The sequence below is a fragment of the Lepus europaeus genome, chromosome 8 (genome assembly GCF_033115175.1).
Source record: "Lepus europaeus isolate LE1 chromosome 8, mLepTim1.pri, whole genome shotgun sequence".
Lineage (NCBI taxonomy): Eukaryota > Metazoa > Chordata > Mammalia > Lagomorpha > Leporidae > Lepus > Lepus europaeus.
The window spans coordinates 76948312-77020400 of record NC_084834.1 but is presented as its reverse complement, the minus strand read 5'-3'; the positions used below and the strand labels follow the sequence as shown (position 1 = coordinate 77020400).

At 38.3% G+C, this 72089-nt stretch overlaps 1 long non-coding RNA gene across 1 annotated transcript; it reads right to left on the bottom strand.

Annotated features, from left to right (window-relative positions):
- Nucleotides 1-32801: 32801 nt before the first annotated feature.
- On the bottom strand, nucleotides 32802-53799 carry LOC133765588 (uncharacterized). The gene is made up of 3 exons (XR_009866611.1): nucleotides 53687-53799; nucleotides 52884-52928; nucleotides 32802-33266 (listed from the first exon to the last, which is right to left on the bottom strand). It is a non-coding gene; the product is annotated as an uncharacterized LOC133765588 (long non-coding RNA).
- Between the last annotated feature and the right edge of the window lie 18290 nt (nucleotides 53800-72089).

Genomic DNA, 72089 nt, shown 5'->3' with positions numbered 1-72089 from the left:
CAGATCACTGTACAGATCAGCCATTAATAGGCCTGCCACCCATTGCTTCTGATGCCGAGCTTTCTTTTCCTCCTGGTTTGTGTTCAAGCAGACCAGAGGATGCAAGTCAAGGGAGTGCCCATGTCCCATCTCTAATCTTCGGTGGCCTGAACTACAAGTCTATAGTCACAGGCATGTTCTGTAGTAGTTTTTCTAAGGTAGACAATGCCCATGAGGAAAATTATATCCTCACTTTAAAACTTTCTTTCCCTTTGGTCTGAAAGGGAGGTTTTTTCTACTTACTCTTTACTTCGCTGATGGTGAAGTAAATCTAGCTATGAGATTATAATTTAAGCTCTTATTTTGGCTATGCTATTACAGAAAAATGTTAGCCATCTCTTTTATAAGGTCTAAAGATTAAATTGTGCGTCCTACAGATTCCTTTATAATAGAATTAGTTTCCTACCTTGAGGAGAATAGAGAAATGAAAGAACAAGTTGGGCTTAGAATAGAGAAATGAGGGAGCAAGTCCTAGATCGCTTGCTGACAATAGCAATATTACATGAATACTTAGCAAATAGTTTCAACCATTAGATAACAACTTAAGAAAACATTCACCAGAAGGTCCAATGCCTTCTATAAATTTTAAGAATCATGTATTTGGAAACACCTCTTAAATATCTAACATGGTGTAGTTTAACCAGTAAACTTAAGATTCATTTTCAATTCTCTTTATATACAGATCGATTTAGTATATATTAAGTAAAGATTTCATCAGTTTGCACTCACACAGAACATTAAGTGTAAAATACTGTTTGAGTACTAGTTATAGCATTAATTCACATTGAACAACATAAGGACAGAGATCCCACATGAGGAGTAAGTACACAGAGTCTCCTGTTGTCGACTTAACAATTTGACACTCTTGTTTATGGCATCAGTAATCACCCTAGGCTCTAGTCATGAGTTGCCAAAGCTATGGAAACCTTTTGAGTTCACCGACTTCAATCTTAATCCGACAGGGTCATAGTCAAAGTGGAAGTTCTCTCCTCCCTTCAGAGAAAGGTACCTCCTTCTTTGATGACCTGTTCTTTCCACTGGGATCTCACTCGAAGACATCTTTCATTTAGGTCTTTTTTTTTTTTTTTCCAGAATGTCTTGGCTTTCCATGCCTGAGAAACTCTCATGGGCTTTTTAGCCAGATCTGAATGCCTTAAGGGCTGATTCTGAGGCCAGAGTGCTACTTAGGACATCTGCCATTCTATGAGTCTGCTGTGTATCCTGCTTCCCATGATGGATCGTTCTCTCCCTTTTTGATTCTATCAGTTAGTATTCGCAGACACTAGTCTTGTTTATGTGATCCCTTTGTCTCTCAGACCTATTAGTGTGATCAACTGTGAACTGAAATTGATCACTTGGACTAGTGAGATGGCATTGGTACATGCCACCTTGATGGGTTTGTATTGGAATCCCCTGGCACGTTTCTAACTCCACCATTTGGGGCAAGTCCAGTTGAGCCTGTCCCAAATTGTACATCTCCTCCCTCTCTTATTCCCACTCTTACATTTAACTGAAAAGTGATCCCTGGTATTGTATTTCTTAATGGGCGCTTAGGATCATTCTACATCTTGGCTACTGTGAATAACGCTGGACATGGGAGGTAGCTTATTCCTCTAAGATACTGATTTCCCTTCCTTTGCTTATATTCTCATAAGTGGGTTTGCTGAATCTTATGAAAATTCTATTTTTGGTGATTGTGGAAACTCCACACTGGTTTTCATATGGCCATACCAAATTTACGTATGAATTAACAGTGTGCTGGGTTTCCATTTCTGCATATCCTTGACAATTCTTGTTATCTTTCATCTTTTTGGTAGGAAAAATCTAATTGGCATGACATGATATCTCACTGTGGCTTAGATTTTTATTTCGCTGACAATTAATGAGCTTAACACTTTTTCTATATACTTTTCCTATATACTTTGTTATCCATTTGTATGTCTTCTTTGGAAAGCTTCCTACTGGGCTCTTTGCCCACTTTTAAGAAGGTACGTTTTTTCTTTGCCTGAATTGTTTTACTTCCTTATCGTATTGGGGTGTTAACTTCTTACCATGCAAAGACTTGCTTATATTTTCTCCAATTACATAGATTGTCTTTTTACCCTGGCCATTGCTTCATTTGCTGTGTAGAAACTTTCTTGCTTGATACAGTTCCATTTGTTTGTTTTTACTTTTTTTTGCCTGAGATTTTAGTGTGGAATCTTTCCCCTGCCCCCTCAGGAAAAAAAAAAAAAATCATTACCCAAGATAATGTTCTGAAGTTTTGCCCTGTGTTTCCTTCCAGTAGTTTTATAGTTTCAAGTCTTACATCTCAATGATTCCTCTGTTTTGAGTTGATCTTTATACTTGGTATGAGATAGGGTATAGTTGCATTTTCTGCATGTGGATATTCAGTTTTCTCAATTCCATTTGCTGAATAGACCATTCTTTCTCCTTTGTGTGTTCTTGACACCTTTTCAAAGGTCAGTATCATAAATGTGTAGGTGTTTTTCAGAGCTCTTGATTTTATTTCATTTCACTGTATGTCTTTTTATAGGACTACTATGCTGTTTTTTATTTCAAGGGCTTTGTAGTGTATTTTAAAATCATGTCATATAGAAACTCTAGCTTCATTGTTTTTATTATATATTTTTGTTATTAACAGCCTTTTGTAGTTTCATATGAATGTTAGAATTATTCCACTTCTGTAAAAGACATTAGAATTCTGAAAAGGATTACATTGAATCCTTATTTTGGATAGTATGGATATTTTAACAATATTATTTCTTCAATTCCATGAACATAGAATATCTTTCTATTTATTTGTGTCTCTTCCTATTTATTTTATTAATTTTTTAAATTTACTTGAGGGAGCAATAAAGAGAGAAAGTGAAAGAGAGAGAGAAACTCCTATCTACTAGTTCACTCACTAAATGACTACAATGGCTGGGACTGGACCATTATTAGAGCCTGGGCAATAGAATCCAGGCAACCATGATGGTGGCAGAAACCCAATTTGTTTAGGCATTGCTACTGCCTCTCAGGGTATGCATTGGTAAGAAGCTGGAGTCAGGAGCTCGAGTTGGAAATCAAATACAGGCATGCTGATGTGGGCCACACACATTTCAACTGCTAAGGTAAGTGCCTGCACTCTTATCAGTGACTTTTATTTTTCAGTGTACCCTTCTCTTACCTCCTTGGTTAAATTCATTCCTTAATATTTTATTGTTTTTGTTACTATCTTAAGTGATATTAATTCCTTGATTTGTTTTTCAGATTTTTTTGTGTGTATAGAAATAGTACTGATTTTTGTGCATTGATTTTGAATTGTGCAGCTTTAGTGAATTAGAATTAACACTATTTTGGTGGAGTGTTTAGGGCTTTCCATGTATAATAGCATTGCATCCTCAAAGAGAGATAATTTTACTGCTTAAGTTTTATTTGGATAACTTTATTTTTCTTGTCTAATTAAGCTGGCTAAAAGTTTTACTTCAATATATTGAATAAAAATGGCAAAAACTAGGCACTCTTATCTTGGTCTTGATCCTAGAGGAGAAGTTTTCAACCTTTCATTATGATTGTAATGTTAACTATGGGATTGTCATATAAGGCCTTTATTTTGTTGAGACACGTACTTTGCATACCTAATCAATGAAAGGTTTTTATCATGAAAAATGTTGAATTTTATCAAATCATTTTTCTACATGTATTAAGAAGATCAGATAATTTTATCCTTTATTTTGAATATATAGTATGGTATGCCACATTGATTGATTTTCACATATTAAACCATCTTCACATCGCAAGGATAAATCCTACCTGATCACAGTGTATGATCTTTTTTTGTACTGTTGAATTTTTTTGAAATTGTTTTAAAACTTTTATTTGAATTCTATGTTCATGAGGGATATTGGGATATAATTTTCTTTTATTTTAGTGTTCTTATTTGGCTTTGGTATCAAGGTAATTTTGACCTTGCAAAATGAGTTTGCAAGTGTTCCCTCTTCTCTAATTTTTAGTAAGAATTTGAGAAATACTGGTATTGTAAATGTTTGGGAGAATATGCCAGCAAAGCCATATGGCCCTAGGATTTTTGTGTGTGTTGGAATGTTAGTTATTGATGTAATCTTGTTACTTTTTATTGGCATGTTCAGATTTTCTGTTTATCAGGATTCTGTCTTGGTAGTTTGTGTGTTTCCAGGAGTTTATCTGTTTCCTCAAGATCCTGTAATTGTCGGTGTGGAAGAATTCACAGTAGTCTGTTACGATCATTTTCGTATCAGTGCTATCAGTTGTTTATGCCTTCTCTTAAATTTGTAATTTTATTGATTTAGGTCTTCTTAACATTTTTCGTAATTAGTCTGGGTTGAGGTTTGCCAGGTTTTTTTTGTTTTGTTTTGTTTTGTTTTTATAAAAAACCAACTCCTAGCTTCATTGGTCTTTCCTATTGTTTTCCATCTCCCCTTAAAAATGTCTGTCCTGGCCGGCGCCGCAGCTCACTAGGCTAATACTCCGCCTTGCAGCACCAGCACACCAGGTTCTAGTCCCGGTCGGGGCACCGATCCTGTCCCGGTTGCCCCTGTTCCAGGCCAGCTCTCTGCTGTGGCCAGGGAGTGCAGTGGAGGATGGCCCAAGTCCTTGGGCCCTGCACCCCATGGGAGACCAGGAGAAGCACCTGGCTCCTGCCATTGGATCAGCGCGGTGCGCCGGCCACAGCACGCTACCGCGGCGGCCATTGGAGGGTGAACCAACAGCAAAAAGGAAGACCTTTCTCTCTGTCTCTCTCTCACTGTCCACTCTGCCTGTCAAAAAAAAAAAAAAAAAAATTCTGTCCTAGTTATTATTATTTCCTTCCTCCTGCCCACTTTTTGGCCTTATTTCTTTCCTTCTTTTTTTAGTTCTTTGACATGTGAAGTTAGGTAGATTGTATGAGTTTATTCTTTATTCTCAATGTGTGTATTATTCTAAATGTTCCCATTAGAATGGCTTTTGCTGCATCACATAAATTTTAGTACACTAATTTCATTTTGATTTGTCTCAAGATAGTTTCTAAAGTTCTCTTTGTATTTCTTTGACTCATTGGTTTTGGAAGAGTATGTTGTTTAATTTCCACATATTTGTAGATTTTCCAATTTTGCTCCTGTTGTTGATCTAATTTCAAACTGCTTTTTAGCCAAAAATGATGTTTGATATAATTTCAATCTTTTTGAATTTTAAACGACTTATTTGTGGCCTAATAAATAACCTCTCTTGGAGAATTCCATTTGCCCTGGAAAGAATGTGCATTCTGCTTTTGGATAAATGCTCTACTTATGTTTGTTATGTTCAGTTGTTCTACAGTGTTAAAGTTCTCTATTTTTTTTAAGCTGGATGATCTATTTTGTTGATAAGGGGTATTGAAATCCCCCACTACCTTATTTTGCTATGGAATTCCCCCTTAAGTATCATTAACATTTGCATTGCATGTTTAGATGCTTTGATGATTTACCATTGTTACATCCTTTTGATCAATTACATATAATGATCTCCTTTTTCTCTTGTCACAGTTTTTTAATTTAAAATCTATTTTGTTTGATGTAAGCGTAGATATTCCCATTGTGTTTGCATGTAATATATTTTCCCATCTACTCATGATCAATCTCTGTGTGCTTTAAAGCTGAAATGAGTATTACATAGGCCAAATGTGGCTGATTTTTAGTGCATTTATTCACTCCATTTCATTGACTGAGACTGGCTTAGATCTTTAGTCTGTGTGGGTAAAACTGGGCCAACTCTCATGAGGGGTGGCCTACATATAGGTCCACTGGGAACTGGGCCTTCTGGGGCCAGACTGGTAGCAGACGTCACCAAGGTGGGCCTGGTGCTAGGGGCCTCAGAGAAGTCAGATTTTTACTATTATGGATTAAGGGAGCAAAAACAAAGGTAGTAGGAGTTTCTTTTATAACTTCTTAATGCATCTCTCACTCTTTTTTTTTTTAACAGCCAGACCAAATTTATTCAGAGAAAATATGTCCACAGAAGTAGGTGACCAGCTGCCGGCATATGCATTGATGGAACACCTGGCAGAAGGCCCCAACCCCCAGGAGCTGGGCCTTTTAATATTTTAGGAGGGCTAGGGATGGGGATGGGCATAGGGCAGCAGGCACAGGTGAATTCTTGGAACGGGAGGGCCTCAGGAACCTGAAGAAGAATGCAGGGTGGGGTAGGAAGGCAATGGGGTGTGATGCCCAGTTGAGACTCAAGGGCAAGGAATACATTCCAGTGTTTATGGATCTTCTGGGCAGTGAGCAAGAATGGCTGAGGCTTCTGTCTTTGTTCCATCAATCCTGACTCTCAGTATAGATAAGGAGATGGGATGCTAGTTTCTTTCCAGCTACTTCCTGCTGATACTGGGCATAGACCTGGAGACAGGACTTGAGTGGGGGTCTATACTGGAGATCGGATTGATTGAAGAAGAAGAGCAGTCTTGTGTTGCTCCTGTGAGATAGCTTGAGATATAGCAGTCATTTGTTCCTGCAAGAACCACTGGAATAAGTTAATTATACATGGCAGAAACAGGAGCACTATGATTACAAGGACAAAAGGAGATACCACAGGCATTGCCCATGGTGGAAATGATGGCCAAAATGAGACAGATTTACCTTGTGAACACATCTCATTAGCATGTCTTTTTATGTGCTCAATCCCATCTCTTACCACACTCGATTTATTGGTGTAAAAGCAACAGTCTTCACTCAAAAAGAGGCAAAGTCCTCCTCTTGACTGTGAAGAGGTCCAGTGCCCGGCAGTTCTGGAGAACTGCTGCCGATGAATCCACCTGATCCTGGAAGTGAGACAGTTGTGCTAGGTCGCTTGTGTTTTCTCTGAGACTGAGAGATAAACCTTCAATTTTATTTGCCTTGTCTACTGCAATGGCTTGTCCAGTCATTCTTGTTCCCATTCCTATCAAGATATCAAGGGGGTGAGTCTGAAATCCCTCTTGACTCGGTGGGTTATAGAAACAGAAAAGAGAGATTGGTCTAGGGTATAGGAGAAAGGGGGAATGGGAAGGCGAGTGTACAGGTCCCTGTCCAGCTGCTGGGGAGGCAGATGTATGCCTGGTTACCACAAAGAATTACTGTGTTTTTGGTTCTATATACACGATCATATGGTAAGAGATAACCTCTATGCTTTCATGCGGCCAGGAAATATGATGAGTAAATGCCATTGCAACTGCTTTCGGTGGGTGTGAGGAGTAGTGTGGCTAATAGGGAGTGGGCCTGGGAGAGGGACAACTAGGCCGCAGGCATTGAGGGGCAATGGACCCACATTATTTGAAGAGGGAAAGGAAGCCCGCATGATGCGTAAAGGGGCTTGACTGATTAGCGAGGCCATAGTAAAATGCCTTGGACAGGTATAGCAGATGGGTCCTCTGGTTTTATTTCCTTATACGATACCCGTGTTCCTTCCTCTAGCTGTGCTGGTGTTTCCTCCTGGGAATTCCAGAAGACATATATGTCCTGGGGTTCTGCTAGGAGAGCTCTGGACCTTGTAATATAAACAAGTCCACGGGCCATTTCCCAGAGCTGGGTGGGGGTGGGGAGGGCTTGTTAGCCCTCGGGGGAGCAGAGTGTGCAGATCCAACATGAAGAGAAAATGGGATTATCTTCAAAAAACAGGCTAGAGAAAAAGCTAATTAGAACTATATAAGAATGTTAGTAGGAACTGTGGGTGAGAGATTGTGGGGGCTTGGAGCCGCGATAGGGGACCAGGTTAGAAGTAGCAGATAGCAGACAAGCATCCTATCCGGAAGAGATAAAGCCTATGGCCAAAGTTAGGGCTAGGATTACAGCTGCAGACAATAATGGAGGGTGCCATGTGTTATGTGATGAAGTATAAACGGAAGGTAAAAAAGGATATCTGCGTAGGTGTGAAGTCACAGGATCTCCCTGGAGCCAGTGATCGGAGGCGAGGTTGGAAAGGTAGATTGATGGAGATGAGTACCAGTTGGTTTCCAGTCCCATGGATCAAGAATGAGATCCAACATTGTGTGCCAAGGGCTCTGCCCAGAGAATGCAGCAGCGGCTGGTTTGGGCAAGATGCTTCTTCCTTATTCCCCACCTCACACAGGAGACCATAAATGTTAGGAAAAGAGGCACAGAATAGAGAGGAGGTGGTATAGAAATTTACTGCCAGACTGAATTTATTCAGAGAAAATAAGTTCACAGAATAAAATAAGTTCACAGAGGTGGGTGAGCAGAAGGCCCTCAATGCATCTTTTCTCACTTCATCTAGGTATTAGCTCTCATTTGAATTCATTGGCTCTTGTGAGTTATTTTAGTGTGTACAATCATTCAAATTAAGGTTTCTTTGAAACAGTGAGCCCTGGAAACAATTAGTTAATCATCTTCCTGATGTTACTCATTCAAGCTCTTTTTTTTCTTTTTAAAGATTTTATTTATTTATTTGAAAGGTAGAGTTAGAGATAGTATGAAGGAGAGACAGAAAAAAAGTTCCATTGGTTCACTTGCCAAATGGACACAACGGCCGGAGCTGTGCCGATCCGAAGCTAGGAGCCAGGTGCTACTTCCTGGTCTCCCATGGGATGCAAGGGCCCAAGGACTTGGACCTTCTCCACCACTTTCCCAGGCCATAGCAGTGAGCTGGGTGGGAAGAGGAGCAGCCGGGACTAGAACCAGCACCCATATGGGATGCCAGCACAGAAGGCAGAGGATTAACTTACTGTGCCATGGCATTTCCCCCATAGCTCTTTTTTTAAATAAGAAGTATAATATTTTTCAGTATTCTAATCAGAAAATTTCAATAACAGGTAGTCTTGTGAGTTGATTTGTTGCCTATGTTTTCTGGTTTGTTCAGTGAATGCCTTGTTTCCCCCATGTACTCTGTTGTCTTTGACAGAAAAGTATTTGAAAGATTATTTGGAGGGGGTACTTTAAGTATCAAGATGACTATGCGGGCCGGCACCGTGGCTTAACAGGCTAATCCTCCGCCTTGCGGCACCGGCACACTGGGTTCTAGTCCCGGTTGGGGCGCCGGGTTCTATCCCGGTTGCCCCTCTTCCAGGCCAGCTCTCTGCTATGGCCCAGGAAGGCAGTGGAGGATGGCCCAAGTCCTTAGGCCCTGCACCCGCAAAGGAGACCAGGAGAAGCACCTGGCTCCTGGCTTCGGATCAGCACGATGCGCTGGCCGCAGCGGCCATTGGAGGTGAACCAATGGCAAAAAGGAAGACCTTTCTCTCTGTCTCTCTCTCACTATCCACTCTGCCTGTAAAAAAAAAAAAAAAAAAAAAAAAGACTATGCAACCCTTTAGAGAGAACCTTTATGGTTTCTTATAAGCCTTTGGGAGGGTAACAGACTATGAGCAGCGTGTGCCTCAATTCCCTGTTTGTGGTAACCAAATAACACGACTTATCAGGAACAGAAGCAAGTTTGCATTAGGTTTGCCCTTCCCTTGAGGAGGTAGCCCTTTAGGATCTTCACTCAAGGTGGGTGCATAGCGCTGATAAAAATCCCTACTTTGGTGGGTCCTGGGCTTTATTACGTTTCTCCAGAAACCTAGCAAGTTGCAAAAAACCACTGGGCAAGGTAGATTTGAGTTCTAAGCTTCCAGCTTCTGGCCTTCTTTCTCTTTCTCTTTTTTATTTTTTTTAAAGTTTTTATATATTTATTTGAGAGGTAAAGTTACAGACAGTGAGAGGGAGAGACGGAGAGAAAGGTCTTCCTTCCACTGGTTCACTCCCCAGATGGCCACAACGTCCAGAGCTATGCCAATCCAGAGCCAGGAGTCAGGGGCTTCTTCCTGGTCTCCCATGCAGGTGCAGGGGCCCAAGGACTTGGGACATCTTCTACTGCTCTCCCAGGCCATAGCAGAGAGCTGGATTGGAAGAGGAGCAGCTAGGAATAGAACCGGCGCCCATATGGGTTTCCGGCGCTGCAAGTGGAGGATTAACCTCCTGCGCCATGGCGCCGGCCCCCTGGCCTTCTCTTAGGTTTTAGTTGGCTAAATTTGAATTTTGGGGATGGCCAATTGTAACTATATTGTTAGCTTTCTGTTTGTTTCCCTCTAGTTTTTGTCTTTACTTTCATTTTAACCTTTCCTGCAGCTCTTCCCAATGTCTTCTCCAGGAAACCCTGGTGCTCATTATTCAGTTCATTGTTCCCTAAGTGATGTATCTTTCACTCTACGGTTGGCAAAGATTCTTCTACTATTTTGAAGACACTTAAATGATAATGAGTTCCATCGTATTCAGCTTTTCCCCACAAAGTTTCATTTTTGGTATGTTTAGGACACTATAATGGGGACTATAACAAATGACAGTTTTCCTTTCCTTAAAAATGAAGTGTGGGGGCCAAGGCTGTGACATAGTGGGTAAAGCCATCTCCTCTAGCGCCAGCATCCCATATGGGCACCAGTTCGAGTTCTGGCTGCTCCACTTATGATCCAGTTCTCTGCTATGGCCTGGGAAAGCAGCAGAAGATGGCCCAAATCCTAGGGCCCCTGCACCCACGTGGGAGAACTGGAAGAAGCTCCTGGCTCCTGGCTTCGGATCAGCGCAGCTCCGGCCATTGCAGCCATCCGAGGAGTGAACCATCGATGGAAGACCTCTCTCTACCCCTGCCTCTGCCTCTCTGTAGCTCTGCCTTTCAAATAAATACATAAATCTTTAAAAAAAAAATAAAGTGTAAAGGGGACATCAATGACCATTTTTATGGCAAGAGATTTAATATGATTTGGGATACATTTGAAGAATCATATAGAACTTTCTAAGCAATTTTTTATGCATTTGTTTTTTTTTTATTTAATTGGTGGCAGCTGAAAAAATCAAATAGTAGATATTATTTATTAATTAATCTATCTGTATTATTTTTATCTTAAAACTGTAGCTATTTCTATTTAAATGCTGTTCCTATTTGTATACATAAATTCAAATATGAAAAGTCAGAATAAGGAGTGTTAGGAGACACATTAAAATCATACTATCATTTGTTATTTATATTAGAATTCTGTGTTTTTTTTTCTTTTCTCTTGTAGGTTTTTCAATCTTTACATATTTTTATTCACTGAATTCCTATTGCCTTTATAAAAATTTTTCACTTTAAATTTTACAAATATTGTATACAACTCTATTATCATGATCATAATTTGGTAAGCAGAAAATAAGAGTTTGAGGAATAAACTACTATTCTTTAGCTAAATCTACATTGTGGGAGTGGCAATCAAATTTTTTAAAACATTAACTTCCATATTTTTCTCTAAAATACATACATTGCTGCTTTCATTAAAATGAGCAACAAAATACATAAGTTCCGCTTACAATAACATTCATTCTAGTAATATTCATTATTTTGCTTTAGGAGCTTTTTTTTTTTTTTCACTGAAATGGGAATGGGAAAGAATTGTCTCAGAAAAACTGTCAAAGCTGTGACATTATTTTGCTTGAGAGGTATTGATTGCCAAAATCCTGTGTGACTCCTTCACAGATACAAAGGCCATAGTTATAACAGCTTCAGCATCACAGGGCAGATGAGAAAGAGGGTTCAGAATTTCCATTAGGTTTGAAGATACAACAGCCATGTTATGATGGAGGAGTGATGGGCGCAATGGGATACCACGCTCTGAAACACATGTATTTCTTTAAATTTTTTTCCTTTTAAAAATGTTTATTTTTTGCCATCTACTTGATAGACAGAGTGACAGAAAAAAAGAACAGAGAGAGAGAGAGAGAGAGAGATCTTCCATGCACTGGTTCACTCCCCAATTGCATGCAAAAGCCAAGGAGGACAGGGCCAAAATTAGGATCCCAGGACTCCATCCAGATCTCCCACATGGGTGCCAAGGGCCAAAGTACTTGAGCCATCATCTGTTGCCTCACAGGATTGCATTAACAAGAAGCTGGCTAAGAAGCAGAGTAGCCAGAACTGGAACCAGCACTCCTATATGGGATATAAGCATCCCAAGTGTCAGCTCAACCCACTTTGCCAAAATGCCTGCCCAGAATCCCATACATTTTTAAGTTGTTCATCATTTCTAGGTAGAAGTGACACTGGCAGGCACATAGGATTAAATTGATTAGATTTGTGAGCTGGAGACCACACCTTTGCCCTGCCCCATTTCGTGATCGAATGCCCCTACCTGACCTCACCTGTATGCCTACCTGCCAATCAGACTACATAACCACTCCCCTTTGGGAGTGAATAAAGTCCTGGAGCTCCTGGTTCTCCAACCCCACACCTCTTGGCGTGGGTGGCCTTTTGGCCACCTGTGATGCCTGTTCACTCCCGCAGCACTCCTGCCCACGTGCCATCTCTCCCTTGCAGCCTCCGGTCTACTCCCTGGAAAAGCCTGGTAAACTTCTAAGCTCTGTCTCCCTCTTATAAAATCCTCACTTCCCTGTGTATTTCTTTCAGTGAATAAATGCTAAAATTACCATGTCATGTGGTTTATTCAAGCTGATATTCAGAATTCTTATTTGAATAGACAGCAGGGACCCTTAATATTCATATTAAACTTATTAATAAAGTTAGCCAATATCAGAATGAATGCATTAACCAGGATCCACTTTGTGCACAAATGTCTTATTTCACTGGGGCTTTTGTAACGAAATGCCACAGACTAAGTGTCTTAAAAGAAATTTATTTTCTCACAGTTCTTGAATCTGGGAGGCCAAGATGAAGGTGTCAGTAAGCCTGGTTTCTTCTGGACCTCCTTCCCCTTTGCTTTCACGTGGTCCTTCCTGTGTGCACTTGCATCTCAGGTCTATCTTCGTGTCTCCAAAGTCTCTCTTTATGTAAGGACACCATCCTAATAGACTCACAGTAACGTAACCACTTATTTAAAAGCTGTGTTTCCAGTTACAGTCACAACCTGAGCGTCTAGGTGCTAAAGCATACAAATTTTACAAATTCAATGCAGCCCATTCTCTGCACTCCCCAAACCCATGTATGCCTCACCAGAAAAATACATCTACCCTTATCCCAATAATGCAAAAATATTATTTCTGCACCAACTCTAAACCCTAAATCTCATTGATCTTTTAACTAAATACGATGCAGGAGAGACTGAAGTTAAAATTTATCCTGAAGGGAAATTCCCCTTTAACTGTAAACTTGTGAACCCAGACAAGCTATCTGATTCTAAAATAGAATCATGAAGTCAGCATAAGCTAAACACACTCATTCTCTATTTTTTAAAGATTTATTTATTAATTTATTTGAAAGGCAGAGTTACAGAGAGAGAAGGAGAGACAGAGAGATCTTCCATCTACTGCTTCACTCTCAAAATGACCCCAATGGCCAGGGCTGGGCCAGGCCAAAGCCAGGAGCAAGGAGTTTCATCTGGGTCTTCCATATGGATGGCAGGCACCCAAGCACTTGGGTCAACTTCTGCTGCTTTCCCAACACACTAGCTGGAAGCTGGATCAGAAGTGGAGTATCTGGGACTCCAAGTGATGCTCACATGGGATGCCGGTGTCACAGGTGGCAGCTTAACCTGCTACATCACAACACAGACCACCATACTCTCATTCTTAAAGGCAGAAATGAAAAAGAAAGAAGGTAGCAAGGGTCCCACACAAAGCCAAGAACTGGAAGGGCACACTCAATCAGACTTTAAGGCTCAAGAATCATCCTTTTCAGCTCAATGTTTTGTCCTCGATGCTTAGCAGTGTATGACCAAATCTGGGTTGAAACGTGGTGACAATGATACCCCCAAGGCTCTGGGCATCAGCACCACCTCCAAGCCCTGAACAACAGTCCTAACTCTGAGGGCATGAGTGACAGCCCTCCATCATGCACTGAGGAGGAGACAGCATCGTTCCCCAGATCTGTGGTCAAAGAGGTGGCCCAGCTGATCTCTGAATCGCGTTCAGGGCCATTCTCACCTTTTCCTGAAGGAATAAGGTGTGACTGCTAGACAGTTATACTATCCCATTCAGCAGAATCCAAAGAGCTCAACAGCTCCCCTTCACTTTGTCCTACTCTGTCCCAGTTAGCCCAAGCTGGTAGTATTTCTGCTGGGATAATCGCAGTTCAATTCCTCGTTTCTATTGAGATGGTCGATTAGATCCATGGGTAACACTTCTTATCCTCTGATCCAGTGATTATCCAATCACATCTCTGAAGCTCTTTCCAGAATATGCTTTCTCATTTTTGCAGTATGGTCAGGCTAAAAACTTTCCAAATCTTCTCATGTTGGTTGCTTTTTGCATAACAATTCCTTCTTCAGGTTCTCTTTCTTCTCTTGCATTTATTGTAAGTAGTAAGGAGAAGCCAATACTCCACTACCTTCAATATTTTGCCTAGAAATCTTCTTAGTCTTAATTACAAAGTTATGTTCCACAAAACACTAGAACACAATGTGGCTGAGTTATTTGTCACTTGATAGCAAGAATCTCTTTTCCTCCAGTATCCAATAGCGTGTTTTTAATTTCCATCTAAGGTTTATCAGAAGCACCTTTAACAGCCATATTTCTCTTCAAGACAATCCAGATGAAACTCCGATCCTCTTCTAGAAGCCTCTACCCACCACCAAGTTCCAAAGCCACTACCACTTTTTAAATATTTGTTACAGAAGCACTCCATTTCCTGGTCTGGAGTTGGAGCAGCTCTGGAGAATGTGGACCACAGGAGTTGACTGACAACGTTGTCAATGAGTCACAGCTGAGATGCATTCTCTATAGCTGCCTTTTCTGTCCTGGTACGGACCTTCCATTCATGATTCAGAGGTCTGGAAACAGCATTGGGTTGGGCTAGCTTGGGTTTTATGCTCCTGGTGCTCAGAGGATACTTTGATCGACAGTATCACTAAAGGAGTTGGTCATTCAGGAGAGATAATCCCCAAAAGGAAGTCAGGGTGACATTACCAAGGAAAAGAAAGCCTGCAACAATACATCTCCACTATGGAACTAGAGCAAGAAGTCTAAGATCTATACCATAGAGTCATAATTAGATTCTAACGTTAACGAGCCATGCAGGAGCACTATCTTCATTGCACACCTTATCTTTATCAATAGTAGGTTTTATCTGAGTACTTGAGTGCCACCTGGCATGAATTCTAGCTAATTATTTATGAGACATGTAAATCATTGAAAGTGTGCAAGTCATACCTAGCCTCTCAGTGTGATCATGTTTTTGAATCTGTATCTCAAAAATAAAACATTTACTTTATAAAAATATTATATTATCTTTCTTCCATATTATCTTTTTAAAATACATAATTTAAAATTTTATTTTGTTTAACCCAAGTCAGCTTCTATTGTCAAGGAGTAGACCAGCATATCAAGAAGGCAGTTTTAATCACTCGCCGTTCACTTTTTCTTGCAAGTTATTAGCACTACCCTCAAAAGTGATCCTTAAATTGCCTGCAACTTTCTCAACCAAATAGTGACTACATTTTTTTTCAACTTTACAAGTATTCTCTTATTGCCACTTTTACGATCCATAATAGCAGTCTTTTTCTCATGTTGTACCGACAGAAATTCTTTAATCCCCTAGTGTGGTGCTTCAGAAAATTCCCTTAAAAGGTCTAAATAATTTATATCCACTGGTTGGTTCTCCTTTATTTTATAAAAAATATTCTTGCAAGTTTCTGGAATATCAAAATGATTTATATCTACAAAACTATGCAAGCAACATTCTCCTCTACACATATAAAAATCTAATTTCACTGTTAGTTGTTTTCATATGCACTAAAGTAGTTTCAATGATTTAACAGGCCCACAGCAACACAACTTTAACAGGTTGTAAACTGGGATTTGGAAGGGAAAGTTAACATTTTCAAGGCTGTTTATCCTGTGAAGTGATTATGGATGCTAACCAAATAGCATGTACTTTTTCAGAAAACACCATTCTGAAAGTCGTGTGGCAGAACTGTCAGAGAAAACAAAGTCCAGATGTCCAAAGAGCAACTAACATCAGAAATAATGCAGATGTGATCTAGGGATGGACAGTTGCTAAAAAATATCACCAATACACACAGGAAAATTCAATTCAGTGTAACTTTGATAAACCAAACAGCAGAACTTATAATACTTCCTTTGTTCTATAGCGAAAGCTTGTGCTCTACTGGGTTTCTCTTCTCATTTCTTTCAGACAACTTTGTGTTTGAAACCCACTAAAGACCTGAGGATAAGTGAAAAACGTTTCATTTCAAGGCACTGGGATAAGCTGATGCATGGTGGTATCCTAATAATTTACTTTTCTTCATCTGGTTTCAAAAACATTTTTGGAGCAAATCATGCTGGCAGTAACAAATCTTGACTAATGGTCATATCTGTTCTATTGAAAATGCACCTGCTTATGCTGGGCTGGTTTCCCATATAAAATAGGAAATAGATGATTAAGTAAGTATTAACTTTAACATTAAAGTGAATTATTTCTTTTTTTACCCATTGATTGTCAGTCTGTACTTTCGTAACCCAGAGTTGTAGGTTTGGATAATAGTTACCAAAGATAAAATGCTCGTGAAATTTCTAAGAAACAGTTACCAGTGTCCTTGCCTATAGGTCAGCAGTTTCACATTTTAAATCAAAGCCTTTTTTCATTTATGCATCTGAAAAAGCTGTTGAGTTCTGAGGCAAAGCTTTCCATGGGGTTGATTTCAGTGACCCCCTAGCAGGAGTAAAGATGAAATGCTCTACATGATCTTATGGGCCCCCACAGCTTCAATTATCACCTCGGTGAAGATGATTTCCAGATCCATGTCTCCGAACTTGGTCCCAACCTTTAAGCCAATGTTCTCAGCGGCACGTGGGTCATTTCCACTTGAGTGTCCCACGGAGCCATTACACTCAATAATGTTCTATACTAAATGCATCTCTTATCCCAACATGTACCCTCATAATTTTCTCAGTCTATTTTAATGTCATAATTATTCACTGTTACATTGGGTTGAGAACTCGTTCAGCCATTTTTAAAAATTATAGATCTTATGGTTCTTCCCATGTATTGAATTGTCTACTATATATTGATGGATGACACTTTCTTGAATATTACTTCTGCTAATCCTGTTTTCCCTGTTACTATATTAATTTAATCCAAATTATTTTCAATTACTTGAGTTATAAATAAACAATATAGAATTTCCCTAGTTGGGTTGAATTATAAATAAATAATGCAGCCTTTCTTAATTTAAGAACTATTGCATTAATGTACTCAATTTTTTTACTCTGTACATTTTTATCTATTATCTTCTTAATTACTCCTTCACTAATTCTTTCATTCAAAAATTATGTCCCAATGGTCTAGTCACTGAGGATAAAGTTTATAGCTTCTGTTTTCATAGTGCTAAAAATAAATGAATATCTGATTTCAGATACTGATAGGTACTATTAAAATATTGTAATCTGATTTGATTGAAAATGACAAAATAGTTGTACATTTGATTGCATCATCAAGAAAACCCATTCCGAATGATCAGAAGTAGACAGTCATATGAAAAATCTGAGAAAAAAGTATTTTCAGAGGAACAAAGTAAAAGATCAGGATGGAAAAATAGAAAACTAAAAGAGGGGAAAATGCTCTGAGTCTATAACATGCAGGTGTAAAAACCATTTAGAAAGAAAGTTTTGGGGAAAGTTCTTGCAGGGTACTGTCAGTTTTGAAAAAAAATGTTAGGATATCTGGTACACTGGAAAATTTTTTGCATAAGGTGACAATATATAAAGAGATGACACTAACTGCTGAATGAGGAATGATTTCATGGCTTTCTGAGTCAAGAAGTCAGTTTTAGTATACACTGAAACTCTCTCCTCTACTTCAGTCACATGAAATGAATCCTGTATATTTTAATTTTAACAGTAACTTACAAAAAACACAAATCAAGGTTTCTTAATTTCAATTCAGAATCATAAATGAAACATGCATTGGTAAATGAAAATATATGGACATGTGACAGTGGAACCAGATAAGGAGCATCAAGATGTATACCGATGGGTCCCTCAGCACCAAGTGGGTACTACAGATTATGAAGTGTATGAAGTTTGTAACTGTAAAGCTGTATAGTTCTGCATGCATTCCCATGGACTTACTTCTAAGGGTACAGTTTAAAAACTTCACAAGGGACCCCGAATCCCATCAAGCTGATTGGTAAAAATTATTATTTTAAGTGCTAAAGTGATCATAAAGATAAGATTAAGTATTTGAAGTGGTCATAGAGATAGGATTAGTGTCCAATAATAACAATATATAGGATTAAAAAGGTGTGGCCAGCCCTGTGGCTCACTTAATCCTCTGCCTGCAGTGCTGGCACTCCCCGGGGCTCTAGTCCCTGCTGGGGTGCAGGATTCTGTCCTGATTACTCCTCTTCCAGTCCAGCTCTCTGCTGTGTCCCAGGAAGGTAGTGGAGGACGGCCTAAGCGCTTGGGCCCTGCACCCGCATGGAAGACCAGGAGGAAGCACCTGGCTCCTGGCTTCAGATCGGTGCAGTGTGCCAGCCGCAGTGGCTATTTGGGGGGTGAACCAATGGAAAAAGGAAGACCTTTCTCTCTGTCTCTCTCTCTCTCTCATTGTCTAACTCTGCCTGTCAAAAAAAAAAAAAAAAGAATTAAAAAGGAGTGAATGCTCCAACATGGGAAGCAGTCCATACAGCAGACTCATAGAATGACAATCGCTTTAAGTAACCCTCAGAATCAGCCCTTATGGAATTCTGGCCTGGCTGCAAAGCCCACAAGAGCATTTCAGGCATGCAAAGCCAAGACACTGTGGCAAAAAATATCCTACATGAAGGACCTCTGTGAGTGAGACCCCAGTGGAAAGAAATGGCTACCAAAGAAGGATGTACTTTTCTCTGAAGGGAGAAGAAGACTTCCACTTTGCTTATGGCCTTGTCTAAATACTGATGGAGTTTGTGGATTCAAAAAGCTTCCGTGGTCTTGGCAGCTCATGTCAAGATCCTCGGGCGATCACTGATGTCATACATAAGAGTGTTAATTGTTAAATTAACAACAGGAGTCATTGTGCACTAATTTTCCCATGCAGGTCCTCAAAGATTTGTAATACGAGACAACAATAAAGCTTAATCTTAAAGAATAACTTCATTTTAGTATATTAAGTGGGGATATTCTTATGTCTCATAAGTGATTAAGTCTAAGTGCTCACAAAAGATATATCATTCTTGGGTTCTTCTTTATTTTCCTAATGTTGTATTTATGAGATGCATGCAAATAAATAAATAAAAAAAGGCAGTGGGGTGAAAAATATTCAATCACAGACCCTTGACATAGCAAATAAGAATCTTTCAGTATAGCTCTTATGCACCTATCAGCACTCTTCTCCATTGTTCTCTCTGATTACCACATACTACAAAGAGGTAATATATACCCATGAGTTTCGTATCCATGGATTTGGCAAACTACAGATCAAAAATATTTTTTTTTTATTTTTAAGATCGCCTCTATACTCTGAATGTGCAAACTTTTTTATGTCATTGTTCCTTAAGCATTATAGCACAACTTTACACAGCACTTGCATTGCTTTATGTATTATAAGTAATCTAGAGATGATTTATGCAGGGGAGGATGGGTAGGTTAGATGCAAATACTTCCCCATTTTGTATAAAGAAGTTAATCACCCACAGTTCGGTATCTGTGGGGGATCCTGGAACCAATCCTACCAAGGGATGAGTATACTCAAGATTTCAAACATAATCCACCCTTTTATTTTTCACTTCTTTGTAATTTTTGTTTGTTTTTAATCTAAGAGGTAGTATTGCATCTTTTATCCCAGCAATACAAATATGTCTTCTCTTTCTGATAAATTTTTCATGGCTGTCTATTGTGAAATAATTATATAAGGTGGCTGGATAATGGGGAAAATGTCACTTCTTGTCCAATATAGTGAAATTTCAAACACTCTCACCCCTTGTGATGTGTGTTAACTTATAATTCATCCAATTAAATCCTTCAAACAAGAAACAAGAACCCATTAGAGGGTACTGAGCAAATAAAAAAGAGAATTTCTGTGTCATTAATTGTAAAAATGACAACATCATTGTCACTAGCTTTGTGAACTAAAATTTAAGATAAACATACTGTATAGAGGGACTAAGAAATGTGATGCAATATGCTTGAGTGTTTTTTATGTTTTCTTTTTTAAAGTTGCTGAGATCAATAGTTACAAGCTGTGCAATTATCAAAAAAATATTATGCTTCTGAAAACTCTTTATTGTTCATTCCATGAAAAGAGTAATTGAGTTTCTCTATGTGTGCTACCCACAACAGAAGTCATTCTTGAAAATTTCATAGCTATTTTGTAGTGGGCTGTAATTATCTTATGGAGTGAAGTAGGGATGGAGCAGTGTCTAGTTGTCATAGGTCGATCATCTGTGATTGTGCCAGAAATCTGTCATTTAAACAATCACTTTGTAATTATGTGTTTTTTTGTCATTAATGTTGTTGTGGTGGTAGTAGTGTGTTTATGTTGGGTTGTGTTTTCAATTATTTCTTTTTTGGTTTATCTTTATTAAGTATAACTCATGGGGTAATGGAAGCAAAATCTGAATGGGAGAAGTCTAACTAAGGATGAAAATGAAATTTTCCCTAAAATAGATAATATTCATGGGCAGTGATCAATTGTAACTCCCTCAGTTTATAGATTACAAATATCTTTGTAGTTCTAAAATCCAAGAGTACTGCATTGGAACATTTATCTCTATTAGAAAATTATTGAGCACCCTTGTTATGGATTGAATGTGACTTGGCTCCCCATACTCATGCAGCCATTTATTTTTTTATTTATTTATTTTTGACAGGCAGAGTGGACAGTGAGAGAGAGAGAGAGACAAAGAGAAAGGTCTTCCTTTGCCGTTGGTTCACCTTCCAATGGCCGCTGTGGCCGGTGCACTGCGGCCGGCGCACCGCGCTGATCCGAAGGCAGGAGCCAGGTGCTTCTCCTGGTCTCCCATGGGGTGCAGGGCCCAAGCACTTGGGCCATCCTCCACTGCACTCCCGGGCCATAGCAGAGAGCTGGCCTGGAAGAGGGGCAACTGGGACAGAATCTGGTGCCCCGACCGGGACTAGAACCCGGTGTGCCGGCGCCTCAAGGTGGAGGATTAGCCTGTTGAACCACGGCGCCGGCCTTATGCAGCCATTTAAAGCACAGTTTTATGTTAATATTTAATGGATTAATTCCAATGGTTGATGGATCATGGTGGAGACTTTATGTAGTGATGGCAGCTAGAAGGTGAGCACTATGGCAGACCTTAATTTCACTGAGAGCTTGACCTCTGAAGAAAGTTCCTACAAGCAGGTTGTTTTTGCAAGACAAGTGTGCTTCCTGGGTTTCCATGAGATTGTTTCTCTGTGTGTTCTCTGCCATTGCCAATCTCCACCAAGCGCCAGGCTAATGGGGTCACTTAGTCTTGGACTTTGACCCTTCCAAGTTGTTCCTATTGGCGTTTTAGTTAATAAAATGAAAATCTGACTAATATAATTATCATGCAATCCCAATAAATGATTTATTTATCTCAAATATATCCATTTTTATTAGGTTATTCAAAAGACACAGAATTAATAGGATGGATGGATGTATACATAGATTAACACGTATGTACATAATTGGATCTTTTTTCTGAAAGATACTAATACAAATAGATATATTTAATTCATAAGTACATATTAGATTTATATGTATCTGTATGTTTTTGCATTGATACATAGAGAGAGAGAAAGAGATTACAGGAATTGGCTTATATGTTTATGAAGGTTGTGACCATTCTTAATTTCCAAATAAAGATAATAACAAGGTCATTTTTCTACCTAATCTGAAATGATTATCCTTCACATAACAAAAAAATGCACTAATCCTTCCTCAGAAGAATGGATAATGTCTTTGAGTGATGTTTACTAACCTCACTGTTAACTCTTAAGTATCATGATATAAAAGTAGCAATACTTAAACAATATTGTATAAAGTCAATGCATCTTTCTTATAAGAAAATAGAGAAGAGAAAAATAGAATCATAACAAGTATAGTTCTCATTTCTTTAACTTGTCATGTGGTCATAGCTGATGTTCATAACCGCTTTATTTTTTTATTTATTCTGTATTTTTTCTGACTCCAGAAACCATATCAACCTGGCATGGTTCTTCACCTGATAAAATGACACAAACCTTCGTTCCTGAAGAATCTATATTATTGGTATTCCTGCCTGTGTGGATTGCTGTAGTTTTCCATTGATCTTTTTTTTAGATTTTTATTTATTTATTTGAGAGGTAGAGTCACAGACAGTGAGAGGGAGAGACAGGAAGAAAGGTCTTCCTTCCATTGGTTCATTCCCCAGATGGTGGCAACAGCTGGAGCTGCACTGATCCAAAGCCAGGAGCCAGGTGCTTCTTCCTGGTCTCCCACACGGATTCAGGGGCCCAAGCACTCGGATCACCTTCCACTGATTTCCCAGGCCATAGCAGAGAGCTGGATTGGAAGAGTGGCAGCCAGGGCTAGAACCGGCACCCATATGGGATGCTGGCACCACAGGTGGAGGATTAAGCTACTGTGCCATGGCGCCAGTCCCCCCATTGATCTTAATCACAGGGCATGGTGACACTAAGAGACTCTAATAGATCTCCTGTATTCCATACATACCCTTCCTTACCTCTGTTGTGGAGTAGTACTCCAATTTCTCCTTGGTAGTCAAGATCTATCATCCTCACCACTACTGTAATTCCCTTTCTTGCCTGTTGAATGTGAGGCAGAAGTCAAAATGGCCAGATGAAATCCTTCACTAAAAATTCAATGGAATCATATTGTGTTTCCTTAAACAGTATTCCTCTCTTTAGAGCTAAGATCTCTAGTCCAGCCTAACATAAGTTCATGGGAAAAGGAAGCAGAAATTTTGCCAGTGGATCACTAGGGATAATAGAGAATGGTAGCACCAGCTCTTGATTCATGGACCCATGAATTCTAACTGTGGGAGAGATGTGATGTGATTGTGTTTTGGAAGTTAATCCAGAGTATACAGAGCCATCTGGAGAACTTTTTCCCATCCCTGCAAGGTAGGGCCTTCTAGCTAGAGCTGTAACTGGAGTCTTTCAAAGGTTATTTCACCATACTATCAAGCTCATCATCTTAAGGATGGTGGGGAACACAGGAAGATCAACAAATACCATGAATATGGGTACATTGCAACATTTATTTTATTGTGAAGTTGGTTCCTTGATAAGAAGCAATACTCTCTGGAATACCATGATGGTGGATAGAGCATTCTGTAAGTCTATGGGTGATGGTTCAGGCACATGCATTATATGGTTGGAAGTCAACTACGTACCCTAAATGTCTATTTCCACAATAACAAAGCACTGCCCCTTCCATGTTGTATCTGATCTAATACATGTGATCAATCTTCACCATGTAGTTGGCTGACCACCTCAAGGGATGGTACAATACTGTGAACTCCTCATTGGTCTCTGTTTCTGACAGATTGGACACTCAAAGTGGCCACATTCAAGTTTGCTGTGGTGAGAAGTCTACATTGCAAAGTCTATACATTATCTCCACCTGTTCAACACAGCCACTTTGTTCATGAGCCCCCTGAGTGATGAGAGTTGGCTGGGAGAAAACGCTGACTAGTATCCACAGAACAGGCTGTCATATCCACTTTGTTATTAAAATCCTTCTGATAGGATTTCAGATAGGTATAGCCACAAAACTCCCAAAATTCTTTGTCACTAATTTTTCAATCATGTTCTTTCCAAGTCCATGAACATCCAGTGAAACCATTGGTGATAGCTCATGAATCAGTATGTAACCACATATCTGACAATTCTCCTTTTAAAAAAATGAAGAACTAGGTATACTGCATGGAATTCTACCATCTGTGAGGATTTCCTTGCCCTACTGTCTTTCAGGGATGTTCTAGAAAAGTTTTCTATTTCTGCAGTTATCCACTTTTGGGCGGTAGCTGCTTACCACACAGAACAATATACAAAGCAGGCCCAAGTCTTTTCTTCTTCTGTCACCTGATCATAAAGATCTCCCCATAGGAGGCCACCAGTACAGGCTAAAAGAAAGAAGGTGGTATCACGGGGATGGGCACCATGGGTATTTGTGCCACTTACTCATGTAATCTGTGCCTGTCAGAGCCTGCTCAGGCCTGATCCTGTATGTACTACTTCCTTGTGATGGTGGACCACTGCTATGCTAGCCAAGTTGTGTGACTAAGTGGATTAGATCATATCCAGTCCATGACAGGGAGATCACGCTGCATAGAACTTGCTGGCTTATAGTTTAAGTGTTCAGTTTCTACTGAGGACCTGTAGCAAGCTGAGAGCCATTACTCAAAAAGAAAGTAGCTTTCTGTGAAGGATGGCTGGATTTTGCTACAAAATTATAAGGCTTGCACACTGACTCACGTAGAAGAGTCTGTCAAGGGCTCCAAACTGCATTCTCATCTTCCACTTACATTTGAAAAAACCATTGGATCTCCAGGATCGTTTATCCCAGATAACACAGCAATTTTCATAGCAGCTTGGGCTCGTTGCAGAGATTTCTCATATTCAGGCCACCACTAAAAAACAGTAGCTTTTTACACATTTCAGTAAGTAGGCAAAAGTAACATACCCAAATCAGACCATTCCACCTCTTGTATTTATTAGTGAGGGCTTGCCAGGTAAACAGAATCTATGATACATACAGATTTATAGGAAGAGATTTTTTTTATGAGGGATTTGGTCATGTAACTATGAAGGTTAAGATGTTCTGTGATTTGTCATCTGCAAGTTGAAAGCCCTGGGCAGCTTGTGTTGTAGTTCCTAGAGTTATCAAGGTCCTAGTCCCAGTTTAATTCCAAAGACCTGAGAACCAGAAGTGCAAACATCTTAGGGCAAAAGAAGAGGAATTTTCCAGTTCAAGAAGGTAGGGATAATTTGGTATTCCTATTTTTTTTTTTTTTCTATTCAGACACTCAATGTCTGAATGCATACTCATATTGGTGGGACAACCGTTTTTAACTATCTACCAGTTCAAATGCTAATCTTTTCTGGATACACCTTCAGAAATACACCCAGAAATAATGTGTTACTACATCCGTGGGTATCCCTTAGGCTAGTCAAGTTGATTCATAAAATTAATCATCGCATCTCAAAAGTCCAAAAAGGTACGACAACAGTGTGCCTCTGTGGTGGAATGAGAAGGCCATGCCAAGATGGCTGCTGGAAAGTAAGCATCAGTTACTAAAGAATGGCTTCCTTTATCCACCTGGTAAAGGAGCCTACCTGGCAACAGGCAGTTATTGGTTAGGGCATAAACCTCCCCTTGACCAGATTGGCTGCCTTGGCTATATAGGCTGCTGCACCAACTGAAATAAATGAGTCTGCGGGCTGCTCGCCTCTGGCCTGCTTTCACCTGACTCCCTGGGTCTGTGTGGTGACTCCGTGCCTCTTGCCCCCACCACGCTCTTCCTCTCAGAACGAAGCCACAGTAACATGCCTCACTTTTGGTTTTAGGAGAGATCAGATGAAATCACTTAAATCCTTCACTTTAGATGGGATATCTTGATATGCTCCATACCACTGGACTCCCTGAAATTTTACTGTCGTAGATGGTCCCTGAAGTTCTGTGTATTTATTTCCCACCCTCTGACATACAAATATTCCACTAACATTTAGAGTAGCTTCTACTCCTTGTTCAGTAAGTCTAATCAGCCCAATGTCATTAATATAAAGGACCAGAGTGATGTCTCTTAGAAGAAAATGGCAATCAAGATCCTTGAAAACTTTAATTATATTTGAGTAAATGTGGGAGAAAATCCCTAAGATTAAATTATTCTATTGGAGAGTTGAAATATCCCTGAAGCAGTATTGTGATGGTGTGTTGCTAGCCTGACTTACTAAATGAAAACTGATTCTGGTGGTTCATATTGGCAGTGATTGAGAAAAATCATTTGTAAAATACGTAACTGCATGCCAGGTACCAAAGACTGCACCAAATGCCCAAGAAATGAAACTTGAACTAGTTCCACAGCTGCAATTGAAGTCACCATCGGATGATAACAACTCATTGTCATTCTTCAAGATGCATCTGTTTTGGGAACAGGACAAACATGATAATTACATAGAGATATAGTGATGACCACCACATCTGCATCGCACCTTTCACATAGTGGCACTAATCTCTGCAATCCTTCTACAAATGTAATATGGTTTTTAGTTCACTATTTTGCTGGTAGAGGCAGTTCTAGTGACTTCCACTTGGCCCTTTCTGCCATAATTGCCCCAGTTTTAATAGTGGACACAGCGAGGCCGTGGGTTCAACTTATATTGTAATTCAGTTGCAGTATAGTATTTTGCAATTGAGTTTCAACAATATCAGACCTGCAGCTACAGGGGACAAATTTCTATTTGAAGATACAGTAGATATTTTCATGTCTTTTATATAATATTTGAGCTGGGAATTTGAATCTCTGAGCTTAAACTTTTCTTTCTCCACTTGGTCTAGAGACAATAATAGTAACAATATCATATTGTTATATTCACTAATTTAAGAAAATGTTTAAAGAGTATACACAGTCACCCACACTCTTGCTTTTTGTAAGTGGTGATAAATAGTATCTAATGGTGACATTTGCATCATGTGACATCAATGTGACAGTTCCCCTCATGGACAATCAGTGTTCTCTTTACTGCAGGAAACAGAGTCAATAGCCTGTTCAATCAAGTTCAAGTTAAGTCCAGAAACCCCAGAACCAATTGGAGAAAGTCATCACTAAAATTTTGTTCCTCTAGAACGATTCTGAACACCCAAATTTGTATTTGTCAGAGTTATCTAGAGAAACAGAATCATTAGGAATGAAAAGGACTGGGGAGGGAGGAAAAGAGGGAGGGGGAGAAGAAGAGGGAGAGGGAGAGGATGAGAGAGAGGGAAAGGATAAGGGAGAGGGAGAAGGAGAGAGAGAGAATGAGGGAAATGGGGATGATGAGGGAGATGGAGGAAGAGAGAGGGGGGGGGGGGGAGAGAGAGACAGAGAGAGAGAGAGGCTTATAAGGAACTGACTCATGTCATCACACAGTTACAGAGGCTTAGAAGTCCCAGGATCAGTAGTCAGTGAGCTGGAGACCAGGATAGTTCCAGTCTGCGTCCAGAGGCATGAGAACCAGGGAGAGGCACAACAGTGTAATATCCAGTCACAGAACCTGCAGACTCAAGACTCAGGAAGAGTCAGTCTAAGCCTAAAGTCTGGAAAATACTAATCTTCCCACTCCTGCAGTTAGACAGAAGGAAGGAATTCCCTGATATTCCCAGGAGTGTCAGCCTATTTGTTCTACATAAACCTTCAACTGATTGAATGAGTATCACCCACACTGGGGAGGCCAATATGGTTTACTCTATTATTCAAATGTTAATCTCATCCAAATATATCCTAATGGACATAGTCAGAATAATGTTTGGCTAAATATCTGGGATCCTATTGTCTAATTAAATTGGTATATAAAATGAACCATAACTCATTACTGAATAAAAGTATTTCTCAAAATAAAAAGAAATTTTAAATAACTAATGCAGAAGTTTTAAAATTTTCTTTATAATTGATCCCAATTTTACTTATTCACTTAAAAATTTGCACATCGTTCTTTGGAGGTCACTGCCTAGAATACCTTTGCCTTATAGTTTATAATTATACCATTATTTAAAGCCATCCTTCAAACTCCTAACTAGATTTAGTTTCAATTTTTTAAAGATTTATTTATTTATTTATTTGAAAGTCAGAGTTACAGAGAGAGACCTTCCATCCACTGGCTCACTCCCCAGATGGCCACAATTGCCAAAACTGGGCAATGCCAAAGCCAGGAACTTCATCCAGGTCTCCCGAGTAGCAGTGGGCCATTTGCTGCTGCTTTTCCCAGGCCATTAGCAGGGAGCTTTAATGGAAGTAGAGCAACTGGGACATGAACCAGCGCCCATATGGGATGCCAGCATCACAGGTGGTGAGTTTACCCACTATGCCATCATGCCAGCTCCCAGATTTAGTTTCATACATTTCTTTCTTCCTGTGACATCTGTTTGTCCCTGTTTTTAGCACCATATCCCACTTGACTTTGGTAAAGATATAACAATGCCTATGTATTGCCTATTTCCGCCAATAAATCCCTTCTCTGCTAGCGCCAGAGAGTTAATTTTACCACCCCACTGAACAAAGCAGACTCTGTCATTTTTGCTAATTGTCCACAACTTTGCTAAAAATGAATAAAATTGCTTAAATAAAAAGACCTAATCTCTTATTTTTAAAATGAAAGAATTTACCAGGAAGAATAGTGAATCATATTTACAAATCACCTAGTTAGAATTTTGGACACATACTTTTTACATTAAGGACTCAGTTCCTATCCCACATTTCAATTTCACACACACAGAGCGATTTTCTTTTGGAATATTCTAAAATACAATCCTCTGAGAACCCTAGCAAGGAGTCTGCCGCCCTCCCATGTAGTTTATCTCTTATAAAAAGACCCACATGTGAAACCTGAGGCAAGCTATGACAAAAAGAGTCAGTGTAGACCAAGAGACTTCTTTGCTATTTTTAATCGTATTCTTGGTATTACAGGAATAATGACTTTACTGTGTCTTGCAAAAGAAACCATTCATGTCTTCCAAAAGAGTATTGAGCCTTTTAGTCCAATGGTTGGCCAATAGTAGCCTGAAAACAATATTGATAAACATTTATAAAAGATACAAAAGTAAAGTCATTTTGAAATAGATGTTATTACTGTAAATGCATGGTGGTAGTCGCCAAAATGTTGAAGAAATAAAAGACAAGAGTTGGAGTAAAGAATTTCAATGAACTTAATGGGCCAATTTTCATGCTACACAATGTTATGCATTGGAAAACTTCTATCTTCTCTAAACTGTCAACAGCCTTCAAAATTCTTGGGCAAAGACCCTAAAATTACCCAAATTTTGACAGATCTTGTTTTAGGTTGCCAGAATACCAGCTGTGAAGTTGTTCTTTTTAACCCTGGAGAGAATGTAATGTCCCTGGTCCCTCAAAGAAATCAGATTTAGAATCAGCACAGAGGACTTGAGCAATGGTTGCTTTGCCTTGTAGAGCAGAGAAAGATTGGCACCATGGGGGGCTCTTGCAACATATGGCTTAGTCCATCTGGCATGGGGGCAGTGTACTATTGTTGTCAAATGCTCTCAGCATGTTCTGCCTTTAGACAAGTCTAAATAAAAATAAAATAAAACATGTACATTAGATATTGGCAAAATGTTGAATACTTCAAAGTCATATATAAAGTAAATTAAAGGAGGATCGGTCCCTCCTCTTTCTGGATCTAGCCAGGAAACCTTGATGTAGGAGAAAGGAAGTTTAAGGCCACCATAATCAAAACCAGTTGACAGAAGTCCAGGCCTCCTGAAAGACTTCCCTCAGTATTTCATAGGAAGAAACACTACCACTAGGAAGCAGCTAAGAAATTGTGGCTCTTAGAAACCATGAACAAGCGGTCTTGTTTCTTCCATTAACCAGTGTCTGCCCAGAGCCCAGCACAGTGTTGTACAGGTAGTAGGCCTCGAAGTACGTGTTGCAAGTTTGAAAGTGTGGAGTTACAAAATGTGTATCTACCAGCACTCAGAGCCTTGGCTACTTGCGTTGGTTAAAGGAGTCTAAATTGATGTCTTGTATTTTCACTGTTTTGTATTTAGCTACTATGATAAATAAAATAACTGGTATAAAATAAAAAGTGAGCAAGGTGAAGTTAGGATCCCCTGTCATTGTCAAGGCAGTCTTGAGTCCCTATCAGCTCAGAGAAACCACTCTGGGTTACACTTTCCTCAGTGTACACACCTCTTAATTATCCGTCCACCCTGTGGAGACTATACACTTCTGCTACATGCTAACATGAATTGTTTAGACAAAATGATCTTTACAAATCTCTATGGGGTCACCATTGTGGCACAGCAGGTTAAGTACCCACCTATGATACCCACATACCATGTGAGTACCATTTCCAGTTTCCACTGCTCTACTTCTGACCCAGCTCCCTGCTAATGCACCTGGGAAAGCAGCAAAAGATGGCAGAAGTACTTGGGTCCCTCCCACCTATGTGGGAGACAGTATGGAGTTCCAGGCTCTGGGCTTCAGCCTGGCCCAGCCACAGCTATTGACGTCCTTTGGAGAGTAAAGCAGTGGATAAAAGAGCGCGCTCTCTCTCTCTCTCTCTCTCTCTCTCACTCTCTCTCTTTCTCTGCCTTTCAACTAAAAAATAAATAAATCTACAATATTTTAGAACTCTACTATAAATTTCAAAAGGCAGGGATTCCTTTGCCTTTGCCTCTTTTTCCTCTCTATTTTCCCTTTTTCTTTGTGCATCTATCTGATAAAGCACAGATCTCTTTATATATAAAGATATGGCTAGATAGAAATCTAATCTGTATCTACAGATTAGGTACAAAATCTAATACAGATATGAGATTTGATCTGTCTGTGCACACATATATAGAGATCTCATCTTTTTTTTTTTTTTTTGAAGGCAGAAATCTAATATAATTATACAAACTACAGGTATCTTAACATGGTTACAAGAGTATGAGGTATCTGGTTTCTTAATTAAGTAATGAGTAATGTCAGAGCTGCTAGTGTTTCCACACCAGAGGAGCCTATTTCATTAGATAAAATCACCCCAGCAATACCTTGAAAGCTGAATGTTATTACCTTGAGGCTAAGAGTTATATGTAGAGGTCTAGTGTCATTTTCATTAATAATGCTTCTCTTATTCTGAACAGAGGTAGTAAAAGGGGGATTTCCATTTAATCAGAATGTTTACCCAATAATATTTCCCTCAGTAGGCAAATAACTAGAGCACACTGACGTGTCAGATCCACACAGAATTTCGTCAGCACGTAATGCAGTCTTGATTGTGCACCAACTAAAGTAGACTTTGGGAACTTTATGGCCCTGCAGCTGGAGAAACGTTTTTACAAGAAGCTGGGCTGTCTTTGGGGAACAAGTCATGGGCAGTGCCTGAGGCTCCAGCAAAGCCACTGTGTCCAGGAACCTCAACAGCTTGGCCTGGAGCTCTTGGTGGATGCACTGTTTCATTATTTATTATGATCACAAGAAAAATCTAGTATGAAATATACTGTATAAACTGCAATGGTGAGTTTATTAGTATAAAGAAATGTTTATGACAATTACCCATTTCATAAAAAGACAAAAAAAAAAAAACAAGGTTTGACCATAAGAAATAAATTGCTATTTCCTCTATTCCAATTTGATTTATTTAAAATATGTTTTAAAATGGAAAGTTTATATGTGCTCAGGATAAAAACTCAAATGCGGCTGACCTTCATTCTTACTCCCTAGAGGCAGCTACTGTGAACATTTTCTTATGTTTCCACAGCTCTCATTATGTGCATATCTCTTACTTTCCCTTATTATGCTTTGACATTTTTCCATAATGAAAACTGTGGGTTTATCATATTGAAATCTGTCATAAAATCTGTTGAATGGTAATGCCATAATTTACTTAACTACTCCCTTGCTGACTTAGAACAAAAGTTTGCTTCCATTTTCGTATTAACATAAAAATGTTGCATTAAACATCCTTGTGTTCATATCTTTGCCTGCTGAATTAAAAGATCTGTAACAAATGGTCCTTTAAATGGAACTTGCAGGTCCAAAGGTACGTCACTTTACGTTTTATTCACTAGCACCAAATACTCACCCAAAGGAAGCATACTGATTACACACATTTCCCTGACCCCTCCAAAGCTGGGCAACAGTGAATATTTAATCTTATTGCAGTCTGAATGGGGAGAATTTTATGTCTCATTGTTTAAATTCCCACCTTACCATGAATGAGGTGAAGTACCTTTTCAGGAGGTTCTGTGTAATTCTATTCCTTTTCCTGTGGATTCATAATGTGGACACATTTTTCCTTGGCAGAGCCTCAGTGAGCCCTCTTCGCTTCTGCCACGTTTCCTTAGTAGCTACAGGAGGTTTTTAAATTATATGCTCTGTACCACTTCTGTTCAACATCCAGAACCAAGACAATACTGCCTTGTTCAGAAAACATCATGGAGGACAGAGAAGGAGAGAGGGAACGCTTGCTGGTGGCACTGAGATTTGCAGACCTGCTGAAAAGAGATTTCCTAATGCCCTGATCCATCAAGGTGAGAGACTGGTTGCAGCTCCAGACTTTTCTGCTCACTCAAGCAGTGTTAGTAGGGAGAATTAGAGTTGAATCTTGCAACAGAACTCTAGCAGGCCAGTAAAGAAAATCCATGTGTCTACAAACCCCTTGCTTCTCTGTCCACCGCTGTGAGGGCTGTACATGTAGAGCAAGGACACATCCACTCTATGTGTATGAACAGGAAGTGAAACATGATGGGCAGGTCGGGGGCCCTCCTAACATTGGTTTTTATTTCCAAGCATGAGCTACACCAATGTGACTGTGACTGCTCTTGCTTACAGCACATCAAGTGACATGTCCTCACTCTGCTTATGTGTCAGGCCTGTAGTGTGATAAATCTGGGGAAACATGCAGGAAAACCTAGTTCCCTCACTTTACTGCCACCATTCAGAAGCTTTCTCCATTTCTTAGAAAAAATAAATAAATGAGAACATGCCTATATTTTTCTTTTTCTTTAACTTTTATTTAATGAATATAAATTTCCAAAGTACAGCTTATGGATTACAATGGCTCCCCCCCCCATAACTTCTCTCCCACCCGCAACCCTCCCCTTTACCACTCCCTCTCCCCTTTCATTCACATCAAGATTCATTTTCAATTATCTTTATATATAGAAGATCAGTTTAGTATATATTAAGTAAAGATTTCAACAGTTTGCACCCATATAGAAACACAAAGTGAAACATACTGTTTGAGTACTAGTTATAGCATTAAATCACAATGTACAGCACATTAAGGACAGAGATCCTACATAAGGAGTAAGTGCACAGTGACTCCTGTTGTTGACTTTACAAATTGACACTCTTGTTTATGGCATCAGTAATCACCCTAGGCTCTTGTCATGAGTTGCCAAGGCTATGGAAGCCTTTTGAGTTCACCAGCTCCGATATTATTCAGACAAGGTCATGGTCAAAGTGGAAGTTCTCTCCTCCCTTCAGAGAAAGGTACCTCCTTCTTTGATGACCTGTTCTTTCCACTGGGATCTCACTCGCAGAGATCTTTCATTTAGGTCTTTTTTTTTTTTTGATAGAGTGTCTTGCATGCCTATATTTTTCATCCATTATGATTTAGCAGTCATTGTCAGATTATCTTGGTTATCTCATCCCACGTCCTGTCCACCGACCTATCCTGAAAGTAAAAAATAAAAAAAATTTTGAAGAGGGTGGGTGACACACAGAATAGTCACAAAAATATGGAAGGGAGAGGAATATAAAGAATACTAAAAACAGTAAAAACGAGGGCTTGACCTCTTTCGAAAGAGAAGGGGCTCAAATTCTCCCTCTTTTCCATTAAAAGATTACTTGTAAATGGGTTTGATGAAACAGGTCCTGAATGAGAAGCCACTGTCAGCTCCATGGCTCGGGAGGTGAGTGCAAGAGCAAGTCCTGATCAGTACAGTGCCTTGTGAGTGACAAGCAAGGAAACTGAGCCTCCTTCAATTTTCCAGGCAGCCTACATGTGCATATCCTTTCTTTGACAGTAATGGGATTTGGGTGCCTGTGAGAGACCTGTGGGCTTGTGAATATTCAAGAGGAGCTCACCCGTTCATACCTTTAGAAATTATCCTATCATAGTCTCTTTTATCCTTTCTCTATCATTTTTTAAAAATAAGATATATATTTAAATTGAATAGAGTGTGACGTACTGGCTTTGTGAAAAGCTTTGCAAATCCACATCACGCCTTCCCAGTTTGCAACTAAAACAATATTGATCTTTGGCAAAATTTTAGAAGCAGTGTTAGGAGAGGTGTATTTTTATTGATTGCAGACAGCAAATTATCCAGCATCTGCCAGAGAAATGAGTCAGCAGCACTTTAATTCTTCTATTTACTTTGAGAAAACAAAATAACAGGTTTCCATTTAAGAAATATGATTCTGTGTTTACTCAATGACAAATTTAAATTGGACAAAAACCATTTTTCAGAAATTCCAGGATCATTTACTCTGTCTTTGAAAATAGAATTCTTTCTTACAATAGAATTTGTGTTTTTTTTTTTTTTTAAAGTACTGAGGAACCTAATCCTTGATATGTTTGAGCAGTAAATTTCCTGTGGACCCTATTTTAGTCATTTCCTACATTCCATGAACAGGATATGGGAGGAGTGGCTGCTTCCCATTTATCTAATCTATCTCTAACCTTGGAACCTAAGGTTACATTCAACTACATTCTTGCCCATGGTCTGACAGACGGGAATCACTCAGCCATAACAACCACCCACTTAATTTTTTTGTAGGATATTATCTTCCCCAGATAGTAGTGGCAAAAGGCTACAGAAAAAACTCCATGTTGCCCATTCAAAAATACCTGAAATTTTTCCAACATGAGCCACGAGAAACTATAAATAGCTTCAAAGTGGTATCGTGCAAATATGCCATTTTCTATCTTAATAATTATCTTCTGTTCTATGATAAAATTTGAATTACTGAATGTCTAGTAATAATAGAGTTAGAATAATCTTTCCTTCAAGCATGAAGAGAACATTATTGATCTTGCAAAATTGGGCTTGAATTTGGGATTATTATGTAGTAAAGAGACAACTATGGAATTTTCATTGTAATGGAAATAGAGAAAAAATAAAAAATATAATACATAGCTTAAAGTAGAAAATATCTTGAAGGAGAGTAAGAAAAGGAGTTTGTAACTGCACACTGAGCATCTCTGCTCCTGTCTGAATGGAGCACAATGGACTCCATGTTGAAAGATCGAGAACTCTGAGACAAAGAAGGCCCTCCAGTCTTCAAAATAAATAAAAAACCAAAGCGCGGTGACCAACACTCACAAGGGCACCAACAAACAGCACCCACAGGCACAACCAATAGGAACTGAGGTCTAATCAACCACACTCTGGAGCTGACCCATAGAAACTTTGGTACCCTGGACTTCGACATACCTGGCTATGCACTCATGACATGTTGCAGGAAGTCTGGGACTCCCACCATGGAGGGCTGCCAAAGCCAAGTCATCATTTGTTTTCTTACAATATTAGAATATTAGATTCATCTCCCCATCACTGGTTTGTTATCCTTAATTTCTTCTTTCTTATTTTATATGCTGTGTTATATATTAAGTAACATGATAAGTAATTTTTAATGTGCATATGGTTACATGCTCTGGTAATTGTCATGACCACATGTGACTTACCATTTTGACCCATGACTCTTGAGTGAAGTGAGGGGTACCTAGGTCATGGTATACTCCATGAAGCTCACATAGCTAGTAGCTAAATTAATGAGTGATCCATTAATGAAGCTTGACATGGTAGAAAAACACATCTTAAGTATATGACCTGTTTCTTCCATATGGAATCTGCTCACACTTTGGAGGGGCAAGATACAAATAGGATAACGAAATGTAGACTAAAGGAATAACTATTTTAAGGGTTGAAAAACTTGAGAAAGCCTTGATGCATTTGCCATTGGTGTGTGGACTACTAGCTTTTTGTTCTTTGTAAGCAAAAAAAAGTGTCACTCTCTTCACCAGTGCCATGGAGTCATCTCGTTCAAGAGGAGCTGCCTCTTATGAAAATTTTTGATGAATTGGGAATTCTAAAATTTCCTTTTCTTGCTTGTAGAAATATGAAAATGCTTTTATATTTTCATCTCAGTCTACGGACAGGAAGAATAAGAAATTGAGAACAAACAAAAGGCTTGAAAAGTAACAGTGGTACAAAAATGCTATTAAAAGGATATACTTTGTTTTTTTTTTTAGATTTATTTATTTATTTGAAAATCAGTGTTACAGAGAGGCAGAGTCAGAGATAGGGAAAGGGTCTTCCATGAGCTGGATTGGAGGTAGAGTTGGTGGAACTCGAACCGAGGCCCATATGAGATGCCAGCACTGCAGGTGGTGGCTTTACCCGCTATGCCACAGTGCCTGCCCCTACTTTGGTTTTTACATTTTCAAGAGTTCTATTTCATTTTATATTTGCTCAATAAGTCATTGCCTTTTGTGAACCTAAATATTACAGAGGCCAGAGTCAACCAGGATGCTGTCCATGCTGTGAAGTCTCCTGGTGGTTGGTTCCCAGGTAACTGGGCCTTTCAAGGAACCTCAACCATGACTAAAGAGACCTTAGCTATGGGCAAGGAAACATCTACCATACCCCAAGAAGGTCTGAGCTTTATGTATTAGTGCCATTGTATGAAGAGTGATTAGAGATCCCATTGTTTGCCTCCCTTTGCATATAGGTAACATCTTGTGAGTGAATGAGCGTGGGAAGAAATGTACCTCCTTGATCAATAATCAAGTCTGTTAGTTATTACCAGGTATTTTATTTTCAATGAGGTATTCTGTGATTTTCATTGTGACTGAAAAGCACACATAAATGTGCATTCTTTCAAACCTGACCTCATGTATGTGGTAACTCTGTAAAGAGAGTATGAAACCTATATCCAAACCCAGGCTTGTGAAACAGCCAACTGGTTGTTTCTGGGTGAACTCGTCAGTCTGACTCACTGAATAAACTTCAACTTTGATTTTCCAGCTATGGTTTTTCAGTTAACACTTCCAATATTCTCTCATGCTTGAATTCTAGAAGTGAATTTGAAAGTATTACCTAAGGGCAAGTGAACGCCTAGGTGTAACCTTGAACAAACTGAAATCATGACAAAAGCACACCTAGCTGCAGAAGGAAATGCTTGGAAGAGCCTCTGGGTTAATCTGTCCTTAGATTTGGTGGCCTTTTGGACGCCAAATAAGTGGGCATTTGACCCTTCATTCTCCATCATCTGCTCTGGGAAGAGTTAGAGTGGTTCTATGTTTGAAGGATTATTGGAGATTAAAGAAATGATGATCAGCTTATATTCATAAACATTTTTGATCTCTTTGGAATATGACACCAATATAAATGTCATTAAACTTGGCAGTTCGAATTAAATTCCAAAAGGATATGGAAGATAATTACTTTATAAGTAAAAATTTTTAAAGTAAAATAGATGCTTAAAAAAAACTTCAAAATAAAGTGTACCTCAGTGAAATATTGCAAGGTTATTTTAATTCCTATTTTAATCAAGGAATAGGCCTAAGTGGTGTCCTTTGGAATACAACTGCCTAAAGCTAGATTTTCCTCTCTTACCAAGATAATAGGCACTCTAGATATTAGAGAATGTGAGTAGAAAGAAGCAAAACCCAATTCCAAATTCTTCCCTTTGTGGTGAGTATTTTTAGACAGCATATCTTTAGACAGAAAAGAATATTCCAAATAACATCTTTTTTATAACTTGAGAAGCAGAGGGGTTAGGGGAAGAGAGAGAAAAACTCCCACATGCTGGTTCACTCCTTAAGTGCCCATGAAAGTCAGGGTTGGGTCAAGCAGAACTCAGGCGCCAAGAACTCAATCCAGGTCTCCTACGTGAGTGGCAGGAACTTAACTCCTGAGCCATCATCACCCACCTCTTCTCTGCCTGTACATTAGCAGGAAGCCGACATAAGGAGCAGAGCGAGGACTCAAAACCCGGAATTCCATATGGGATGCAGGTGTCTAAATGACATCTTACTGCAGTAACAAAAGCCCGCACACTTATAAAAGCTTTTCAACAACACAGTTTTTTTTTTTTTTTTTTTTTTTTTTTTTTTTTTTTTTTTACAGGCAGAGTTAGACAGTGAGAGAGAAAGACAGAGAGAAAGGTCTTCCTTTTTCGTTGGTTCACCCCCCAAATGGCCGCTACGGCTGGTGTACCGCGCTGATCCGAAGCCAGGAGCCAGGTACTTCCTCCTGGTCTCCCATGCGGGTGCAGAGCCCAAGCACTTGGGCCATCCTCCACTGCACTCCCGGGCCACAGCAGAGAGCTGGACTGCAAGAGGAGCAACCTGGGACAAAATCCAACACCCCAACCGGGACTAGAACCCAGGGTGCCGGTGCCGCAGGCGGAGGATTAGCCTAGTGAGCCATGGCGCCAGCAACAACACAGTTCTTTAATGTCCTAAATCTCCACACAGAAATTCTCACCCACATTCCATTAGCAGGTTGGTGGACACTGATCTTTTATGCTCTATATTACTTTATAATTAAATATAGTTTCCTTTTAAACACAAATTATTTAACCATAATTTTATAGATTATTTGTTATTATCTCTTAATCATCTAATTACCTCTACAACAATACATCAGTCAATTCTCAATCTTCTAAACTTCATTGGGTCTCACAAAGAGATTTCTAGTTAGGAGAATGCACAATTTAGTAATATAAGTGTGGCTGTTATATTTCCCCATACAAACTAGAAAGATTTGCCAGCTTGCTTATAGATAAATAGGATTTGTAATGGAAGCTGGAGTGAAACTGATACTGCAGTGATTGTAAAGAGACTGTTTCCAGGGCTGGTGGTACTGAAGAAGGAAACCAAATCGGCCATTACAGAGATAGAAAGCATTTCCCATCATTCATCATTTCCAAACCCAAACTAGCAGGCCTAACAAATCAAACTGGCAGCAACAAGTGGATGCAAACTATTAAGAAGAATTATTGATGTGTTATGAAACCTCAGGTGCACAAGAGTGCAACCATGTGTGACCTTCAAGAACACCGTGTGACACATTGGGGCAGCTACCCAGCCACTTCTTCTCCTGTCAACACTGAAATGTCCAGTTTCTCCTTGAAGTTTGGAAAATCAACTTTGTCTTCGGAAACGTCAGCTTCCCTTTTCTGTTTTCCAGTTTTATGTCTTGTGGTTGGTTCCCTGACACACTTGCAGCGTACCACTGTCTTTCCTTGGTGGATCTTAGGATACTGGGTGAGCAGAGCATACTGGATCGGCATGTTACTATTCTTCTTTAGGCTAGAATTATGCTAATGGATGGCTTTCTATGCTGACATTTTGACCCTGGAGCAGAGTGATGGATGAGAATTGGTTTAGAAAATATTAAAAATGAGGGTAACACGAAATTTAAAAGTGTATTCTAAGAGCAAAAGTAGTCAAACATGTCATCTGTCAACAGTTTACCTTGAATCTTACCTGAAAGATCTGATATTCCAGTAAACAAATTAAAATTTGATGAAAATCACAAATCAGCTTAGGTTCTTAGCATTTGCTGCTATTTTGGTGAGTGATCCAGAGAAAGGCATCATTTCTGAATATAAGCTTGTTGAATTCCGAAAGCAAGACATGAATTCGTGTTCTTGGGTAGCATTCCTAACCGAGACTTATTTATCTATTTATTTTCTCTCTTTACTTTTCATTTGGCTGACTGTCCAGATGCCCACAACAGCCTGGCATGGGCTAGACTGAAGCCAGGAACTCAGAACTCAATCCAGACCTTTCAAGTGGGTGACAGTGACCCAAGTACTTTAACAATCATCTGCTACCTCCCAGAGTATGCATTATTAGGAAGCTGGATGGAAGCAGGGTTGCTAGGTGGGATATGGGATTCAGGCATCCTAGGTGGGTCTTTAACCACTTTTCCCAAGGCCTGCAGCAAGTAGTAATGGCACAAGAAAGTGGGTTACTGCTGTCCACATGGGAGACCTTTCTTGAGCTTCTATATCCTAGCTTCAACCTTATTCTTGAGCCCTGCTCCTGCCATTGTGGGCATTTGGGGAGTGAAACAGCAGAAGGAGGCTCGCGCTCTCTGCATTTAAAATAAGCTTTAATAATTAGTGCATTCAGACTAAAACCTGAAATGGACTGAAACTTTCCACTATAACTCATATTGCTGAAGATTTTGGAAATGATAGTGATTTGGTAGACACATTTTGAAATAGCGAAAGCATCAACAGCAACAATAAAGAACTTTAGGTAGTCACATTTTCATCCACTCAGCAATTTCGCCTACTTAATACATTTAATGCATGCATAAAATTAAGTTTACTTTTGGAATTGGCTATAATACAAAATATCAGTCATCTCCTTGTCCTTAGTCTGTGAATGGGAATTTTGAGGACAGGAATACATTAACTCACTCATCCCATGAACACTATAAAACAACTTTTCACAAACTCTTGATTGATTTTTCTCCTTTTCTGTGCACTAATTTTTCTTGAAACTAGAGTTTCTAGGACGTGGTTGAAGTGACTAACTGTGGAATGGGACAGGGGTAGTTTCTATGTAATCAAGTCCAAGCCAGAACCACTTGAGCATGTCAGGTTCACTATTATGGTTCAGAAGACAAGAATTCAGGCTATAGTTCTAATTCACTCCTGCTTCCAAGTGAATTCAACCTGATTGCTGTGTTTGCAAAATGTTAATCATCTGATTTTAATCCCAAATAAGTCAGAATTTCCAGTGTGAATACTCCTACAGCAACCTTAGCTCTGCTCCCCACACACACATCAGGATCATTTTAGGCACAAGATTTCTCATTACATGATTATTTAAGACTGCATCAGAATCACTCTGAAAAAGCTCAAATAAAACGGCAGCCATTTTGAATCTCTGTGACTAACTTTAATGGTACCTTGTCTTCTATTTGAAAGCAAGTGAGTATTGTAAGAAAGCTATTTTCAAACCGAGAAAAGCTTTTAAACATTTCTTTCTTCTTTCCTATACATTAAACTCTTACCTATTTTGGAGAAAAAAATCCAGTTAAATTGGACTAAGTAATTAGAGAAAGTATTTTCTAATTAAATTCTCATTTGCAAATAGTTTGAATTGGGAACATATTCCAGGACTGTTCGAAAAGCAAGGGAAATGCTGAGTTTCTACCTTATCAATATCATAGTTTATAAAATATTAGAAAAGTAATTTCTAATGGTTCTGATTTGACTTACCTGTTCAACTTGGTTACTTCTCCCTGAACCAGAACCAACGTGTCATTAATTCAGCAAAAATGATACAGACCCACTTCTTAGGCACATTTTGTGTTCCATAATCTCCTCAACTTCAGTGTGAGGTAAATAGCATGCCATTTGGAGCCAGCAGTTCACAGAGGAAATCTTGGTAAACCTCTTGATATATGTTTAGAGTCAACATTTTCCTAACTCAGTGTTCTCTCCTGTAGAATGGGATAATTCTGCCTATTAGTGCTTTTACAAAAGTATTTTTGAAGTAGTATGGCAAAAGCATTGAATTCAAGGCTGCACAGTCAATAAGACATTATTTCCTCCAACTTTTTCCTCTTGTACTTATATTAGACATTTTTATTCCAAAAAAACAAAAAAAAACAAAAAAACAAAACAAAACAAAAAAAAAACACCACAGAGCTTGAGGAAGTTACTGTGGTTTTGGGGGAAAAGCATATAACCTTTCAAATCTCAGTTTTTATTTTGGTCTCAATTTCATCATCTCTTTCTGGATTTGTGATCTTTAGGTCTCTAGTCTTACATTCGTAAAGTGAGGCTAGAAATATATGTCTTATAAGATTTTAGGTGATCAGATATGATCACCTGCACATACTGCACATAGTTCCTGTCACCTGATAGAGCACCAGTGAATGGTCAATACATATTTTACTGTCCTAATTTCGGTTTCATGTGGACAGTGTCAGTGTTATCAGAAGTTCATGCTAGAGAGAGATCAGCAGAGAATAATAAAAGAAATAAGACCAAAAACTCCAAAATTTCAGTGAATGAATTTGAGTATCATTTGATGATTAAATGACTCTCATCCTAATAAAAATAAGAGCTTTGTTGTAATAAATAAAACTGGCATACTAATTAGAATATAAAATATATTACAGTGCTTTCTGTCACTTGACTTTTCTAGTTTTGAAATAAAAACATGCATGCTTGTGTATTGTATCCCTCATTTGTTACTTCTTACCTGAGGGAAATAAAATTTTATTTTCTCTGGAGACTAACTATAAGCTTGGCAATATTTCATAGGAAAGGGAAAATCTGATAAAATTATATGAAGATTGTTTTTTTGTTATCATTCCCATGAGATTTTAACTTTCAAACATAGTTTGCAATCATTCATTATAAGTTCATGTCATTACCTTGCTCTTTTTTCTTACTCACACTAGGCAGTATGTTTATGTTGAATATGTACCTTAACTAGGAAAAATGCTTTCATTGTTTTCTCTGTCAGTTTTTTGTGGTGAATCAACTGGTATTCCTAGTATAGGAAGGATCTCTAGAAGTTCATGTAGGGGTCGGTGCTGTGGCTCAGCAGGTTAAGTTGCAGCCTGCAGCACTGGCATCTCACATGGGCACCAGTTTGAATCCAGGCTGCTCCTCTTTTCCAGCTTCCTGGGAAAGCAGTGGAAGATGGTCCAAGTGCTCAGGCTCCTGCGCCCACATGGGAAACCCTGAAGAAGCTCCTGGCTCCTAACTTTGGCCTGGCCCATCTCTGGATGTTGTGGCCATTTGGGGAGTGAACCAGCAAATGGAAGATCTCTGTCTCTCCTCTCTCTGTAACTCTGCCTTTCAAATAAATAAAATAAATCTTTTTAAAAAGTTCACGTAAAATATATGTTATCAGAAAATTATGCATTGATTTTGAAGCTTCTTCTATGCAAATAAATGTAATAGTAGTTATAATATGTCTGAGTAGACTCCTTTGAGGGAATAAGGAGGCGGATAGGTTCCCCCATCAGAGAAACATGAATTATGCTAAACTTAAAGCAATAACAAAGATCAAACTTATGCTATAACTTGGGTGGAAGAATGGTGAGGTCATTGATGCTTTACCAGAAGTTTATGGGACAATTCTCAACTCTATCAGCAATTTAAGAGGAGACAAGATGATATTAAAGGTAAAGCCTACAGTGATAAACCATTCATATGAGGAAAAAAGTTAACATTGTGCCCTAACTGAAGAGGACTAACGATTAACATACATGATAGGCAACCAATAGATTTCTCAGCTGTTTCAGCTCACAAAGTTCTGATTAAATCATTGAAATGGAGCAAACTTTCTTCTTGATGGATACCAAAACAGCTGCACCGAGATCAGCTACAAAAAGCAGCGCTTTCAACGGAAATTTTAAAGAAGTGGAAACAAGGTCTTGAAGCATTGTGTCGCAGACCTACCTAAGAAATGAAACATGACTTTGCTAGTGCGTGCCTTGTGAGCACAATCCTAATACAAGCACAGTCACAGCAACAGCCACCTTGCATTTTCATTGTTTACTTTCTCGAGCATATTGAACTTTATGGAACCTAAGTTGAAAAACAAAATTAATGTCTTTTACTTTATTTTTTAATTCTGCCTTACATGAGCTTTTTAATGTTCCCTCATAAATAAAGACTAAGTGATTAATAAATCAATTATTGTTATTCATTTGGTAAAAATTAAAAGATCTACCAAATGCTTAGAGTGAAATAAAACTTCACTTGTTTTCATCTACCTCCCAGAAACACATTTTCCTAAGTGCTCTATCCATGTAGCACTGTACTTGTGTCCTAGTCATAGTGAGAATGTTGGCAGATATGCTATGTCCCTATTTGACTTGTTGAGAAGCACAAAAGAACCAGAGCTTTTCTGCCACTATCACATTGAACTCTACAAGGGTTTCCATAAAAGTGACTTAGATCCTTTTTGGACTGCATACACTTATCTCTTTCACATTTGTGTGTTGCAATCCCTTGTAAGATTACTCTTTAAGGTCACCTCAGTATGGCTGACTTTAGCGTTAGGGAAAAATGTAGTAGACAAGAAACACAGAGTTAAAATTAAAATACCATGCCATGGTTTTATTCAGATCTCATTGGCTGGGGAGGAGGAGCCACTTCAGACACTTCAATTAAACTTTAAGATCAAGGTAAGTGACTTCAATGCCATTCCTAAATACTTTAAATTACAGTGCAATTCATTCATTCAACAAATACTTATTGAATATCTTCTCTAGGCTAGGAATTCTTCCACATTCCAAAATTAATATTAAATATAATGTATAAAATCTCTATCTTCACACAGTTTATATTCTGATAGTCAGAGGCAGATAGCACATAAATAAGTAAGCTGTATGTATATATGTGTCTTTTTTATAAAAATGGAGCAAATAAATGACAGAGACTGCAATGGACTGTTAGAGTTGAAGAGTGTTGTAATTTTATGTAGAGTTGTCAAAGACAGCCTCACCAAAAAGTACCAGTTTAGCAAATTACTAAAGGAGATGAGATGTGAGGCAGATCTGTACGGATGCCAGGATTCTGGATGCTGTAAAAGGATCCCCATACAGAGGACAATATTTGAAGGCCCAGAGTTGGAGCAGGCTTCTCATTCAAAACGCAGCAAGACATTCAGAGTTGTGGGAGCAGAGCGGTTGTAGGCAGAATAATAAGAGGATGGAGCATGTGTTAGGAGTGATATTGGACCATTGTAAAGATTTTGGTTTTTACTAGGAGTAAGATGGGGAGCCACCAGGGAGCTTTCAGTGCAAGAGTGGCACAATCTGACTTAAATTTTAAAGTAATTCAGCTATCTTCTATGCATGGGAATGACTAAGGAGAGTGGGCAGGAGGCTACTGCCAGTGGCTCAGGAGACATGCTGAAGGCCAGGGTCTGGCTATAGGGATGACAGTGAGTCCTCTGGGAGCATATTTTACAAATAAAGCCCCAAGCACATATTTTTGCAACATCTTAGGTCAGCAAGATTAAGGAACTTCTTACTCTAAGGAAATAAGTTTTCCTGGAAAATCTTTATTGCCTAATTAAATAGGGAAAATATTTTCAAGTGGTCTCCTGAGTCTCTTCTCACTTCTCTATCCTTAGTCCTGCTGGAATGCTAGGACTCAGCAATTCCTCTGGATGACTACCTGAACCCAAAACAATGATCTCCCCCTTCCATGGCCATTTAGGAATGTTGTACTTGGCACAATGGAGTTCCAGTAACTAAAGGCTCATTTCCTTAGGTCAACATACCATCTGGCGGCTAACACAGACTTTCCTGATAAACCTTAAGATGTAATGCAAGCCAGTGGGATAAGAGCAACACTAAACTCTGGAAATAAAATGGAAGTATTAAATTCATACTCAGCGTGGAGCCTATGCAAGCCCCTCGTTCAAACTGCCACATCATTTAAAAGAAAGTATAGAAATTAATAGCAGTAATACACTAATATGAAACTTACCATTTCCTCAGAAGTCAAAACCACAGTGGCTTTGATTCAGACTTCCATAGAAGCTAATTTTGCTTTATAGCAGTGAAAGTTGAGACTCAACACCAAATAACAAGTCTTCCTGTACCTTCAATGATATAATACCTTTATTCTGATGCTGTCTGAGATTTTATTAATATTTCATAATATTCATGTAGTATAATCTTGCTTCTCCATCTTTTTAAAAAAACTTTTATTTAATAAATATAAATTTCAAAAGTACAACTTTTGGATTATAGCGGCTATTCCCCCCAAAACTTCCCTCCCACCCACAACCATCTCTTCTCCTACTCCCTCTCCCATCCCATTCTTCATCAAGATTCATTTTTAATTATCTTTATATACAGAAGATCCCCTAAAGGTAATATTGTATCTTGGAATGCCTTCACACAACATGTATTTTGTAAATGTTTGTTGACCTTATACATTTTTAATATATATTTTCATTTTACCAAAAGGAGATATTATAGAGGACAAACTATGTGTAGGGATGAAAAAGACATCTTGTGATATGACTGTTTTTAGTCCTTGTTTAGACTCCCGTGGAACTGTGGTCTTCCTACATTTTACTTATTGAATATTTTGGCTAGTGGCATATTAAGCCTGTGATTAAAGAGTGGATTGAAAGTATGTCTTTACAAAAATTAAAGAATTAAACAAAAAGGAAGGAAGAGGGGGATTGGAGAAGGATGTGGGGAGGGGAGGAAAGTGCGGTTATCTTCTTAGACCTGTACCTTTGAAATACATGAAATCTGTTCTCTTTATACTACTAAAAATAAAAATAAATTTCAAACAAAAGTATTTTAAAGTGAAATTTCTATCTGCCTGAAAGTATCAAAATCTTGTTTTTTTCACCTCATTTCTTACCATGTGGCCTTAGGAAAGCAAGTATTTTAGAACACAAAAGCCATCTCAACTTACATAAACAAGCATGTGTAACTTCCTTGGGAAAAGTTTGTTGTTAAATTTGTTTTTGAAGGAAGTAATTGATTTTTCTTGGCAGATCTGATAAAAAAAAATGACGAAGTCTTGATTGTCTAACCTAAAGGTCATGTCCTCCTAAGGAATCATCAGTGTATATCTCAGATATAAGTGAATTCAAACTCTCCTGGAAATCTTTTCTGATACACAACTCCAGTATGCTACCATGAAGCTCCACTACCCTGGAATTAACATAGGCATAGTGTAAGTCAGCAGTGTGTGTGTATGTGTGTGTGTGTGTGTGTGTTACAAAAAACAAGAACATTTCTTCTGAAGGAATAAATCAATTACATAGGCATTAATAATAATACTACACAGCTGATTTTCCATTAGTTCTATGCATTTCCCTCATAACCTGTTTCACTAATTCTTTTTTTTTAATTATTTATTTATTTGAAAGGTATAGGTAAAGAGAGGAGAGGGAGAGACAGAGGCAGAAAGAGAGAAATCTTCCACTCATTGGTTCACTCCCCAAACAGCCAAAATGGCCAGGACTGGGTCAGACCAAAGCCAAGAGCCAGGAGCTTCCTCCTGGTCTCCAATGTGGGTGCAGGGGCCCAAGCCCTTGGGCCATCTTTTGCTGCTTCCCCAGGCGCATAAGCAGGGAGCTGGAATGGAGGTGGAGCAGCCAGGACTCAAAGGGTGCTTATGGGATGCTAGTACTGCAGGCGGTGGCTTATGGGATGCCAGTACTGCAGGCGGTGGCTTATGGGATGCCAGTACTGCAGGCGGTGGCTTATGGGATGCTAGTACTGCAGGCGGTGGCTTATGGGATGCTAGTACTGCAGGCGGTGGCTTATGGGATGCTAGTACTGCAGGCGGTGGCTTATGGGATGCTAGTACTGCAGGCGGTGGCTTATGGGATGCTGGTACTGCAGGCAGTGGCTTAATCTGCTACGCCAAAATGACAGCCCCACCAAGTCTTAATTCATGAATCTTTTTCAAGATTTTGTGAAAAAATTTCTTTTCACCATGGACCATGTATGAATGTAGAACTTAAAACAGATTTATAGTAGAAATAAGTTGTAAGATTGTTTTTTAGTAAAGTAGAAAATGAAAAATAATTTGTAGTTTCATACTTTGTAGTTGGAAAATATTCTTATATATTCATCAGAAAATATCTAGAGTATTTTGCTCAGAAGCATTTGTTAGTGATGTGTGGACCAGGAAATAATAGGAAATGTATATATTAAAAATCTTTTCAACAATTTATATTCTGAATTCTAAATAGTTCATATTATCACTATAATAAATCCAAATTAATATAGTTTTATGATTGGTGAACTAAGAGATAGTGAAGAATATTAAATATGCATTAAGACATATGGAGTAAATATCCTGGATATCCATAATACCCTTGTCAAACTTATAAAGAAATATTGCACAAATACACTTAAACCATATTGCTTGTGACAACACAGAGGGAGGACTTTAATTAGACTCATAAGTAATATTGTTACGTGGACGACTTAGAGTGCATGAAAATGACAATTAAAATTGTGTGTATATTCTTCAAGAAGGGTAATTAATATAATGGTTGATAAATATGATTTTGAAGGGCCTTGGTAAGCTAGAAGTAGAGCCAAAGTCAAAATATGAAATAAAATAGAGCTGAAATGTACATCTTGTTTATATGTAGAAACATCCATTGTGACATTATGTAAGGAGTTATTATTATGTTAGAGAGAAACTTTATTTTAAAAATAAGAGGGAAATTTTGAGTTGAGCAGAAGATGGTCACAAATCATATTTAATCAGAGGCCTTTGTAATGTAGATAAGGAAAAGCTATTATTAACCTGTGTTGCAGTAAAAATTGTTTTACTCTACTGAGTGCGGGTCACATAACATTTTAACGATTACGTATGATTCTGAGCACTGTATTTAACAGGCACAGCCTTTCAAATAAATAAAATAAATATTTTTTAAAAAAGTAATGCCAACTTAGGAAAGATTGCTGTACTAGACAATGTCTCTCATAATATTTGTGATTGTGTAAGTTCAATATTTAATATTTTTTGAAATAATGGATCTTAAATTTATATTGCAGTCCACAGTTTAATGGCTCTAGTAAAAAAGAGATCAACAAATAAAGATTAAGAGAACATAGTCCAACAGGAAAAGAAACAAAGACTATAAAAATAATCAAATGAAAAGATGTTCAACTTCACTCATTTAAAGAAAGCTTTAAAATAGTCACAAAATCAGGGCTGGCATCGTGGTGTAGTGGGTAAAGCTGCCTCCTGCGATGCTGGAACCTCATATGGGCACCGGTTTGTACCACAGGCTGCTCCATTTCCAATCTAGCTCCCTGCTAATGGCTTGGGAAAAGCAGCAGAAGATGCCCCTAAGTACTTGGACACTTGCTGCCCACCTGGGAGACCTGGATGAAGCTCCAGGATCCTGGCTTCAGCCTGGCACGGCTCTGGCTATTGAGGCCAGCTGAGCAGTGAACCTATGGATGGAAGATTTCTCTTTCTCTCTGTCTCTCCCTGTATCTCTGTAACTCTGACTTGCAAATAAAATAAATAAGTCTTTAAAGTCATAAAGTCATTAGAACCACAGTAATATATAACTTCTATCAATTTGCTGAATATTTAGAGCAACTTGACAAAATACTACTTTGAGCTAAATTGCTATAAACAAGCACTTGTTTAAACTTTTTTTTTTTTTACTCCTACATATAAGGGAGAATATGCATGTTTGCCTTTTGTGTCTGTCTTATTTCACTAAACATGATGTCCTCCAGGTCTATCCATTTTGGTACAAATGACAAGATTTCATTCTTTTCTATAGCTGAATAATATTCCATTTTTTAAATAGATCACATTTTCTTTATCCTTTCTTCTGATGCTGGACACCTTGGTTGATACCATATTTGGGCTTTTGTGAACAGTGCAGCTATAAACATGGTTGACAAGGTATCTCTTTAGTAAAATGGGTTCATTTCAGTATATTCTCAGTAGTGGGATTGTTGGATCATACAGTAGGTCTATTCCCAGTATTTAAATAAATTTCTATTGTTTATTTTTGAAAGATTCATTCAAGTAGAAGTTTAGCTTCTAGTTCACCCATAGGTTTGAAAAATGAGAAAAAGATCAAACTACACAATAAAATAATTGAGAAATGTCTTAGGAGCCTTCCATTCTATATGTAGACAACAACAGCAGGGAGTGAGTATGGACTATGATGCTGACGCTGATGACAAAGAAAGTTTTAGGTGAAAATGACAGATGTCTTAGCTTGTCCTGAATGGCTGCTAATGCCCGATTACACCAAATAGTCTTGTTGGCACAGTAAGAGAAAAGCAGGATGGGAAAAGCATCTCAGAGTTAAGATGCTTACCTTCAAAATGGTATTGAAGAAAAAGAGAAGAGAAGAGGTCAGAGCTGGGGAGAGCACTTCTAGGCTATTTCATAAAATACAAATAAAGAAATGGAAAAGTGTGGTTTGCAAGGTGACTCAGAGAAGAGGACAGCCACAGTACGTCACCCAAAGCAGCTAACAGCACAGCACGGTGCCGGTCTAATGACAACCTGAGCCGCACGAAGAAAAATATAGAATCCAGGTCATGGGACAGAATCAACCACAGTGTTCTGTGTAGGATAACCCCATATTGGGTATTACATTTAATTTGGGCCATGATATTTTAAGTCAGACACTGACCTAGATTTAGTCCAGAAGAGAAGATGCAAAACAGGAAATTGTTTGGAATTATGTCATAAAATGAATGGTTAAAGAAACTAAAGAAGGCATTGCTTTGGAGAGAAAATAGAGCTCCTGGAAGATATTTGGAGTATTCTCATGTAAAAAAGTACTGCTTTTATCACATCAACAGGCGGAAGAGCATGTGCAACTCATGCCGATCCACAATGGTTCCAGCAGTCTCTGGAAGAAGATCTCAACTGCCTGAAATTCAGATAGAAACACTGGATGCTCGAAACTGAGTAAGAGGACATAAGCTACATTCATAATTTTTACTTTAAAATGATTACTTTTCACATGTAAGGGGAGGATCAGTTCCAGACAGTGGCTTTCAATTATTTTGTAGTCATTACAAATTTATTGAAGCCTTTAGATATATGTAGGGTGGGAGGAAGGGAGCATGAATGACAAATTCATGGGTTTCAGAATAGCAATGCGAAGGAGGAGAAAGGTGGAAGGTACACACATGGACAGGTCAGCCTGACCGACCAAGAGTACTGTAAATAGGCCGTATGGAGAAAAGAAGATAGGGAGACAGACACCAGACTAGAAAGTCAATAACATTTCATTCAATAATTTATTAAGGAGTCACATTTTTTTTCTGGGGCTCTGTTCACAGGCTACAACAGTGAATAAAAATATCAGGAGTTTCTGACATTGTTTTGAAGCTCCCAATTCAGTGAAGACTTGGATTCTCATATCTGGGAGGGATTAATCATAGGAAATGTCAACAAAGTTACAAAAAAAAAAAAAGTTAAGATGATTCTATCTTTAGTAGAAAAAGAAAATTTTAAGAACATTATGTGTAGGCAGAGTATAATATTAAATGGAGGAATTATAGAAGTTTGTATTAATATGGAAAAAGTAGAAATCATTTGATGGTCAAAAATCAGCAGAAAAATCTACAATAATTATATGAAAATTGGAGGTCAATTATCTTGAAAGGTATCACAATCTCTAGGGATGCTACACTTTGAGCAGTGTGAATTAAATATAAATTTTAAATTTAAACAGTTATTAATATTTATTTTATGTTTTATTGAATAAATCCCTAAAGTTTCTTTTGCTACACACACATACACACACAATCTTTCTATACTTTGTTTAACTTGTGGAATTTATCATTTTTTTTTTTTTTTAGTTATTAGCTACCACAAAGTCTTTGCTTAGAAAAGTCTTTAAAATTCCCAAGCTTAAAATTGCTTAGATTGGTCTTAGAACTCTGAATGGGAGGGTGTAATTTCTTTCCCAATCAAATATTTTTAACTTAAATTGTTTATTTGTGTAACTGTAATACATGCATAGAATTGACATGGAAATGCTATTATTGGTTTCCATTTTCCCAACAATTTTTTTATACATGTTTAAAAGCTGTTGACTGACTCTGTTTTGTCTCTTTCTTGTACCACACATTGGTGCCAAGAGTTATGCTGCCCAACCTCTGGAGATGGATCTCTCATTAACAGCTGGACTGTTACTGGCAGAAGGTGGTTATTGTCAAATTTACTTTATCAAACATTTCACTGACATATAATATATAATCAAGATGCACAAGTCATAAATGTACAGTTTGACAAATTTATACAAATTGAACACATTATGTTACTGCCACAAACATTATAAACAGAACATTGTTAGAACCCTAAAATCCCACTCTTTCCCAGACATAAGGCACCCACAGGTAACTACTATCCTGAATGTTAACACCCAAGTGTGGCCATTTCCATATATAAAAGCAATGAAAGAAATATATTGTCTTGCATCCACCATTTTTCCCTCAAAATTGTTTTTGAGACAACTATATTACAATATATTATTTTAGATCATTGTTGTATTTTATGAAAACACCTCACAAAGTTCATGGAAAATTGAACTAAATATGTTTATCTCAATGCAAAACATTTTTAAATACATATGGAAAGCTCTCAAAGGTTCATGAAAACATCATGCAAGAATTTCAGTTTTTATACCCGAAAGATCTTTGTTTTTTAATTCCATTTTTCCATAAATGTTTTGATTTACCATCACATCTCATTGTATGTAAACCATTGTTTATCCATTGTACTCTTAATGCATATTTTCTTTGCTTCCATTAGGACTATTATGAATAGTGATTCTATAAGTATTCATATGTTTGCTCTTTGATGAGCAAATGGTTACATTGTTTTCGACATATCTGTAAAGTACAATTTATATGTCATAGACATATGTATGCTTAGTTTTAGTAAATACTACAAAGAAGTTGTACCAGTGTTGGCCTTCTCACCAGCAATGAGTATGCTCTATGCTTTTGTCAACACTTGTTAGTCTCAGTCCACCTCATTTTAACCTTTTAGCATTGTGCTAGCTCATTTAGGTCCCAATTTGAATTTTGCTGTTGAATAATGTGGTTGATTACCTTCTTTAGATGCATAAGCCTTCTCTTTGTTGGGGCCATGTTAAAATAACCACTCATCTTTTTTTAGGTTCTCTGTATTTTCTCCATTCTTTTTCCTTTCCTTTTCACTCCCTTACTGGTGTCTGTTGAGTAAATTAAGGTCTTAATGTCAGTTGATTCAATTTAGCAATTTATCTTTATGGCTGCCACTTTTTAAATTCCCTTTATGTCCGCTATAAACTATGCTTGACAATAAAGTCATTCTATTATTCTCATATTCTTGGCCAAATATCTAATGCCAGCAAATGAGAAGGAATTTGGGCATGTGTCTTATACTAGCTATTGCAACTTGACTTGTGTTGCATAATGTGAAAAATATTTCTGGGAAAATAATTAAAGAATTTTTCATGAATTCATGGGAAACTCAAACCTTAGAAGTAATTTTTTTTTCATCACTTTTGGGTTCCATTTAGTCTTGGGGGAAATAATGTATTGCTTAGATCATATTTAGTTTCCTATTTTATCTAAGGATCAAAAATTGGAGAGCAGATAATTTCACTGTATATCTCTTATCAGGAAGCTCCTGGTCATTTTTGTAGATTAAGAACGTTATTGAAGCTTCATTAACACTTAGATATAACTTAAAACTCATACATGCCTTGATGATTTCTACCAAGAAAAACAATGTCCCTGGAAATGAGCATACACACCAAGTTTCCATTTCTCTGTCCTTTCTCCCAAAGAAGCAATGTCTTCTGCCAAAATTTGAAAGAAATGATGTTTTAGTGTTAAATCAGCATCAATATAGACTAGTATATATTACATAGATTGATATTGATATTAATATCACTAGGTATATTTATTCATTTAATTTTTAAAATCTTATACAGTAAACCAGGAAAGAAACTTTTTTCAAAGTTTCTATTGTGTTTTCTTTTCCCATTCCTATATATGCACAATTAAATGACAGAAAGTTTTCTTAGATGATTGGGTATTTTCTCTGAAAATTATAAAAATTGGCACAACATCCTTTAGAGAAGTGAAAGGAAGTCACATCAGTTTTAAGCTTTTTATATCAATCTTTCTTTGCTGTTTAAATGCCAGTTTTCCAAGCAAATTCATACAATAGAGATTTTAGTTTTCCTGATTTTTACAGACTGTTACAGGGCTTTTTGCTATTTATTTAATTCCAGGGAAATATCTAGGAAGTTGTCAATATTTAAATCTTGAATATTATTTAAGTTGAATAAGATTTAATATTCTTCAATTAAATGTAATTTAAATCTTACAATTCAATGACTGTAATGTCAAAGTAATACCGTATGCAATGTTTCTCTTAGTTCACAATTCAAAACTAAATCCATTTAAACATTAAACAAAAATCGTTATTCTTTATCACAGAATTATTCATCTTACATTATGGTTCAAGTATACTCATTACTAAGGTACAGAAATAGAGACTAGTAAACAGGATTATGGTGTAATATAAATAGGTTGATACTTTGATGCTCACCTCCACAGTGCACCTGGAACTTCTCAGAAACCATGGAGAATCTGCAAAAATGTGGATCAATGCCTGAAATGTGAAGACAAAGGATATTAAAGAAAATCAGACCAACCCTGAGAACAATGAGTCACTGTCTGCAGCATAAGAAATCTGGGCAGAGACAAAATTCCACGCTCATAATTACTGGTGCTATTCCAGACTCAAGAAAAATAAATTTGAAGAGCAATTTATGTGGTCAAAGCTATTTGTAACCCAATAGGATGAGAAGCAAACATTACAAATTCCGAGTTACCCCTGTGTTCCACTGAGTGAAGTAGCTTATCTTATTTAGGGTAACTTCCATTTAGTTCATCAGTTTTCAGTTGCATCTGTGGCCAGGCTTCTAGAACTGATGTATAGCTGAGAAGACCTCCTTCTTCAATTCAATTAAAAAGGCAAGAAAGAAGAAACCAGCTTATTAAGAGACCAAAAGCTATACAGATTCCTCATTCTACATTTAATTACATGATCACGGAAGGTAATTTTTTTTTCAATTATACATATAAATAATCGAAAGTTCCATGACGGAAGTGCCATCCTCCAAATCACACTTTTACAAATTGGAGTCTAATTCTTTTTGGCTTAAAGAATTATTCTAAATCCTGGTATAGTTAGAATCTATTGGTGACTAAAAAGTCTTCTCAATAAAATGCCACAGTTATACAGAACTCCAAACATCATTAGATTATATGTTAAAATAAGATCAAGAAATGTGTCCTCAAAGAAGGGTTCTTCCACCAAGTTCCTTGAAGGTAGGTAGGTAGGATGGGAACACAGAATAGAATAAAACACATTCAGAAAGTATTATCTTTATTGAAGCAGGGGCATTAAATGAAAGAATTGAGACTTGATTTTTGGAAAAAAAAATTCCACGAAAAAAATCTCAACCACACAAAAGACCAATTCCGTAAACTTACAGTTACATACTGACTCTCTCACATCCTTCCCTCTTCCAATGCTGCCACACTGCAGCTAGTCCAATCTAAAAACACACCAATCTGACATTTCACATTTCCTTCCTTGACAATGATGGCCTTCAGAGTCAAGTCCAAGCATTTTAAACAGCTCTCAGTCCTGCGGGGTCTGCGCCTCTTTCCTTTGTCCTCCCACACTTCAGATATAGGAATCACTTTTAATTTCTTCAAGGTACTGAGCTGATTTTGGTGAGCTGACACCTCTACCAGAAATGCTCTCTAACCTCGACTCTGTGCACTTGTTTGAAGTCAATTTTTCTCCTACTCTAAACTCCCTGAAAACAGAGATCAAATATTTGCCTTGTTATCTGCTACATTCACTCCTGCTGTCTCAGATGTTCTTTTTTTATTATACAATATGTGTGTTTTTACATTATGAAAGACCCTTCTGAGGTGCCACTTATGGGGCCTAGAACTCCAAGCACTACTCTGTGAGATCTATTTTGTCTCAAGAAGAGATGAAATTAAATGACTGCTAACCATTATTTTTAAGCAAGGCTTTTGGGTTTCTGAGCCCCTTAAAATGACAGAATGAAAATTTGTAACAAAGGAAAATACTATCTATATTTACATTTATATCTATATCTATATCCATATCTATATCTATACTATATCTATATCTATCCATCCTGTTTCAAACCCCCTTTGTTATAAATTTATGATTGTTTTAATAGAAAGAAATCAGAATCAGATGAAATTAGAATCTTATGATTGAAAATCACCAAGAAACAGTAATTTCTACCAGGAAGAAATAATAAAAGGGGCTAGGGCATGCCCAAGAAACAATTGCCCTGTTGGGCTCACAGGTTTGACCATGTGAATGGCAACCCCACTATCGTATCCTGTTACTTCAATAATTCAATAATAAAGCACAGCATCTTTACTGGACTGGGATGGGGAAGACACAGGTAGTGAGTGCATTGGCACCATTTTAAATGGAAAATTTAAAAAAAATTATCAACCTATTTAGGCCAGTGTATACCATTTAACATTTTGTTATTTTATGCATTGCAGTACAAAAGAATCAGAATAGTTCTACCCAGAAATGGGAGGCAGCTCCAGTTTGGACAGGTAGTAGACTACGATATACTTAGCCTATGGACATATTTTCTTAGATATTTGTTGAATTAATAAATAGATTAGTCAATGGAGGTGACGACAGTCTAATCATGTTTAAAAACAGGTTAGACATATAAACTTGATAAACAAATTGAGGCATACATGAATAAGCCCTATATAAATACAGTGTTATCAGAAAAATACTGGGAATTGTAAATGTTTTTGAACGTCTTGTTAAGCTTTTTAAAGCACACAAATTATTAATTCATGGTGATCCATACCACTTCTCAGTGTTTTTTTAGTTTCAATTTATTTGTATTTTTTAAAAGCCTAAGAACAATTTAACCTTGCTTGTATGGTTTGTTTTCAGGGCTGTGTCTTTGGTTTTTGTACAGGGTGCAAGATATGTGAAGAAATGATCCATTATAGAAAGCTCAGGATATTCCGGAAAACAAGTGTAGAAAGATGCCTTGGTCAACCGTGCTTCTTTGAAATCATATCTACATTTGAGAAGTTAAAGACAATATGAAAATATAATGATTCTGTCTATGGGAAGAAACATTTATTTTCTTTTTTTGTTTGTTTTTCTGGTTTGAGAAACACAAAATCTTACTAAAAAAATAAAAAATGACTTACCTCCATAAGATAAGCAGAAAGGTATGATATTTAGTGGTACTTAGTTATATCAATAGGAGAGCAAAGATCCTTCCTTTATAACCATTGAAAGTAACAAAAGTGACTGACACTGATCCATTGCTTTTTATGTGCCAGCACTCTTCTAGGAGATTTATTTGGATTAATTCATTTAATCTTCACCCTGAATCTGGGCAACAGGTGCTTTTGTGAACAATCTCTTTTTACAAATGAAGAAACAAACACATAAAGTTTATAGAATTGCTTGGGGTTATCCAAGGCAGTGGCAGCAAAGTTTTGATGCATCTGATTCTAGTATACATGCTAATAAACTATTTTATATCCTAGAGCTTCTCCTTGAAAAATATATCTATAGTATAATTATCATCCCCAATATTTCCCCATCATTCAATGAAAATCATCCCTTCTAGAGCCTGTGAAATGATATATGAAGAGTAACTTGTTCTTGGTTTCTGAAAGGAAAAGATGAATTTTCTACGTTGAGCTAGAGATTAATTTATCCAGTTGAAGTGTATCAAATTATTAAAATATTGATTATTTCTTATGTTTGAACTTAGTAGCATTCAGATACTTTCTAAGATATGACAACTCTGAGTGGGTGCAGCAAACAATGTAAATGCCACCCACAACATCACATGTGGGCACTCATTCAAGTCCTGGCTGCTCCATTTCTGATCTAGCTCCCTGCTAATGGCCTGGGAAAAGCAGAGAAGATGGCCTAGTGTTTTGGCCACAGCACCCACGTAGCAAACCCAGATGAAGTCCCTGGATCCTGGCTGCAGCCTGGCCCACCCATGGATGATGTGGCCATTTGGGGAATGAACTAGCAGATGGAAGCACTCATGCTCGCGCGCTTTCTCTCTCTCTCATGCTCGCGCGCTTTCTCTCTCTCTCTCTCTCTAACTCTGCCTTAAAAGAAAAAAGAAAAAAAAACTTCCATTTACAAATCCAGGTTGATTAGAATTTAGCAAAGGAAGGGGAAAAACAGAAGCCTGTGTATTTCGGGAACTTAGAACAGAGTTGCATGCTTCCATTTTAGGTTACTGTAATGAAATCCCTGGAGCTGGATATTTGATAAAGAAAAGAGTTACTTAGGCCACAATCTTGGAGCGTGTTTGTCTGAACAATGTGACATTACTCTTGTAAGGCCTCCTCACCCTAAGATGTATCACATGGTACAAGGCATCACCACTGCAGACGTTGTTTGAAAGTGACAGATCACAGTGGAAGACAGGAATCTAGCAAGCAAGGAAGGTTCTCTTACAACAAGTTGCTGTTCTAGACTTAGGGTTCCATCAGAACTACATTAATCCCTTCTGAATACACAGCCCCTAATGACATAATCAATTTCCACCAGGCTCCATCCCTTAAAGATCTTACTATCTGATTGTCATACCAGGAATCAAGCCTCAAAGACACGAAGGTAACTTAAACTGTATGAAAACCATAGCAAAAGTCATACATTAAATAACTAGGAAGGATACAAAACATTCTCATTTTACCACTCTGATCTGCACCAACATACCTTTGGCATTGGACAATTTTGTTAGATTTTTATCAATGGCTCTGCTCTGTGTCTTTTACTTTGAAGGAAGAGGGAATAAGATTTGCTTTCTGATTTGAATTTTTTGTGGAGCATAAAAATTACTATAATATATTGTCTAAGTGACTGGAGAGGGTTTATTGTTTTAAAAAATAAGTTGATTTATATTCTATATTGGCTAATGATGTTGATCATTGGTGCTAATGATTGATTATTGAAACTGCTTATTTATCATTAGTGTATCTTCTTTGGAGAGATGTATGCTCCAATTCTTTGCCTGACTCTTAATTTGGTTATCTTTCCATTAATAAATTGGGAGTTCTTTAAAAAAAAATAAGATGAAGAAGTAACAAAGTTGGGTAGTTGATTGATACTAAAATATATATAAAATAAAAATAGCTTATTAATGACTGCTGACTGCCTCAAACATTCAGTACCAAGCCATGCACTGTTCTTTCTCCCTCCCTTCCTCTTTTTATATCTTTAATTATTTAACACTGAAAGACAAGTGTTAATATTTAAATTTTGTAAGTAAAGAAATGCAGACTTAGAGAGGTTAAATAATTTTCCAAAAGTCACTAGCCCTAAATATTTATGATTGCCAAAATAAAAGTCAAAATCAAAGTAGAATTCGAAATGACAGCTGAAACATTAAGTGACTATTTTACAGATAGTGTGAAACAGAGGAATGTAGCCAGAATGGGAGATAAAGACTGACAATTTGCAATCAGAAGTCATCTGTGTCAGCTGAACTTTGGAAGTAAGGGATCACTTCAAGGTTGAGAGATGAAAGAGAGGGGCAGCTCAAGAATAAGATGTAATTACGAACAGAGTGTTGGAATATCAAGTACTAAGGGTCTAAGTCATTTATTCAAAAAAATATGCATCCAGCTAAGGGAAATCTTAGCTAGCATCTGATGGTCCATTGGAAGTTAAACAAGTGGAAAGTGTTAGAGGCAGAAGAGAGTGCTGAGAAGTATGTTCTTGAAAACTGAATGTCAAGAAAGAATAGAAATTGGAGAGACTAGTAATGGAAGGCTTAGACTGGAAAAGACAGTGTCTGCAGAGTAGAAGGACCCAATTATTTTATGCTAGATTACAGTTCCAGGAGCCACACACTTTTTCAAGAGCCGGGACTTCTAGGCTCTTGACCATTCCAGGTTTAAAATAATCTTAGTTCAGGCTGCTAAGAGAGGACACGGTGGAGTAGGGGGGCTTCAACCATGGGCACCTATTTCTCACAGTTTGGAAAGCAGCAAAGTGTAAGATCAAGGTGCCATCCAGTGTCGTTCCTGGTGAGGGCTCTCGTCGTGGTTTTTAAATGGCTATCTTTTTTTCTCATATGGAAGACATAAGTGAGCAAGAAAGACTAAGGTATTTATGAGAGAGAGCAAATCTGTTCTCTTATTTGTAAGATCATTAATCCTATCATGAAGCTCCCCCTCTCATGATTTAATTTAAACCTAATCACCTCCCAAAAGTCTCATCTCCAAGTGGTAGCTCCCTGGGGGTTAGAGATTCAACATGCACATTTGGAGGTGGGAGGAACACAAATACCTGCTAAACAGCAGTGGTCATGGAGGCAGCTTTTCTCTGAACCTGACTACAAAACTGTTTCTGTTTTGGAGTCTAATTGATCTTCCCCAGAGTTTCATTTGATGATAAACAAGACCTTTTGCCATAAGTTCTATTCATTTTTAAGAGTAAAAACTGTAAATATAATTTTTTTCTAGCTTGGTTGCCACCTGAGAATATAAATTTCAACATCTGGAATCTCTCTATTCCTTAGCTGTCATAAAGTACTCCAACTAGGGTACTGAAGTGACAAAAATCAGATGTGAATTTCAGGAAAATCTGAGAAATCTAATTTTTAACAATCCTTGAGTCTTACTTTGATTCTTTCCTTTTCTCTGTGGTTCTAAAATCGAGTTAGAACAGCCCTGCTCACCTCTGTGCTCATAAAACAAGGAGAAAAGCAAGCTGGTGCTTTTGCTCAACAGAATGTTAACTGTTCAATCTCAGTGCATAGAGCAATTTTAACACTGTTACTTGTATTGTCATCATGAATACATTTTAAGGAAGCCATATTTGCCATAGCAAATGGATTTGGGGGAGCTACTATCTAAGTTCTGCATCTTTTGTTAGGAATTGTCTTGGTCTCCTAGCAACATTGTGGGGAAAACCATCAGGGGTATGAAATATAAGGCAATGTAGGCGGAATACCTGTAGAGTGTTCAATTTTATGAAAAGCTTTCACTAAAAATTATACATATTATGCAAAGTGCTACAGCAACATAAGGTTAAGGTAGAAACTGTTCAACTCCTCCACAAGCAATTTAGGGTTCTAACACTACCCCGTAACCAAGAGTCTAGAATGTACAGAACACAAAGTGAGACAGTATGTGGAATGCCAGATAGGTTAACCATTCATAAGTAGGGAGAATTTTTCCTGCAAAATGAGATTTCAGGGCATGATAATTCAGGTTCTTCTTGTGTAAGAACTTCCTCCTGCCTTTTGGGATGGAGGGAAATGAAGCACTGTCTCCTCTGTCTCCTGCAAATAAATGTTAAAAATAAAATTCAAGGAGCATGGCTAAAATCCCTGCACTTAATATATCTTATCTGCAGCTACAAATCAAATTGTAGATTATATTGGCTCACTTCAGTTGTCTTGTTTTTCATAAGGTATCTGAAGGCTAGCTGCCTGCAGATCCCTGAGGTCCAACCCCATAGAGCAAATTCCTCAAGAGTGGGTCCTACAATGGGAGTGTGACCAATCTGCCCTATTGATTCTGGAGAGCTGCTCTATCGGTAGGAAGTGTTGGTGGCATCCACCCCATCCCTTCACTCAAGGCCATTATCTTCCTCTGGTGGACAGGAGAATTTGCATTTGCAAAAGGCATATCATGTTTTCTTTTAGCCTGATCTGATTTTTAAAAAGTTTATAAATTTCTTTGAATGATAAGCAAAAGAACCATTTTCTTCTCAGCTGATTTATGTGCCTGTATGGTTTTACTCACTTTTCCTTCTGCTCTCTTTCTAACTTATTTCATCAAATCTGTATTGGGTGTCTACTGTGTATCCACAACAGCAACATATTTATGAAAAAAAAAATCTTATAGAGTTGAATATACTTGTCATACATGAATATGTATCCAGGACTTCACAGTTTTGGGTACTGTGCTGGTTTCTGGAGAAAACTGAGGTGGATTTCTTCTATCTTGATGGGGGTTTTAGCATCCTGGGTAAGACAAATAAGCAACGAGCAGTAATACTGAGTGCTATCAATGAACACTTATTTAAAAATTTAACTGCATTTTAACTGATAAAACTTTTTATAATAAACTTTGCATATGCTCTGTAACTAAAAATTAGCTATGTATATTATCCAACTTACATTCAACATTTTAGCAAAGAGATTTCAAAAAATATCAAAGACTTATAATAGCTGAGTTAGATAATTTGATGATGCTGGAAAAATATGAAAATCTTGGGATAGAGGAGATAGTATCTCTCCTCTTCATCTCAGAGCTTGTCTGCATGCCACATATTATTTTTCTCCTGGATCAAGGATTGGGAATTGGAGGTGGGAAAAAACGATGTCAGGGTACTACAGATCTTTCTCCTTTAGGTTAATTTAGATTTGGATTAGCTTCCTCCCAAAAACAATTGCTACACTGACCAAAGAACTGCAAATGTGATTATATTTTGTCAAAACCAGGATCACAAGCTTCCACATCTTGGATGTAGAGAGGAAAAAAGTGAATCCAACGTTGCTTCCTATTTAAGAGGGCTAATGCAATACCAACAAAATCTAGCACTGTAGAGTAATTCTTCTTTAAGACTCACTGTCAAAAAGAGGGTGTCTTAGTCCATTTAGGATGCTATAATAAGATAACGTAGGCTATGGTCAATTATAAACATATTTATATTTTATGGTTCTGGGGATAGGACCTGAACATCAGGATGCCAACAAATTTGGTGTCTGGTGAGACTCTCTTCTTTTTTTTTTTTTTTTTTTTAAATTAACACTATAGTGGTTGATTTATTTATAGTGGTTGATTTATTAACCAGAGGATGAAAGATCTTTCTCTCTTCTTCCCGCTTTTTCTGTCAGTAACTCTTCCTCTCAAATAAATAAATAAATGATCTTTAAAAAAAAAAGAAAAAGAAAAAGGCTTTGGGGCCAGCACTCTGGAGTAGCAGATAAAGCCACCAGCTGCACTGTCAGCAGCCCATATGGGTGCCAGTTTGATTGCTGTCTGCTCCACTTCAAATCCAGCTCTCTGCTGTGGCTTGGGAAAGCAGTGGAAGATGGCCCATGTCTTTGAGCCCCTGCATCTATCTAGGAGACCCAGAAGAAGCTCCTGGATCCTGGCTTTGGATTGGTGCAGCTTTAGCCATTGTGGCCAATTGGAGAGTGAGCCACCGGATGGAAGACTTCTCTGCCTCTCCTTCTCTGTGTAATTCTTTCAAGTAAATAAATAAATCTAATTTTACAAAAAGGTTTTGCCTATGCTAATATCTCGCAGCGTTTCCCAATGTTTTCCTATAGAAATTTGATGGTCTTAGGTCATTGATTTAGATCCTTAATCCATTGTGAGTTGATTTTTGTATAAGGTGTAAGGTAGGGGTCTTGTTTCAACCTTCTGCATGTGTAGATCCAATTTTCTCAACATTGTTTGTTGAAGAGACTGTCCTTTCCGTCTGATTTCAGCTTGTTTGCCAAAGTTTTTTTGGATGCCAATGCATGGATTAATTCCCAAGCTCTCTATTCTGTTCCATTGGTCTACATGTCTAAACTACTACCATTACCAGGCTGTTTTTGAAGAAAATTTCCCTGTAGTATGTCTTGAAGTCTGGTATTGTGATGTCTCTGGTTTTGTTTTCATTGTTTAAAGTTGCTTTAGTTATTCAGGGTTTCTTGTGTCTTCGTATGAATTTTAGTATCGTTTTTTTCTACATCTAAAAAGAATATCAATGGTATTTTCATGGGGATCAAATTGAATCTGTACATTGCTTTAGGTAATATTGACATTTTGATGATATATTTCTTCCAATCCACAAATATAGAAGTGGACATCTTTGTCTTGTTCTGAATCTTAGTGGAAATGCCTCCAAGTTTTCCCCAATCAATATGATGCTGGCTGTGAATTTGTCATAGAGGGCAATGATGGTGTTGAGGAATGTGCTTTTTTTTTTTTTTTTGACAGGCAGAGTTAGACAGTGAGAGAGAGAGAGAGAGAGAGAGAAAGGTCTTCCTTCCGTTGGTTCACTCCCCTAATGGCCATCACGGCCGGGGCACTGCGCCAATCGAAAGCCAGGAGCCAGGTGCCTCCTCCCGGTCTCCCATGCGGGTGTAGGGCCCAAGCACTTGGGCCATCCTCCACTGCCTTCCCAGGCCACAGCAGAGAGCTGGGCTGGAAGAGGAGCAACCGGGACAGAATCCGGCAACCCAACCAGGACTAGAACCCTGGGTACTGGCACCGCAGGCAGAGGATTAGCTAAGTGAGTCGCGGCACCGGCCTAACATTTGTCTTTTTTTGTTTTTAAAGATTTTATTTATTTACTTGAGAGATAGAGACAATGAGTGGGAGAGATAGAGAGAAAGGTTCTCCTGGCTCACGCCCCAAATGGCCACAACAGCTGGAGCTGAACCTATCCTAAGCCAGGAGCCAGAAGCTTCTTCTGGATGTCCTTTGTGGTTGAAAGTGCCCAAGCGCTTGGGTGATATTCCACTGCTTTCTGGGGCCACAAGAGAGAGCTGAATTGGAAGAGGAGCAGCTGGGATTGGAACACGTACCCATATGGGATCCCTGCAAAGGCTTAGTTTACTATGCCACAATGCTGGTCCCAACATTTGTTTTAAATAGCCAAGTGTCCTGGCATTGAATGGATGTACATTTTCTATAGTCACATCTTCCTGTGGAACAGATCCCTTAATCATTATGAAATGTCCTTATTTGTCTCCTTTAACAGTTTTGTGTTAAAGTCTAATTTGTCTGATGGCTACACCTGATAATTTTTTCTTTCCATTAGCTTAGAATGTATTTTCAATCTTTTCACTTTCATTCTGTTTGTTCCCAGTGATCATTCAATATCACATTGTTTAATTTCAATGTATTTATAAATATTCTGTTATTCTTCTTATTGTTGATTTCTACTTTTATTCTCTGGTAGTCTGGGAAGACACATGGTATGATTTCAATCTTTATAAATATACTGAGCCTTGATTTGTGGCATAACAAATGTTCTTCCCTAAAAAATGTTCCATGAGTTGATGAGAATAATGTATATTCTGTAACTTTTGAGTAAAATATTCTGTAAATGTGTGATAGGTTCATTTGCTCAATAGTACGGTTCAACTGTAATGTATCTTGGTGATTTCTGTACTGCTGATCTTTCCATTGATGACAGTGGGGTATTGAGTTTCACCACTACCATTGTAGCAGAGTTTATATCTCCCTTTAGGTCTAATAGTATTTGCTGTATATATCTGGATATTATGTTGGGAGCATATATATTTATGATTGTTACATCTTCTTGTTGAATCAATCCTTTTATCAATATATAATTGCCTTTTGGCTCCTTTTACAGTTTTTTTTTTAATTTAAAGTATGTTTTATATGACATGAGTATAACTACTCCAAGTTTTGGTTTCCATTTTTCTGGTATCTTTCTTCAGCCCTTCACTTTAAGTCTATGTATACTTTCACTAGTAATTGAATTTCTTATAGGTAGCATATAGTCAGGCCTAGATTTTTCATCCATTCAGCCAATCTAAATCTTTTGGCTGGGGAATTTAATCCTTTTATATTCAAGGTTATTGTTGATAGGTAATAGGCCGGTGCCGCAGCTCACTAGGCTAATCCTCCACCTTGCGGCGCCGGCACACCCACACCGGGTTCTAGTCCCGGTAGGGGTGACGGATTCTGTCCTGGTTGCCCCTCTTCCAGGCCAGCTCTCTGCTGTGGCCCAGGAGTGCAGTGGAGGATGGCCCAAGTGCTTGGGCCCTGCACCCCATGGGAGACCAGGAGAAGCACCTGGCTCCTGCCTTCGGATCAGTGCTGTGTGCCGGCTGCAGCGCGCCAGCCACGGCGGCCATTGGAGGGTGAACCAACGGCAAAAGAAAGACCTTTCTCTCTGTCTCTCTCTCTCTCACTGTCTACTCTGCCTGTCAAAAAATAAATTAAAAAAAAAATTTTGTCAAAAAAAAATATTGATAGGTAAGAACTAACATCTGTTCTTTTGTTGATTGATTGCTGATTGTATTTGCTCTGTTAGTGAATTTGGTTATGCCATGTGTTTTCATGATGTTTACTTTTCATAGGACTCCCTTCAGAACTTTTTGTAAGGTTGTTTGGTGGTTATGACTTCTCTCAGTTTTTGCTTATTCAGAAATACTTTATTTCTCCTTCATTTCCAAAGGATAGCTTTGCTGGATATAACACTCTTGGTTGGAAGTTTATATCTTTTAAAATTTAAATATACATTCCATTGTCTTCTGGCCTAAAGGATTTCTGCTGAGAAGTCTGTGTTATTCTAATTGATTTTCCTTTATATGCAACATGATGCTTTTCTCTTACTATCTTTATAATTTCCTCTTTGTATTTTACTTTTCAAAATTTGCCTACAATATGTCTTGGAGAATATCTTTTTTGGGGGGATTTGGTGAGTTGGCTTCCTGTATCCGAATGATCATATCTCTCTCAAGAAATGGAAAGTTTTCAACTATTATTTCATTTAGTAAGTTCCCATGCCTTTTGCTTTCTCTCTCCCTTCAGGAATTCCTAAAAACCAAATATTTGGTTGCTTAATACTACCTCATATTTCTCATATGTTTTCTACATTCTTATTAATTCTTTTCTTTTTAGTTTTGCCTGACAAGGTTATTTCAATGTCTTGTCCTCCACATTAGAAATTCTTTCCCCCATTTGGTCCATTCTGCTGTAGAAGTTCTCTGTTGTAGTTTTTTTGTTACATTGATTAAAGAGTTCAGTTCAAAAATTTCTGTTTCCTGCTTTTTTTAAATTATATATGGGGGCAAACTGTTGAAATCGTTACCTAATATATACTAAACTGATCTTCTGTATATAAAGAGAATTGAAAATGAATCATGATGTGATTGGAAGGGGAGAGGGAGCGGGAAAGGGGAGGGTTGTGGGTGGGAGGGAAATTTTGGGAGGGGGAACCCATTGTAACCCATAAGCTGTACTTTGGAAATTTATATTCATTAAATAAAAGTTTAATTAAAAAATAATTATTTCTATCTTCTTAGTGAATTTCTCTCTCATATTATCTATTGTTTTCTCATATTTGAATTCTCTTGCATCACACTGAATTTCCATACAACCAGTATTTTGAATTGTATTCCTGTCATTTCATGCATTTTTTCATATCAGAATCTATTTCTGGAGAACTGTTGTGTTTTTTGGTGGTGTCATGCTACCTCAATTCTTCACATTTTCTATGTTTCTACATTGATGTCTGTCCATTGAGTGTAATAGTCTCTTCTTTATGGAGTAAATTTTCTTTGCAAAGGGCTTATTGTTTAGATGGATTGCAGTGTGTCCCTTGGCTTGTGGCTTTGGCTTTGGTTCTAGGTGAGTCCAGAAGTATAGTCTCTGAATGATCTCTTTGGCTTTAATCAGTGTCAGCACTGTGTATAACTGACGAAGTGCTCTAAGCTGCAGCAGCTCATGGGGTAGAGTGTGACTTTGATGTGAAGTGGATGTGGGCTTCCCAGGGCGTATACTTGTAGTTAACAGAAAATTGGTTATCAGTCAAGCTAGAGCCTTGTTCTTGGTTCTGAGGGACATCAAGTGGATGGTTACCTTGTGCACTGGCAAGCCTGAGTGATGCTGAGGCCTGTGGCACCAATAGTTGTGGCTTTTGAACCAAGTGTATTAATGGGATCTTTCCTAGGTCCTGCTGGTAGAACATGACAAGTCTTGAGGCTAGTAGCACCAAAAGTCCTAGTCCCAGAACTGTGGGATGTGAAAGGTATCTGCTCAAGTACTGCAGGGAAACCATAAGTATACAGGAGACTTTGTAGGGTCACCAGAGTGGTGGAATGCAGGAATATTCTCCCTATTATTCACCAGTTAGATTCTGGTGGGTCTGAGGAAATTAATATTGTCACAGGACTGATGTTGTAGGATATAATAGGGTCATTAATCACGTCTCCAGTGGTGAGAACCAGTCATATTGAGTATGGCGATAGCCATTTATCTGAAACAAAACAACACAGGTAGAACTCTTTTTGTACTACAGATGAGTTTGAATTACTCCAGAAGTTATAATACTAATACCAACAATCCCAGCTCTGCGAGACTCAAATGAAACTGTCCTCAGTTCCCATGCACAATACAAGGGTGGTGCTGGGGCTTCTGCCTGGGGCTCCCTGCACTGTGAGGTAGATGTGGAGAGGGACTTTCCTCAGGTCAGGTCTCCTCAGAGTTTTATAGGCTGTTTCTTTTGCTGACCACAAGAACCCAAAGGAACTCCCTCAGATCACACAGAGTGAGTGATTGAGGCTCTGGGGCTTATTTTCCACACTCCCACAGTGACAGGGTGCAGGGATCTGCTCCTCACCATGGATCTCTGCTCACTTCTGGTAGCAACTGGATTCCTTACTGTCCTCAAAGTCAAAACAGAGCTCAGCAATGACCTTGACATAGCAAATTGAGCCTGGTGCTTTGGTGGGGGGAAGGGAGAAAGGCAATGGAGTTTCTCTTATAGAGGCAAAGTAGTCCCCCAGACCTGAGTCAGCTCCAAACTGTGGGCTTGAATTCAATAGGGATTGTGGAATTCTCCCCTAGTTAGGGCTGCCACTGGTGGGAGCAGTAATACCTTCTTCCCACTTTATCCAAACAACATCATGTTCCCCAGTTAGGAGCCAGTTGTGTAGATGCAGCAGTGGTTGACAGTGGTGGCTGGCAGTAGCACATCTAGCCACTCTTTGCTGCCCCACAGAGTCTGTCCTGTCCAGTCACTTTTCCACTGAAGATTTTTCTTAGTAATTCCCCTGATAATGTGTTCATTCCTTTGTTTTTCTGGTATCTATCTATGGCTGAGATCATTACAATTTCACACTATTCAGCCATCTTGGATCTGTCTTCTCGGTTCATAGTTTGCACTCTCTTATGGAGTCCTCATATGGTGAACCTCTCTGAAGTCTCTTTTACAAGGACACTAATCTCACTCCTGAAGTCTCCAGCATGATGATCTAATTACTTCCAATATCCCCATCTCCTAATATTATCATATTTTGATTAGGTTTTTAATTGATTACTTTTTTATTTAGTAAATATAAATTTCCAAAGTACAGTTTATGGATTACAATGGCTTCCCCCCCATAGTTTCCCTCCCACTCACACCCCTCCCATCTCCCGTTCCCTCTCTCATTCCATTCGCATCAAGATTCATTTTCAATTCTCTTTATATACAGAAGATCGATTTAGTATATATTAAGTAAAGAGTTCATCAGTTTGCACCCACACAGAAACACAAACTGTAAAATACTGTTTCAGTACTAGTTATAGCATTACTTCACATTGGACAACACATTAAGGACAGATCCCACCTGAGAAGTAAGTACACAGTGACTCCTGTTGTTGACTTAACAATTTGACACCTTGTTTATGGTGTCAGTAATCTCCCTAGGCTCTAGTCATGAGTTGCCAAGGCTATGGAAGCTTTTAGGGTTCACCGACTTCGATCTTATTCCGACAGGGTCATAGTCAAAGTGGAAGTTCTCTCCTCCCTTCAGAGAAAGGTACCTCCTTCTTTGATGGCCCCGTTCTTTCCACTGGGATCTCACTTGCAGAGATCTTTCACTTAGGTCTTTTTTTTTCCAGAGTGTCTTGGCTTTCCATGCCTAAAATACTCTCATGGGCTCTTGAGCTAGTTCCAAATGCCTTAACAGTGACTTGATCAGCTCTTGTCCTGACTGTTGATGTACAATGTAATACTTTATCCATTTTAGTGTTTTTTCTCTCTTTTGTTCTAGTACTATTGGTTGAACTCTGTAATTAACACACAATTATTCTTAGGTGTTTAAATTTTAATTGAAAAGTGATCCCTGTTAAATATAACAGTGGGAATAAGAGAGGGAAGAGATGTGCAATTTGGGACATGCTCAATCAGACTTGCCCCAAATGGTGGAGTTAGAAACGTGCCAGGGGATTCCAATACAATCCCATCAAGGTGGCATATACCAATGCCATCTCACTAGTCCAAGTGATCAATTTCAGTTCACAATTGATCACACTGATAGGTCTAAGAGTCAAAGGGAATCACACAAACAAGACTAGTGTCTGCTAATACTAACTGATAGAATCAAAAAGGGAGAGAACAATCCATCATGGGAAGCGGGAGACACAGCAGACTCATAGAATGGCAGATGTCCTAAACAGCACTCTGGCCTCAGAATCAGCCCTTAAGGCATTCGGATCTGGCTCAAGAGCCCATGAGAGTATTTTAGGCATGGATTAGGTTTTAATATATGAATTTGGGAGAGTGGGAACACAAACATTCAAACAGCAAAGGCATATGAGAGCTAGCTGGTATTTGACATTTGTTGCTGCTACCACTCAGTCATGAGTGAGAAGTTATTTCTTCTCCCTATTCTTTGTCAGCCAGAATTTTGGTATATGACTCCCAAGGCAAATATATAAAGATTCCAGGACATATGGAAATTCTTTGAACCAGTTGTGATGGAGTGAAGACTTTAATAGCACATAGTGGTTACTGATGCAGAATCATGCCGCTAGCAAAGAGCACTCTAAACTCGAGAATCCCCACAAAAGAATTTTATATGTGGTTTGAGCCTTTTTGTTAGGGTGTAAACTTTTCTCCATCTTGCTTGTGACACTTAAGGTCTTACACCAAATTCTTTTCTACTTGAATTAATCTAAGCTAGTTTCTGTTTTTATGCACTCAAGGACTTTAGTATTGGTAGGAGGCTAGATCATGAATTATGGGGGAGAAAAGCTATATCCAGTATAATAGAAACAATATCAGCTCTGGAACAAATGATGAACAGGTATAAGTTTACTTGCCTGGACCCTGGATCTGTGGATGAACAAGGATTAATGTAGGTGGAGAAAGTAGGTAGTAGTTCAAACATTTATATATATATATATATATATATATATATGTACATATATATGTGTGTGTGTATATATATCTATATATATATAAATGTATGTATCTGTCTCTCTCTCTCTCTCTCTCTCTCTCTATATATATATATATATATATATAGACATATGAAAATCACCCATGAAGTACCACCACAACTAGGAATGAGCAGTTCTCAGAATTCTGGGTGGGAGAGCTTTTACTATGCTCATCTGTCCACTAAATCTTTTATTGAATATGACACTACTGAATCTATCTACTTGATATGAACAAGAATTAGTTTCTAGGCATAAGAATATAATGAAAATTAGCAATGTAAAAACATAAATGTTAGCAATGTAAAAACATAATTTTTTCCCTCAAGAAAACTACAGCTATGTACGACACACATTAAGTAAATATCAAAAATATAGTTGATCTTCATTATTCAGATTCTATATTCATGGATATACCTGCTCACTAACATTTATTTATAATTCCTAAATTAGTACCTATTGCTTTCATGGTCAATAGTGGACAGGCATAGAATTGTGCAAGTTAATGGTCAGATGTACAAACTCCAAGCTGATGTTGAACAAGGAGATATTCAGAAAAAAATGGAGGCAGTAGGGGGCAGTGCAGTGCCAGAGGGTCTGACTCTGTGTCCAGTTGGATGAGTGTGAATCTCAACGCTAGCATTTATTAGTTGGGCAGCCTCTTTGTGCTAGAAGCAATATCGGGTGTTTTTTAATTTGGTTCCCAGGATTTGCCCTGAGTCAGGGTAGCTAATTGTTCAGTTAGTGTTCAGTCGGAGTTTCTGCTTAAGTGCTTCACTCAAGCAAGTAACTTTGCATCATGTGTTCTTGCATTTGTGTCTTGATTAGTGTTCTAGTTCTTAACTCTCCCTGTTCAGACCAGTATTTAAGCTCCCTTAAATCAAGGTCAGATGTCAGACAACGAAAGACTGTTCCTACAGCCCAAAGATCTCTCTGTATTGTCACTCAGTCACTTTTATAAATTAAAAGCCCAGCAATACAATTGAAATTCTTTTGGCATGCTTCGAAGTCTGTTCCCCATCTTGCTATAATTGTTCCTAAGTTGGTGCAGCCTAAGGAATGCACACACCTTTCGCAGTACCCTAAGTTGGTGGTGAACATAGAAGGGTTCCTTTTAGCTGCCTTTTCCCCTGGTTCTCCTATAGTTTCTGACTATTCTTCCATTTTGCTTCCAACGAGGAATTACCAATTTCCTTGTAACTCCTCTCTGCTAAGAGCTCCTTTATTTTCAATAATGTGTTTAGGCATGGAGTTCTCTATTCTGTGTTCTAAATAAAGTCAATACCCTCAAGCAGAGCTACAGAGTTCCTGGTTCTACAGCCTGCCTTACTCCCAGGGAAAGACACCTGTGCACCACTTGCACCAAAACTGAGAGCAAGGGATCTCTTTTCCAGAGTGACAGTCCCATGCTGAGCGCACACTGGGGCTGTGGCAGCTCCTGACCTTCTCAGCTTGTCCTCCTGCAGTGCAATGCCCACCTTATGAATACAAGGCTGGGGTGAACTGAGAGCCAGTATTTCAAAGCCTCCCACACCTGAGATGGCTAGTTTATCTGAATTGAGGGAACACGGTGAGGGAACGAGGACACAGTGTTCTCCGCCATGCCTGCTGCAATGAAACCTCCACAGCACGGATCTGAACTTGGAGGAGATGAGAAATTCTGACAGCAGGCCTTTGCTCAGATGAGATTGTAGCCCTAGTAAGGCAGCTCAGGGGACCTGCAATTCATAACTTTCTGGCTACATATGATTAACAAAACTCTCTCTCTCTCTCTCTCAGATCTATTTATATATTTGAAAGTCAGAGTTACAGAGAGAGAGGGAGAGACAGAGAGAGAAGGAGAGATCTTCCATCTGCTGATTCGCTCTCTAAATTCTACGATCGCCGGGGCTGTGCAGGTCAATGTCAGAGACAGGAGCTTCTTCTGGGTCTCCCACATGGGTCTCCCAAGTCTCCCAAGC